General features: G+C 31.9%; 5 protein-coding genes across 5 annotated transcripts in view; 3 read left to right on the forward strand and 2 right to left on the reverse strand.

Annotated features, from left to right (window-relative positions):
* LOC125820269 (ubiquitin-like protein ATG12) overlaps positions 1-148 on the forward strand; it is a 7,803-nt gene extending 7,655 nt beyond the window's left edge. Inside the window, exon 5 of the mRNA XM_049499703.1 lies at positions 1-148. This exon is cut by the window's left edge and continues 180 nt beyond it. The gene's annotated coding sequence lies outside the window, so the exon portion shown is untranslated.
* Positions 149-2,326: 2,178 nt separating this feature from the next.
* LOC125820264 (auxin-binding protein ABP19a-like) lies at positions 2,327-3,169 on the forward strand. Its single transcript, XM_049499697.1, has one exon. It carries the CDS (start codon positions 2,330-2,332, stop codon positions 2,954-2,956), a length of 627 nt encoding a protein of 208 aa, XP_049355654.1. The 5' UTR covers positions 2,327-2,329; the 3' UTR covers positions 2,957-3,169.
* Positions 3,170-27,354: 24,185 nt separating this feature from the next.
* On the forward strand, positions 27,355-29,289 carry LOC125820238 (protein NODULATION SIGNALING PATHWAY 1-like). The gene is given in 2 exon segments (XM_049499676.1): positions 27,355-27,521; positions 27,523-29,289. Coding segments are annotated over 2 exon segments (1,827 nt in total). The 5' UTR covers positions 27,355-27,413; the 3' UTR covers positions 29,242-29,289.
* Positions 29,290-29,725: 436 nt separating this feature from the next.
* Positions 29,726-35,560, reverse strand: LOC125820247 (E3 ubiquitin-protein ligase SPL2). Its single transcript, XM_049499685.1, has 6 exons — positions 35,162-35,560; positions 34,027-34,128; positions 32,920-33,090; positions 32,679-32,800; positions 31,401-31,520; positions 29,726-30,047 (listed from the first exon to the last, which is right to left on the reverse strand). Exons 1-6 carry the CDS (start codon positions 35,537-35,539, stop codon positions 29,756-29,758), a joined length of 1,185 nt encoding a protein of 394 aa, XP_049355642.1. The 5' UTR covers positions 35,540-35,560; the 3' UTR covers positions 29,726-29,755.
* A 21,558-nt stretch (positions 35,561-57,118) lies between these two features.
* On the reverse strand, positions 57,119-60,453 carry LOC125820258 (transcription factor MYB111-like). Its single transcript, XM_049499692.1, has 3 exons — positions 60,305-60,453; positions 58,291-58,420; positions 57,119-57,680 (listed from the first exon to the last, which is right to left on the reverse strand). The coding sequence occupies exons 1-3, from the start codon at positions 60,435-60,437 to the stop codon at positions 57,134-57,136; spliced, it is 810 nt and encodes a 269-aa protein (XP_049355649.1). The 5' UTR covers positions 60,438-60,453; the 3' UTR covers positions 57,119-57,133.
* Between the last annotated feature and the right edge of the window lie 11,636 nt (positions 60,454-72,089).

Consider the following 72,089-nt stretch of genomic DNA (forward strand, 5'->3'; position numbering starts at 1 on the left):
CAGTATATAACTACTCGTATGATTTTAACATTGATGCTTATTGATTGTGCTTCAGTAGTTTCCTTATGGACTATTCACCAGCTCTTTAAAGTTTAGACTTGGATATCTGTCATATTCGTATAAAAAGTTGTGAGTCCCTTTCTACTCTCACCATTGTCACCCTTTAATTCTGTAAAGTTAACAATCCTCTTTCACTAGTGTGTAATTTCAAATTTGTTTGTGACTTTCATCTTTATTTTGGGGTTTGATTGTGCCCAGTTAAAAGAGTTCCAAAAGTTAGATATCGAGTATTACATTATGCTAACCCCATGGAAAGTCCTTGTGTTGCATTCTTGTTCAATATCCATCTGTCAAGGATTGTGGTATGATGGATCGAATCCCTTCACTTTTAATAAGAGGTTTCGAATTTCTAGGCTAGGGTGTCACTTCCTCTTATAATGGTCCTTATGTAACGTGAATCCAGCTAAATGGAGTCCCAAAGTAGATATCGAAAGCTACATTATGGGCCTATCCTAGTTCTTACATGGTAAGGACACACATTAGCTCTCTACCAATGCTAAATCCATTTTTGAATTCTTTTGCAGTATAAGTGACATTTGTGTCAATGATGAAGCACTAGTGACCATATTTTGCACTATTGAAAGCCTTTGAGGAAGGGCAATTACTCTAGTCCACTTATTCCTGTTTCAATAGCTTGCCAATTATCATGGATTTTAGCTATTTGAAGGACATATAAGAAGTTCTACTTCTTCTGTCCAAATTTATGTGACACATTTTTCTTTTAAGTCTGTTCCAAAAAGAATGTCACCTTTCCATAAATTGAAAATAATTTAATAACTTTAAAATTCTTATTTTACCTTAGTGAAATGAGACCACAAATTTCAAAAGTCTTTCTTTCATAAAATTTGTGTCAAGTCAAACGGTACCACGTAATTGGGGTGGAGGGTGTACTATTTTGGGGTTTTCTGGTTGTCATTCTGTCTTCTTTTAGACTAGTCACTTTCTCTAACCATGTGCCTTTAGGACCACTTGACTCAATGCACCCTTTGTCATATAAAACATCATGTTTATGCAATGGTTTATCCATTTATATATATTTTGGATAACCCTGAGGGGTAGCTCAGCTGGTAAAGGCCTGGGACAAAGTCCTTCAGGTCGCCGGTTCGAGCCCCAGCAGGGCCACTGGAGGCATTACAAACCGGCCGCGTCTCCAGGGCCCCGTGGAACTAACCGTGGTGGACCCGCCTTGAAACAGCGGGACCCGGTGGGTACAGCTAGTCGGGTTCGCAAAGCGACGCCCGGAAACCACGGTAAAAAAAAATATATATATATATTTTGGTAATCTAATACTAGTATTTACATGATTTGAGCTTAAATGGGACAATGAGGATCAATATAGCCACTCCGACTTGTTTGGGACAGAGGCGTAATTGTTGTTGATAATCTAACAGTAATAACAACATTTTATGACAATACCATTGGAGAAAGAAAAGATGATGATGGTATTTAGTTTACCAAGATATGAGAAAATCTTTTTCAAACCAAGAATAAATATGAAGAGAAAACTGAAAGTAGCACTATACCATAGGGATTGTAATTCACAAGCCAGATGCAAGCATTATATTGTTAGTTGTTTGCCCTGATTTTCTTAGACAAAAGTCTTAGCTATTTTTTGTGTGAACCTTCTCAAAGTGTATTTCATCATCTCAATGATTACTCATCTCTGCTCGTGGATGTTGATCAATTGACCTAACCACGTTAAAATTGTGTCTCCTCTAGTATATTTCTGTTTTATAGTCTGATTTTGTCATCATTCAGGATTTCCTTCGTAAGTTTCCCCATCACACTTGATTATTCGGTCCTAACATACATATTGCTCAAACTAAATAGTGTTATCAATCCGAGACATGATTTATATTTAGGATTCCACTCCTGTCAAAAATAGAAAACAAAATATCTCAAAGTACCTCTCTACAAATCAACAAACATATCCCGGTTTGTTAGAGCGGGTAAAAGTCCCACATTGGAATGGATTGATGGTCTGCTTATATGGACTTTTTCAATCCTCTCCTCGTGATCTAACTTTTGGGGCTGAGTTATTGTCCAGGTACCATATCTTTACGTGTTCTAGCTAGAAGGGAGTTTTTTTTTTTGTGGTGTATTCATTTCTTCAAATCATGATAGGCCATATCACACAACTTGTGGTTGTTATCATTTCCTATAGAAATTCAAGTGACATATTTTTCATCACTCACTTGACTCTATCTATATATATACACTAACTTTAGTATAACATATTTTCACATAAACATCATTCCTACAAGTGAAAATGTTCAAACTTCTATTTGTCTTTGCTGTCCTCATCTTGAGCAGCAATGCTTCTGTACAAGACTTTTGTGTAGCAGACTTGAAAGGACCAGAGTCCCCTGCAGGCTACTCTTGCAAGTCTGTTACCAAAGTCACGGTGAACGACCTTGTGTTCTCCGGTCTAAGTGCAGCAGGAAACACCTCAAACATCATCAAAGCATCAGTGTCACCAGCATTTGCAGCTCAATTCCCTGGCCTAAATGGTCTAGGTCTCTCTGCAGCACGTCTCGACTTAGCACCTGGTGGTGTGGTACCATTTCACACTCATCCTGGTGCTTCTGAAGTCCTGCTTGTTGTGCAAGGGTCGATCACAGCTGCTTTTGTTTCTTCAGCAAACACTGTTTACTTGAAGACAATCAAGAAAGGTGAACTAATGGTATTCCCACAAGGTTTGTTGCATTTTCAAGTGAATGCAGTTGGTTTCAACTCTGTAGCTTATGTCTTCTTTAGTAGCTCCAATCCTGGCCTTCAAATCACGGATTTCGCATTGTTTGCCAACGACTTGTCAACTAAGTTGGTTGAGGCTACAACATTCCTTGATGAAGCACAAATCAAGAAGCTCAAGGGTGTGCTTGGAGGCACTGGCTAGAACTTGTACTGTTTCTCTTTTTTCAGAGTTGTTATTTTTTTTGACAATTCTTGGTAGCTACTTGCAATTGTTTTACTTTTGATGATTCTTTCTAGCAATGCCATGTTATTTTGAGCTTAATTCTTACTAATAACTTGCATGCAACCTAAACTAAGTAGTGTCTAATTTTAATGTGTGGCAATGATACCTACTACACTACTCCTTTGGTTCTAATTTACGTGGAACTGTTTGACTTGACACAAAGTTCAAGAAAGAAAAGAAGATTTTGAAATTTATGGGTCCAAAATACTCCTTGATCATTTGTACCGCATAAATTGGGATAGAGAAAGTAACGAAAAAGCAGAAGGCTAATTCCTACCCCAAATGAGGAAAATGAAGTATTAATCGAATAATAGTAGGATAGTTAAACAAATAGTTTAACTTCTATGAACTTGCGGTATAACCTAAATAAACTAAACCGTGTTTGAATTAAAGAAATTTTGGGATCATAGACAACTATATTATGTAACGATGACTTCTTTTCGCAAAGAGTACGTACAAATATCTTTGATTGTCCTATAATTCTACATGAATAAATAAAAGTTAATAATTAAATGCCCTCTTAAATTTGACATATTTTATTAAATGTAGATCTAAAATATGAGAAGTCTTAATTACCTCCTCAAATATAGGTTTTTAAAACTATTTACCCCTAATATGACACGACATAAAAAAGTACTTTGTCCAATTTGTATGACTCATTTTCCTTTTTATTTAATTCCAAAAGGAATAACACATTTCTATATTTAGTAAAATATTAATATATGTTCCTATTTAGAGTTCGTTTGACCATGCGATATGAATTTTTGGAATGCTTCAAATTCGACTTGAGCATCTAAATCTGGGTCAATACCAGCAAAAACATCTCTCAACAAGGTTCTAGCACCATGCCAAATGTGTCCATAGAAGAAACGCAAAGCAAACGAAGCATGCCCAAAAGTAAACCAACCCCTTGTACTGCTACGAAAAACACCATCGAATTTCAAAGTAGCACGATCTAATTCAAAAATTTCACCCAATTGAGCATGTCTAGCATATTTTTTCACAGTAGCAGGATCGTTATAACTGATGACGCTGAGTTCACCGCCGTAGAACTCAATAGTTACACCTACTTGTTTAACACTACACTTCCTTCTAACAGGAACATGCCACGTCTGTGATCCCAAAAGGAAAAATAAAGGCTCGTCGAACGAGTAAGAAGGCTAGTAACTAGGAAGTGACCAATGGTGGTTTTCAAAGCCATTTGATTTACGTGAAGTCAAGGCTGTGATCCGAGGGCGTCAAACGAGAAGATCATAATATGAAATCATGAGATGAACCCATAAGTTGTAAAAATATTGAAATTGTCTCAATTCTTTATACAGTCTTACAAATAAACAAAAGTTTATAAAATCACACAATACACTATCACAAAATTGTTCTTAAAAAATACAACATTTATCGATCAAATCTTAATTCAATAAAAAAATTGAAAAATTATATTTTATAAATTCAATACAATCTTACCACAATAGTTCGTGTCCGTTTGGATTGGCTTAAAAGTTGGTCAAACCTACTTTTAAGTCAGTTTTTGACTTCTGAAGTGTTTGAAAAATATAAAAAATAACTTAAAATAAGTCAAAAATGACTTAAATTAAGTTACCAGGTGTTTGACAAGGTAAAAAATGACTTAAAATAAGTCAGAAACCAAAAGTAGGTCTCCCCCTACTTTTTATTTTTTGACTTAAAAGTTATTTCAGTTTGACTTTTTATTTTTGACTTAAAAACTACTCCCTCCGTCCCTATTTACTTGTCCATATTTCCTTTTTTAGTTGTCCCTATTTAGTTGTCCATTTTGACAAATCAAGAAAGGACAATAATTTTTTTCCTATTATACCCTTATTTACACTTCTTGAAAATTGTAAAAGTGTATGTTGTTTCCCTCCAATTTATTTCACTTTAATTCAAATAAGTGGTTGTAATTTTGAAGTGAAAAGTTGTCATAAGGGTAAAATTGTAACTTCACTGTGCTAATCATTGTTGCCTTAATCTGTGTGCCATTTCTAAAATGGACAACTAAAAAGGGACGGAGGGAGTACTTTTTTTTAAGCTAATCCAAACAGGCATAGTCTTGTCCACTCAATATAATGATGAAAAATTATTTTTTATAAAACGTTGATTTGAATGAAGTAGTAATAAATTTGATAAAAAATAATGAACTTGGTGAATATAAATGGTAAACAATAATTGATTAGAAGTAATACTAAATTTTATATTGGTGATAATAATCGTCGTTATATGAGATATAAATGGTTTAAAAAGTAATGATATGAATTATAAATTTTTATTTACATATGAACAAATGACTAGTAGATATAAATGTGTTTTATTTTTACAAAATATAAACTTGTGGGTCAATTTTTGTAATCCCAAATCTCATTATATGAAATTCTCAAATCATGATTTTTGGAGAATTTGAGATATCATATCTCATGATATGAAATCATGAAATGAAATAAGCGTGAAATCGCATGTCCAAACGTTGATTTTATATCATGATATGAAATCGCACGGTCAAACACCTACTTATATGATGTAGTTTGACTTGACATGAAATTTAAGAAAGATTTAGTCTAAAATAAGTCATAAATATTTGAGTGGCTATAAATCATTTCAGGGGTAAAATGAAAATTTTCAAGTTAATTTTTTACTAAATTAGAAACGTGTCATTCCTTTTGAGATTTAAAGGAAAATGAGTCATGTAAATCAGACGAAATAATATTTTTATGCCATGTAACATATTGGGGGTAAATAGTTTCAAATCCATGTTTTTTTTTTGGGGGGGGGGGGGGGGGGGGAGGGAATAAGACCTTTCATAGTTTAGGAGGGTAAATAGTTTTAAAAACAGCTTACAAAAATGACTATAGTTGTAGGCAGGGGCGGCTCAATGCAATCGGAGGCCTAAAGCAAAATTTCAACTAGAGGCCTAAAATCTAAATAAACTTCATATGCATTAATTTTTTTTTAAAAAAAAAACTTACATTTTTAAATGCAAAGTATACTTAATATTTTTTTATAAATGATTTATTCAATTTTTTTTACAATTATTAGTTTTAGATAAGATTTTATCAATTTAACGTTGAAAAAACATTTCTTACTTGGGCAATTATTATATGAATTGTTAACATAGAATTTGATTCAAGAAGTTGATAATTTTGTATACCCCACATTTTACTATGCTTGTTGTAATGCTTGAAAATCTATGAAGAAATAGAAAAAGAATTTACAATTCACTCAACACTTTTCGACTATTGATTCATATTTTTGATAGAATATTACTCTAACTTATCAAAAATTTAAAGAAGAGAGTGTAAAAGGAGTTAAAAGAATAAAATAATGTGAATATTAGTGTAGTGAGTATAAGAAAATAAAACATTTTTTCTTGATTTCTTCTATTTAAATGGGATTAAAGAGAATAAAATATATATATTTTTAAAAATATATATATTATCATAAATAATCAATTTTTTCTATAAAAATTTAACACAATTTATGATTGGTAAAAAATTGAGGCCCCCTAAAATTGGGGGCCTAAGTCCAATGCCTTGTTCAAATAAGCATAGAGCCAGCCCTGGTTGTAGGGTTATTGAAGTTCAATAGCTATAAGTATGCTATTTATAAAAAATGACTACATTTTATGTCTTAATCTTGCTGTATATTTGTATTTTTTATTTATTTTTTTATTTATACAATGATACAATTATAATTACAATGCACTAAATAAGGTAATCTCTTGTTATAGTGACTGAATCCCCCCTAATTACGTTTCTAAAACTCTCAACTTCCCATAATTTAATTAAAAACTAATGATTACGTCCCTATTTGCTTGGATTCCAACTAATAATTAATATCTAATATTAAATTAACCACTAATTTTACCTTATGAATACACCTATATCATATAGGAGTGCCCATGTTATTAAACAAAATTTAGATATAGTGGACAATCCAGAATTAAGAAAATGAAAAATAATACAATGCGAATATCCAAGTATATAAGTATTTGACTGTATAAAAAATTGAAATGCCAACAAAACTCAATCTTTTTTTCTCATGTTTACTATATATATATAAATATATATAGTTGATAACTCAAGTATTTGTTTATACAAAAATAATGTAATTATGTAAAAAAATATACTTGTATTACCTGGTCAACCTTTCAACTTGTGTTAATATTTCAATACATTGGGACAATCCAAAAAAAAAATGACAAGTGGGTATAATACAATACAAGTATCCAAATATATAAGTATTTCACTATATAAAAAAATGAAAATCAGACAATCCTCAAACTCTTTTTGCTCATGTTCTTCATGTAATACATATGAATACAACCAATGAACTCATCAACCTTTCAACAAGATGTATACAAATACAAATTTCATATAAACGAGAAAAAATGCAAACAGAAGATATTTGAGGAAGATATGTCACAAAAATTGCTCAGGAAAATCAAGTAAAGAATTGTGAATTGGAAGAAAATTAGAGAAAAAATTGGTGATTTGGTGATATTGAAAGAGAAAATAGCAAAGAGGGTAAACATGGGGAGTAAAGCACCGTAAAACATGTTTGACTGATATTAATTAGACATGTAAAATGATCTTTGCTATTTAATGAATATTTATATCCATATATAATTCTTTTTTTAAAAAAATAAATAGATTATGAGTGTAATATTAACTTTGCTATTTAACATTTAATTATATCCATAAAACATATAAAGAATGAACTATAGCCATTTACCTTAAATATATATTTGATGTTTGCTATATTCTGTAATTTTTCCTTAAAATCCATGGTAAATAGTTTTAAAAATCCATGTTTGAGGGGGTCATTAAGACTTTTCATGATTTAAGTGTGCACTAATTTAATAAAGTTTGTCAAGTTTAAAGAGTCTTTTAACCATAACCGTTTTAAATTCTGTCAACAAAAAACACAATAATCATTTTTGCTATTACTTACTTTCTCCGTTCTAGTTTATGTGATGGCATTTGATGAAATATAAAGTTAAAAAAAAGCTTTTGAATTGAACTTATGGTTTAAAATAGGCCGTAGATGTTTGTGTTAGTATAAATCATCTCATTAGATATAAAATAAGTACTTTAAAATTAAAAAAATTACTAAATAAATTATTATTATTTTCAGACCAACTAATTAAAAAAAAAAAAACCACATACTAGGATATGGGAGTACTTTGGATTTTTGAACTAAAGTTGTCTCTTAGGTCTTTTATTTAAGGCGAAATCATCTGATGGACCTTTGTAGTTGTATGCGTTTGTATTCTGAACCCTTCTACTTGACTCTTTGTCAATTGAATCCTTACACTCAATGAAACTCGATATTTTAAGGCCTTTTGATCATTGACCAAGCTTATGTGGTAGTTTAATTATTGAGTTGGCACCAACATGTGATTTCATGCGTAGAAGGAGCATGAATTCCAAATTTTGGATTAAAAATAATATTTTTTTTAAAAGACCAAAAATAAAAGAAAATTAAAAAAAAATCACTTCTTTCTTCTTTCCCTCCTATCCCACCCCATTTCTCTTTCTCTCTCTAATTACCATTACCTTCTTCCCCATCCAACCCCCATTTCTTCTTCTTTTTCTCCCCTTCCCAGTCATCTCCAATTTCTCTTTTCTTTCCTTTTTTCATATTTTATTTCTTCCTAGAGAAACAAAAATGTATTGTTATGGTAGATCTGTTTTTCCTTCCATTTTTTTAGGTTATTTACAATCCATAAGGTGACAAAGATTATATAATCTTGAAGGATGAAAAGTGATTGTTGAATGCCTTTGTGAAATTAGGTAACATGTGTTATGTAAAATTGTGTACAAATATTGTGATCTATCGTGATATTTTAATGGTGATTTATTGGTAGTAATGGAGAAAAGAAACTTATGTTGGTTCAAATGGATGATTTAAACGTTGGTAAAAAAATACGATTAAGAGTTATGAATGTTAGAAACTTCGAGAAAAAATTGAATTATGATTTTTAAGAACTTGAAGAGCTTGGTCATGACTATAGACAATAACGGTCCTGAAAAAGAAAAAAAAGGTAAATGGAGATGGTGTTAATGGTGGTTGTGGGTTGAGGGAGGTGGGGGGAAGGTGAGAGAAATAATTATTTTATTTTATTTTTGTAACTAGAAAATTTATTATTTTTGTCTTTTATGGAATAACATTTTTTGTTAATAATTTAAAAATATTTATGAAATAATTATGATGTGGATATGCCATGTCATTTATGTAAGAGAAAGTGACCTCCGCACATGGAGGGGTTTAAAAGTTTCATTTTAATTGAGTTTAAGAGTTCAGTTGACAAAAGGTCAAGTAGAAGAATTCAGAATACAAACGTATATAAGTACAAAAGTCCATCAAACCATTTTGTCTTTATTTAATAACGGGTAACTCGAGTGTTTTTAATTAGTAGGGGTGACTCTTGAAATTTGTGACAATAATATTGAAGTTGTTGCAACAATTCAAACAAATTTTAATTTTTACAAAAAACTTTTAAAATTTGCTGAATTTTCTATAGAATTTTATTTATGGCGTAATTTTTTTTAAAAAAATTCTTCACAGCCAAAATAAAAACAGTTAGTAGAATAAGAGAAAAAATAGTTTTTTAAAAAAAAAAAAGGGGAAGAAGAAGAAGATGAAGACGACGAAAATGAAAGAGGAGGAGGAAGTTGAACAAAAAAATAGCATAGAAAAGGAAAGAAGAAGATGAAAATGTGTCATCAAAGGATATAATGTAGTAGATAGATTGCCTCTTCGTTAAGAGGTTTTGAATTTCAATTCTAGATATAAAAAATTTTCGATAAAAAACACTTCCTTTCAAATGAAGCTCCATGTGACACAAATTTAAATTAATCAGACTCCATTATAAATGTCGAATACCGAATGAAAAACTGAAAAGAAAAAAAAAATACACACTTCACCTTCATCTCGAGTCCTATGGCCCCATTCTCACACCCTTATCTGATATCTCCCACCTACATTTCTCATGTGTTTCTCTATATTATTACCCTTATTAATAAGTGAACAATGAAAAGACGAACACAGCATCTCCTAATTGTACTAAAGGTAGTAGAAGTTGTACAGTAAATTTGACTTTCTTTTATTGGTGAATGGACAGGTGTCACACTTTGGCATCGGTTTGTGAACTATTTTTGCACTATCACTTATAAGTTTCATCTTCAAATATTTTTTTATGTTTCTGTTATTAGCATAAGCAATTGACAATTATTTTCCTTATCTTTGAGCCATTAAAAGTTGTACCCTTATTGAGGTGTTTGATCAAGCTTTAGGGAGAAAATAAGTGCTTCTAAAGAGCAACAAAAGTAGTTTTCTGGACGTTAAAAAAATTAGCAAGCTCAAAAGTGTTTATTTAAAAAACACTTTCCAGAATAGAAAATAAACTTTGAAGCCCTTTTTAAAAGCCTAGCCAAACACGCTTTATATATATATATATATATATATATATATATATATATATATATATATATAGATAGATGTGTGTGAAAATCTTAATATATGAATTTGTTTGTCAACATTGTAATCATGACATGCATGTTGAAAATTACTCCTATGTAAGTAGCACTTCATTAATTAGCAAATACTCCTAGCATAAGCAATTGACAATAATTTTCCCTTATTTTGAGCCATTAAAAGTTGTACTCATCACATATAAGATATGAGTTGTGACTGAATGCTGAATTTCACTTCAGTCATGATTTCTTGATTTTGTTTAGTTTCCTTCAGTACTTTTGGAGCGTGTTAACCATTTAACTTAAGTTATGAGTATATGTAAAATTCCATGAAAGATTCTAGAATAATGCCAGCTTTTTCTACAACAAAGGTTGAGAGAACAAGTCTTGAGCTTCAACAAGTCAGAGATCTTATATATATGTGCAGAATATGTATGTCTTGGTGTATCTTTAGCTAAGTTTGTGAGTTCTGAAGGTTCTTTACCATTGAGGGTTGAATTGTTGACAATTTAACTATGATTTTACATTATCAATCGAATACACCTTTGCAAGCAAGACACCAAATGCAATTTTTATTGACTCTTTAGTCTATACAGTACTCTACTATGGAATCTCTCGTTAGCCATTTTACATATATGAGCCTTTTATTTTTTCATGTGTTGTCTTCCGTTATTATTTTTGTTCTTTACTATACGATTATTGATGATCAAAAGGCTATGCACGCAAATTATCAAAAATTGACCATGGCTAAAAAAAATATTGGGACCGTGCCGAGCACGGGCCATGCCCATATAGAAATATTACTTGGAGAAGAATCTTGTGAATATAGACTATAGAGTTCTGTAGCAATAGGCTGGGCCAATTAGATTATAGACTTTTTTCAATTTTTTTTTTCTAGTTATACTTAAATATTTTATTGACATATCAATAAAAAATCACTTATTTTGAAAAGATATTCTTCTTTCGTGTCAAACACACTTTTTATTTTATATTATAATAATAAAGATGTTTCTACTAGCTTACACTTATCTTGATTGTTTTATCAACATATATTTTTCTTCATCGACATGGGTATCGAATAATATTACTTACTAAAATTTAAATAAATAAAAAGGAATTACTCAATATTTATTTCTTCTCTTCCTTTTTTCATCCTTTTATTTTCTTTTGAATAGCACTGGTATTTTCTTTCTCTATTCTAATATATATAAGTTTTATTTTAGTTTGTTTAAAAAAAAATTAAACTATTAAATTTTAGCAACTCTTTTTACCTTTAATTATGTAATTTGTTTGTACTATCATCAACACATAATTTAAAATATAAATATACATGGAACTTTCAAGACCATTTATTTAAAATATTTATTTTGATATTCTACATAAATTTTAGTTATCTATTTCACCTTTAATTATATAATACTATCGGTCTATCACCATCACATATTATACTAATTTTAATACACACTACAATATTGTAGAACAAGAGATTGGTGGATAATTAGCTATAGATCATGGTGATTATGTGAGCTACACCAAAAAATAACAAATCATTTTCTTATCAATTTATATCCACTAACATATACATTTGACATTTTAATTCAATATTAAAATACATAAATACCAATGTATCATCTTCGTTTGATGGTTCCTTGGAGAGTCCAAGGTGGTTAAATCGGACATCATTTATCAAAAAATTATATTATATATATATAGAAATTATATGAAATATATATGTTAAAAATTATTTTTCATATATATATATATATTAAATTTTGTATATTCTTAATGAAATTTCTGACTTCGTTATGGATAAAAAAAAACTAACCATAGTTATCAACTTTCCTGTGGTTGAAAGCTCCATGCTATAGTTTTATAATTTATAAACGCTTGGTGTGTTTTGTTTTTCTCTCCTTTCTTTTTCTTCATTAAATCTTTAGGTAAATTATTTGATGGTGATAACTAATAAAACTATAATCTTATGACATCGAAAGAGACGTGGCTAATTATAATATTTTCCTTTCAATTTGTTTGTTATAATTTTTTTTATCAATTCGCTTAAGAAATTATGTTTCTTCGCATTTTGGTAATTTTTCAATTTTAGCTTTCCATATGTTATAATATTTTCGTTTCAATTTGTTTGTTATAATCTTTTTATCAATTTGCTTAAGAAATGATGTTTCTTCGTATTTTGGTAATTTGTCAATTTTAACTTTCCATATGTTATAATATTTTCGTTTCTATTTGTTTGTTATAATCTTTTTATCAATTCGCTTAAGAAATGTTGTTTCTTCGCATTTTGGTAATTTGTGAATTTTAGCTTTCCATATGTTATATTTAAAATCACAAAATTAAAAGATGTTTTAGTACATTATAGTAAAATTTAAGATCACAAATTCTGCTATATTTTCTTAAATTAATTTGTCTAAAAACAACTTTAATTAATTTCTTATTATTGTGTAAAAGTTCAACCACTTCACTAACTATTAGAGTATCAACTATTCTCTATGTTGATAATGATAATGAATTATAGATTCATATATAATATATCGACTCATGTCAAATATTTAATAGATATATTTTCTACACAACTAACTAAATTATTTGTCAATAACCGGTCACTAATTGTAATTGGTATATATATATATATATGCTAGGTTATTATTTGGCTAAAAATAATTAATTAATTACAAGAAAAGACCTAACATTATTTAAATATGAAACTAATCATTAATTATATCATATGAGATCCCCATCAATTAGACACATGATCCAATGAAAGCAACAAAAAACAAGCATTATTATTTGGCTAAAAAATAAATAAAATCAATTTAAATTATAATAAGAGACTTGGCACTAATTAAACATGTTAATTCTTTATTATATCATATGAAATTCCTTATCAATTGGATATATGATTTAATGAGACAAAGAACATGTAATGATCCTCATAATACTATTATTATTTTCAAGAAAGTAATAAATTAATTAAATTATAATAAAAACATAGAATCATTAATTATGAAAATCATATAAAAGCATTCATCAACTTAAAGTTGATTTGTTCTCAAGTAATTAATGCTTTTGAGAAAAAATTAATATTATGATTGTGTCCAAAGTCAGTCTCCGTCATACGATCACTAAAGCAATCATATCGCTTGAGCCTCAAATTTTTTAAAAACCCTCAAATATATATTTTTTTGGGTAGAAAATATAACAATAATTGTTTGTTTTATTTAATATAGAGATCATTGAAATAATTGAGTTTTTTTTTTTTACCCTCCCTAGGAGCTTCCACTCCTCTTTGATCCATTGGTGATTCGAACTCGCAACCTTTGGGTTGGAAGTGAGGGGTGCTTACCATCCGAGCAACTCCCTCTCATTATAATTGAGTTATTCAGTTTACATATAACATATATAAAAAAAAAAAGACATCTCTTTAAAGTAAACTTTAAACCCTTTAACTTATTGAGACGACTCTGAAAATAATATATATAGTCACATCTCCTACAGTTTTTTGCAATCTAAGATATTTCAATTTAATAAATATTATGATTGATAAGAAGTAGTTGTCTTAATTAAATTGGAAAAAGACAAATATTATGCATGGTAGAGACAAATATTCTCTTATGTATTGTTTGTGCACAAAATAATTATCCTCTCATTATTTTATGGCTAATAAGCAATTTTGTTAGACACGCTGTAAAACAACTAGACTACGTGTCGATTATATATATATGCATAGAGAGTAGAAAAATTTATATGGGGTGTGTTAGGTATAAAGAAAAATGTTTTTCTAGAAAATGTTTTCTGAAAAATAAGTAGACTTTTGACTTATTTTCTCATGTTTGGTTGATGAGTAGAAAATATTTTTTAGTGTTTGATTTATTAATGAAACTTATTTTTGAGAAAATATCTCTTTTTTTTACTAGAGAGTAGAAAATATTTTTTGAATTGAAGTTGAAAATATTTTTTAAAAATAAACTTAAATTTTTTTGGGGGAAGGGGTGGGGCTGGCGCGCCGCGCGGAGGGGGGGGAATGGTAGCGGGGCTTTGTTGGGCTATTGCTCATGTTCCAGCCAAAGGCTCATGGCCTAATCCTACTTGAAAAAGGGTTGGAATTATTCTCTTTATTTGGTTTCCAATTTTATTAGGAAAAGAATTGGAATAGTAATCCTATTTGGAGTTGATTTTGGCTTTGTAAGGAAAAACACAACTCTATAAATAGAGGATGGTCTTGAGAGAATAATTTAGATTGCTCATTAGTATTGTCTTTGAAAGACATTAGGACATAAGGGAAGTTTTGAGAGAGCTTTCAACAAGAGATAAGAGAAGAAAAAAAAGGTTCTTTTGCAGCAGTCTTTTATTCCGATCAGCAACCTTCAGATCGTGTTTTCCGATTAACTAACCGTTGGATCGGACTGAAATTTGTACTGAGTGTTTCTGACATCTTGGTGGTTGATTTGAACGGTGGAGATCGTATTTGAAAGTCAGCAAGATCCTGTTTTAGGTCCCGAACAGCTGGGTTTGGGTGGTATTTCTTTCTATTTATCTTTTGTTGGTGTAGCTATTGTTTGTTCTCTTTTGGCACTACTTGTGTATCCATTAGAAGAATAATTGTAACTCTCTTATTGTTATAGTGAAGCAATTCGGATCTTGTTGATCCCGTGGTGGTTACTTTCGTTTTGAAGGATTTTTCCACGTTAAACTTGGTGTTCTTTATTTTAGATTTTCGTTTTCATCTTTTCGTCACAACAAGTGGTATCAGAGCGAGGTTCTCTATATGGAGGGGAATATGAGCAAGATGGTATGTCTAAACGGAAGAAACTACAACATATGGAAAAGCAAGATGAAAGATCTATTGTTCGTGAAGAAGATGCATCTTCCCATTTTTGTTGCTCATAAACCTGAGACTGTGACCGATGAAAATTGGGATTTCGAGCACCAATAAGTATGTGGATATATAAGACAATGGGTTGAAGATAATGTTCACAACCATATTGTGAATGAGACACATGCTAGAACATTGTGGGAAAAGTTGGAGACACTTTACGCTTCAAAAACTGGCAATAACAAGTTGTTCTTGCTAAGGCAATTGATGACCTTTAAATACAAGGAGGGCAGTCCTATTCTTGATCACATAAATGATTTTCAAGGTGTTCTTGATCAGCTATCAGGAATGGGTGTTAATTTTGATGATGAAATACAAAGACTTTGGCTTCTTAATACTCTATCGGATTCTTAGGAAACTCTTCGTGTCTCTTTAACAAATTCTGCTCCTGGTGGTAAGGTGACTATGGAATATGCAAAAAGTGGTGTGTTGAATGAAGAAGTTAGAAGAAAATCTCAAGGCACATCCTCTCATTCAGATGTTTTGTACACAGAAGATCGAAGGAGAGATAAGACAAGAGATCCGAAGAGTAGAGATAAAAGTAGAAGCAAGTCAAGATTCAGGAATCCAAATATTATATGCCATCATTGTGGAAAGAAAGGACATATTAGAAGATTTTGCAAACAATTGAAGCAAGATCTTAAAGAAGGGAAGAAGGAAGAAAATAATGGAAACAATGTTGTTGTTGTTGTTCGAGATGACCTTTTTTTTGCTTGTGATAAAGACATCATCAATTTTGTATCTCAAGATACAAGTTGGATAGTAAATTCTGGAGCTACATCACATGTCGCATCGAGAAAAGACTTATTTTCATCTTATATTTCTGTTAACTCTGAGGTGTTAAAAATGGGTAATGCTGGTGAGGTTAAGGTGTTTGGTGTTGGCACTGTTTGTTTGAAAACCAATATTGGTTCAACGTTAGTCCTTCAAAATGTCAAGCATGCTCCAGACATTCCCTTGAATTTGATCTCTGTAGGACAACTAGATGATGATGGCTATCATAATGACTTGTTCAATGGCCAATAGAAGCTCACCAAAGGCTCATTGATTGTAGCTCGAGGAAGAAAGCATTCAAATTTATACGTGACACAAGGATCGATTCTTAGAGATTCTATAAATTTGGTGGAAAGCGAGACTTTATCAGAATTGTGGCACAAGAGGCTTAGTCATATGAGCGAGAGAGGGATTACCTGTTTGGCTAAGAAGAATTTGCTTGCTGGTGTGAAAAAAGCAAAGGTAAAAAGATGTGTTCATTGCTTAGTTGGGAAACAGAAAAGAGTTTCTTTTCACAGTCATCCTCCTTCAAGAAAGTCTGAGCTACTGGAGCTAGTACACTCTGATTTGTGTGGTCCTTTTAAAGTGAAGTCAAAAAGTGGTGCGCTTTAATTTGCAACTTTCATTGATGATCATTCTCGCAAGATTTGGGTATATCTTTTAAAGTCCAAAGATCAAGTACTTGATGTGTTTAAGGAGTTTCAAGCCTTATCTAAGAGACAAATGGGAAAGAAATTAAAATGTATTCGCACTGATAATGGTGGTGAGTATATTGGTCCCTTTGATAACTACTGCAAATCGCAAGGAATTCGTCATCAAAAGACTCCTCCAAAGACTCCTCAATTAAATGGCCTGGCAGAAAGGATGAACAGAACTTTAGTTGAGAGAGTTAGATGCGTTCTTTCAGAGGCTAAACTTCCAAATTCATTTTGGGCTGAAGCACTTAACATTGTTGCTTATGTTATTAATTTGTCTCCTGTTGTTGCTTTGGATGGTGATGTTCCAAACAGAGTTTGGTTTGGTAAGGATGTTTCTTATGATCACTTGAAAGTGTTTGGTTGTAAAGCTTGTGTGCATGTTCCAAAAGATGAAAGGGCGAAATTGGATGTTAAAACTAAGCAGTGCATCTTCATTGGTTATGGTCAAGATGAGTTTGGATATCACTTTCATGATCCATTTGATAAGAATCTCATTAGAAGTCGTGATGCTGTGTTCTTTGAAGATCAAACTATTGAAGATATTGACAAGGTTGAGAAACCAGATTCTCAGATTGATGAGAGCTTAGTTGATGTTGATCCAGTTCCTATTAGTGATACATCTTTTGCACATGAAGGAACCCAAGATAATGAACAGGGTGTGAAACCTATAGATGTTCCTATTAGTGATGTTGTGGTTGATCATCAACCAACTAATGCTGAGATGCAAATTTGGATGCTCCAGAAACCTCTTGTAGAAGATCCACTAGAGAGAAGCGAAGCTTAACACGTTATTCTCCTAATGAGTATATCCTTTTGACTGACATGAGAGAACCTGAAGGTTATGATGAAGTCATGCTAGATACTCATAGAGATAGGTGGGTAGAAGTCATGGAAGACGAGATGAAGTCACTTCACGAGAATGACACATATGAGCTAGTGGAGTTACCGAAAGGTAAGAAAGCTTTAACAAATAAATGGATCTTCATATTAAAGCAAGAGCAACATACATCTGCACCTAGATACAAGGTTAGTTGTCAAAGGTTTTGGTCAAAGAGAGGGAATTGACTTTGATGAAATTTTCTCTCCTGTTGTGAAAATGTCCTCTATTCGTATGGTTTTAGCCTTAGCTGCAAGTCTAGATTTAGAGGTTGAGCAGATGGATGTTAAGACTGCCTTTCTTCATGGTGATTTAGAAGATGAGATCTATATGGAGCAACCCGAAGGCTTCATAGTTAAAGGAAAGGAAAACCATATTTCCAAATTGAGAAAGAGCTTGTATTGCTTGAAACAAGCTCCAAGGCAGTGGTACTTGAAGTTTGAATCTGTCATTGAAAATCAGGGATACAAGAAAACTTCTTCAGATCATTGTGTATTCTTTCAGAAGTTCTCTGATGATGATTTTATTATCTTACTACTTTATGTGGATGATATGCTGATTGTTGGCAAAAATAAATCTAGAATTGTAGTCCTTAAGAAAGAGTTAAGCAAATCGTTTGCGATGAAGGAATTGGGGCTAGCAAAGAAGATCTTAGGCATACAAATTCATCGAGATAGACACAAGAAAGAGTTATCACTATCCCAGAAGGAGTATATTGAGAAAGTACTCAAGAGGTTCAACATGACAGAGACAAAAATGGTTAGTACACCTCTTGCTAAACACTTTAAGTTGAGTACGACCCAAAGTCCATCTACTAATGAAGAGAAGAATGAGATGTCAAGTATTTCATACTTTTCCGCGGTTGGTAGTTTGATGTATGCTATGATTTGCACTAGATCAGATATTGCACATGTTGTTGGTACCGTTAGCAGATTTCTTTCCAATCCTTGAAAATAACATTGGGCTGCAGTGAAATGGATACTAAGATATTTGAAGGGTACTTCAGATATGGAGTTGTGCTTTGGTAGTGGCAAGTCTGAACTTGTATGCTACACAGACTCTGATTTGGGAGGAAATCTTGATAACTCAAAATCCACTTCTGGTTATTTGATCACTTTTGGAGGGGGAGCTATTTCTTGGCAATCAAGACTTCAGAAGTGCATAGCTTTATCTACCACAGAAGCTGAATATATTGCCATCACTAAAGGTGTCAAAGAATTGCTTTGGATGAAGGAGTTTATCAAAGATCTTGATTTTGAACAATCAAGGTTTGTCTTATTTTGTGATAATCAAAGTGCTATTTATCTCACCAAGCACTCTACCTTTCATTCTAAGTCCAAGCATATTAGTAGAAAATATCATTGGATTAGAATGGCCTTGGAGGAAAAATTATTTGAGGTTGAGAAGATACACACTGATGACAATCCTTCAGATATGCTTACAAAAGTGGTGATCGTAGACAAGCATGAGTTTTGTAGAAGTGTGGCAGGCATGAAGCTTGTCAAGAGTTCCTCCACTTGAAGTCCATTTGGCCCCTTGGCTGGAGGGGGAGTTTGTTGGGCTATTGCTCATGTTCCAGCCAAAGGCTCATGGCCTAATCCTACTTGAAAAATGATTGGAATTATTCTCTTTATTTGGTTTTCAATTCTATTAGGAAAATGATTGGAATAGTAATTCTATTTGGAGTTGGTTTTGGCTTTGTAAGGAAAAACACAACTCTATAAATAGAGGATGGTCTTGAGAAAATAATTCAGATTGCTCATTAGTTGTCTTTGAAAGACATTAGGACATAAGAGAAGTTTTGAGAGAGCTTTCAATAAGAGATAAGAGAGAAGAAAAAAAGGGTTCTTTTGTTGTAGTCTTTTATTCCGACCAGCAACCTTCAGATCGTGTTTCCGATTAACTAACCGTTGGATCGGACTGAAATTTGTACTGAGTGTTCCTGACATCTTGGTGGTTGATTTGAACGGTGGAGATTGAATTCGGAATTCAGCAAGATCCTGTTTTAGGTCCCTAACAGCAGCTGGGGTTGGGTGGTGTTTCTTTCTATTTATCTTTTGTTGGTGTAGCTATTGTCTGTTCTCTTTTGGAACTTGTTGTGTAGCCATTAGAAGAATAATTGTAATTCTCTTATTGTTATAGTGAAACAATTCGGATCTTGTCGATCCCGTGGTGGTTACCTTCGTTTTGAAGGATTTTTCCACATTAAACTTGGTGTTCTTTATTTTAGATTTTCGTTTTCATCTTTTCGTCACAACACTTACCATCCGAGCAACTCCCTCTCATCATAATTGAGTTATTCAGTTTACATATAACATATAAAAAAAAAGACATCTCTTTAAAGTAAACTTTAAACCCTTTAACTTATTGAGACGACTCTGAAAATAATATATATAGTCACATCTCCTACAGTTTTTTGCAATCTAAGATATTTCAATTTAATAAATATTATGATTGATAAGAAGTAGTTGTCTTAATTAAATTGGAAAAAGACAAATATTATGCATGGTAGAGACAAATATTCTCTTATGTATTGTTTGTGCACAAAATAATTATCCTCTCATTATTTTATGGCTAATAAGCAATTTTGTTAGACACGCTGTAAAACAACTAGACTACGTGTCGATTATATATATATGCATAGAGAGTAGAAAAATTTATATGGGGTGTGTTTGGTAGGAAGGAAAATGCTTTCCATGGAAAATGTTGTTTTAGAAAATGTTTTCCTGGAAAATAAGTAGACTTTTGACTTATTTTCTCATGTTTGGTTGATGAGTAGAAAATATTTTTTAGTGTTTGATTTATTAATGAAAATTATTTTTGAGAAAATATCTCTTTTTTTTTACTAGAGAGTAGAAAATAATTTTTGAATTGAAATTGAAAATATTTTTTAAAAATAAACTTAATTTTTTTGGGGGGAAGGGGTGGTGCTGGCGCGCCGCGCGGAGGGGGGAATGGTAGCGGGGCGGCCGGGGGGGGGGGGTCTGGGTAGGGAGTGAAAATAAAAAAATTGAAATTGAAAATATTTTTTTTAAAACAAACTTTAATTTTTTTTTATTTTTTTGGGAGGGTGGGGGCTGGTAGTGGGGTTGACCCGGGGGGGGGGGGGTGGCGTGGGGTGAAAAAATAAAAATTGAAATTGGAAATATTTTTAAAAACAAACTTTAATTTTTTATTTTTTTTTGGTGGGAGGGTGGGTGGTAGCGGGGCTGGCCGGGGAGGGGGGGTTGGGGTAGGGGTGGAGGTGAAAAAATAAAAAAAATTGAAATTGAAAATATTTTTTAAAAAAAAACTTTAATTTTTTTTTTGGAGGGGAGGGGCAGGGATGGCAGTGGGGTTGGCTTGGGGGGGGGGGGGCGGGAGAGGTGGGGTGGGGGGGGTGAAAAATAAAATTTTGAATTTGAAAGTAAATTTTTATAAAACAAACTTTAATTTTATTTTTTTTGGGGGTGGGGGGTGGGGGGTGGGGGGTGGGGGCGGAGGGTCGAGGGTAGGGATGGGGTGAAAATAAAATTGTGAAATTGACAATATTTTTCAAAAACAAACATTAAATTATTATTTTTTGCGGGGTGGGGGGTTGTCGGGGTGAGGGTGGGTAAAAAAATAAAAAAATTGAAATTGAAAAATGTTTTTTAAAAATAAGCTTTAGATTTATTTGTTCAACAAAAAAATTTGATTTTTTCAACAAAAAAATTGTAATATGAAGTTGGAAGAAAGTTTTGGAAAATGTTTTCCTTAAGTTTTGAAGGGAAGTCATTTTCCTTTAATTTGAGGAAAATGAGTTGATTTGGAAAACATTTTATCCAACCAAACATGAGAAAATTGAAAAACATTTTTCGGAAAATGTTTTCCTTCATACCAAACACACCCTGAGGGATTATTAATCAGTCTTGTATTAGTTATTCCACATTTTGTTTCTGGAAAAAATAATATATAATTTTTTTCATAATTTATACGTGTATTGATTATGTTGGTTTTAAAAATGCAAATCATAATATCATATTAATTTTATTTATGAATAACTTACCTTCTAAGTCCTAACAGTTATCAAATCCAAATAAACGAAAAATAAAACAATAAAAAAAACATAGCAGTTAACAAAAAAATAATATAAAGTATAAAAAATATAATTATAACAACAACAACAAATAATATGATAATCAAAATATAATAAACAACATACGAAAAAAAACAACATATATACCATTTCTTTCTTATTGATATTTTTTTCATGAACTTTAATTTATATTGAATTATTATAATGAAACTCAGCATTATCAGATGAGGTGGAATTTGTAATTATTCCATTCTTAGCAAACTCTTTTTCAGCCCTGACACCTTCATGAATCACGATTCGCAAGTGTAGTATCAAAATATTATGTGAATATGTATTAAAGAAATTGATGGATTTAATTTTTACATTAAATAATAATATATAATCAATCATAATACACTATATAATAATTTTTTTAAAAAGAGAAAAAATCATCAAATTTAGGATGTTAATTTTTAGAGTATTCTTGAATAAAAAAATGGATGAAAAAAATTCTTTTCGTTCACCTTTACTTATTCATTAGATTAAAAAAATACATTCATTTTTCTTTCTCCAATTTAGAAAACTAAAAGATAATTTACTTGTTTTTATTAAATAACTATAGTTACTTTTCAATACACTAAACTAATTATATTCAAAAAGTGATAAGATAAAATTACTTATTACTCCTTATAGTCACATATATCAAATTTAATTATATTGAATAAGTAAAAATAAATCGAAACAATTTTGTGAGTCATTTTTCATACGATAGGAATATGCTTAACCTTATCCTAAAATATGTCCAATCATGAATTGACATAGATTGCATCTGTCGGTCACTTTTTAAAGAAGTTTTTTTTTACCTTTGAATAGAACAACGTGCAATTAAAAAAATAAAATCAGGCATATAATTGGACATGTAATGCACAGTATTGTTTTTGGATCCTACATGCAATGATTGGTGTCCAAGTTGCAGAATCAAGGAGAGAAGCAAGTGAGATTGAAAAGAGAGGAGAGAAATGAAAGAGATTTGAATAGAGAGACGAGATAAAAAATTGTATCAGGTAATATCACGAATATACTTAATACAATTGATTTGTATTACTCCCTCTGGCTCAATTTATATGACTTACTTTTCTTTTTAGTCAGTCCCAAAAAGAATGACACATTTCTATTTTAAGTAACAATTTAGCTATAAAATGTCTATTTTACCCTTAATGAAATGATTTACAGCCACACAAATTTCTATCATTCATTTTGGACCACAAGTTTTAAAAGTCTTCCTTTCTTTCTTAAACTTCGTGCCGAGTCAAAGTACCTCATATAAAATGGGACAGAGGGAAAAATATAATTATATCAAGTATATTAACAAATACGAGGTTTATCAATGAATAAGATTATATCATTGAATACAATTATATTAAATTGTATCAGATTGTATCAATGAATATAATTTATATTAATGAATACAATTTTGTCAAGTGTATTTGTTCTTTGTGTACTATTGGCTCTGTATCATGTGTTGTATACTCTTTTAGAGTACGATTGATTAGTGACGGAGCTAAAAATTTCGTCAAGGGTGTTTAAACTTTAAAAGAGTGAATAATTATTTTTTAGCGGAGTGGGTGCACAATTTTTTTACTGATGAGTGAGTGCATCATCCAAATTTAAAAATTAAATTACATATTATTTAATAACTAAATCATATGAAAATTTAAAATTATAAAATTATCAATGGTATAAATCAAACTAACGGAGAAAAGTCAACAAAAACAATGTTAGCAACTAGTTGAATAGACTTCCTCTAGTTCATGTTAAATGAATTGTTGAATTTTTTTTCAAAGTAATTGAATTTTTCAAAGTCCAAGAGAATTGTTAGAACTATTTTTTTTCATACTTACCCTTTTCTTTTAATAAGATTCTTTACTATTTTATATTTTCTAAAAGATGGTTTAGAAATAATCAAAAGAATAATAAAGAAAACTAATCTTTAATTTTAATAATTATCTTTAAAAATAATTTCTTGAGAATGTGTTATACCTAATGATTCATTTAATATTGATTGAAAATATATATAAAAAAAAATCTTAATTATTAGGTTAATCAATTCATTGAATTAAGTGTAGTAGAAGTTTAAGGCAAGAGCCTAGAAACATAGAGATACATGGGTGGGTATTTTTTTTTTTTTAAAAAAATTGTGTTAAAACATAACAAGCAAGGATCGAATCCAAGACCTCAATGATTTAAATGATTATGCTTACCGTCTGAAAAACAACTTCTGTTGTATATAAGAGTGTTCATTTTTTAATATATTCGGATATTAAAGAAAATTTTATACAGTTTAATTTTTCTGTGAAAGGTGTTTGACTAACCACCCTTACTTAGTTGTAGATCCACCCCTGTGATTGATACATATTATATGAATATTGCATCCCTTTCTGCATAGTGAGAGTCTAAGTATGAAATCAAAGAGGAGAAGAGGAATAAGAAAGGTTTCAACCATGTCTCACCTATTTTTGACAGAATACAATTGATAAACACACACAAAGCAAAATACACCTTCTATTGCAATCTACAACGTCGCATTAGGCTGAAAATACAGAGAGATGAAGATAGAGGCGAGCGAGAAAGGGTAGAAAGAGAGAAAAGAGGAAGAGATAAATTTGCTATATAATTATAACTATAACTATGAACTGTAATTTTTTTAAACTATAGTTATATTTAATAAATACATATCACAGATTTGCATACTATGTACTTTTTCCTATTTATTACTGTCTAAATTAATTTAATTTTAAAAAATTAGTCTAAATAAAATGACACATTTTTTATTTAGTTCTAATATTTTGACCTTAAACTTCCTATGTTACTTAAATGAGATGATTTAGTCACAAATATTTATGCTTTATTTTGGACCAAAATTTTAAAAGTCTTCATTTTGTTCTTAATCTATTTTATACCCAATCAAATACCTTCACATAAATTGATGGGAGGGAGCAAGTCAAGTTGGCATTGATCCAACAAACAAAAAACATAAATTAGTCAAGCATCTATAAAAAAAAATAGATTCTCTACCTATAAAGTAAGAGTAACATATATGTATACAGTATTATTTTCAGATAACATTTTATGAAATGACACCAGGTATGTCTTTATAAAGCAAGCATAGACCGATTGAGAGTATCAAAAATAGATTTTCTATCTCTAAGATAAGAGTAAGATCTGTATACACTCTATCATCCTCAGATTTCACTTTGTTAAATTACATCGAGTATATTTTTATTACCGATTGAAGATCTATAAGTAATAGACTTTCTACCTCTAAGATAAAATTAAGGTATGAAATTGTATCGAGTTTATTTTTATAGGATAAAAAATATAAATTCATCGAGGATTTATCAAAAATAAGACTCTCTACCTCTCATATAAGAATAAAATATATATACACTCTATTTTTTCCATACTCTATTTTTGTGAAATTTGATCTTTTTTTTTTTTCAACATAGACCAAATCGGAATTGACAACTACTAGTTCGTTTGTTTGTCAATTGGGTTCTTCGAAAGTGCCCAAATGCATCATGTAATTACCTATAAGATGAAGACACTCATCAGACAAAAACTCAAAATTATTTTAATCACAATGAAGAGATTGCCGTCTTCTACAATCAAATAATATGGTGCAGTGGATGAGGTTATTCGTTTCTTAACTAAAGGTTTCAAATTCAAATTTTGAATATAATTTTATTTTTTTTGATAAAGAATACTTCACCCCAAATAAAGTCCTACTCGATATAAATTTAAAATAGTCAAATTTTAATTTAAATATCCAACACTGAGTGAAAAATAATTTTTTATAGAAAAAGAGATTGACATCATCTTATTGAAATTTGAACCTCAAAACCTTTCACAATCCCAAGTTCTTGAAAGAAAAAAGTGTTGTAAAACTCCAACATCTGTGACACCTCCACAGAATAAGTCAATCAGAGAAGCAAATCACAAAAGATTTAGGGTCTTTTGGTAGTGTAGATGTTGGTAACGTAAGAATTAATTATGAGTGAATTTATATATTATTTATGTAAAAATTAATTATATAAGGATCAATTATTTATATATTAGTCATTTTATAGTATTATATTATGTATAAAATAATATATAAATTCTTCATAACTTATGTATGTATTAGTTATGCGAATTTCTAAATTGCAAATCAAATAACGTATATATCTTATACATGAATAATTTACCTCCTAATCAGCTACCAAACATAGTAATTTTACGTATGCAAAATATAATACCTACATAACTTATATCTAAACTAGCTATCGAATGACCCTAAGGATGTGTGTGGTATTAATTTTTCAAAATATTTTCTCAAAAAAAAAAAAGTTCATTAAAAGTCGAAAAAGTTGAATTCCTTTATAAAAATAGAAAAAAAATCAGTTCAATAAGTGTCATTCTACGTTAATGGTCTCTCTACACCCGAACACTCCACATCTCCACTGACCCTTCACCCCGCACCCCCAACTATCCTACATTCACTTCGTTTTTATAGCGTTTATCTAAATATACTAAACAAATGTTCTTGAAATAATAACCCTTTGTTTACTTACTGTTTACAAGAAAATAAATAAGAGGTGTGTTTGGTATGAAGAAAAATATTTTCAGGTAAAATAACTTTTTGAAAATTTTTTACTTATTTTTTAGTGTTTGGTAAATTAGCAGGAAAATATTATTCCAAGTGCATTTATATTTTATGTAGCAAAATATTATGGAACCGAAATGGAATGAAAAGTGAAGGTTCAAGGGGGTGGGGTGGGGATGGGATGATCAAGGAGTGGGGGTTCGGGAAATAGATGGGTGATAAGGAGACAATAAACTTGAAATTCTACTTATGCAACTTGTTTTCCTTGGTTCCATTAGGAAAGTCATTTTCTTTTATTTTTAAAGAACTTATTTTTCTAAAGTAAATGATGAAATTTGAATTTTTAAGTTGTATTTTTTGCTCATAAACATAAAACCCCATAAGTTGAGAAAACTATGTCAATTGTCTCAATCCTTTATACAATCTTATCAAATAAGCAAAAGTTCATAACAAAAATATGATACATTATCACAAAGTTATTCTAAAAAGACAACATTTATTAGTTGAAATTTTGTTCAATAAAAAAGTAAAATTGAACATGTCCTTCCACATAGTACAAACAATCTTGTCACATTGAGCATGCATTTCTCAATATAAATGCTTTAAAGGTTGATAAGAGTAAAATTGTCGAGAGTAATGGTTATAACTGATATAAATTGTTTAAACTTTAAAGGTTGGTAAGAGTAATAATATCAACTATAAATTTTGTTTACATATGAAATAAATGATTGGTAAACATAAATTGATATTTGAAAAATGTGAAATCGTGATATAAAATTCTCAAATCAAGCTTTCTGAAAATTTTGAGATTTCATCTGTCCAAACATTGATTTCATCTCATAATTTCAAATTGCGAAATTAAATGGCATGTCCAAACGTTCACTTAGTGTCAATGATTAGGCTATCATACTCTAAAGGAATCCCAATGAAACACCATAACTTCCAAAACAACAGTACACTTTTGCCCTTTAAATATGCCATGCTGTGTCTCTTCCCAAAGCAAAATCCCTTTTGATTCCATTTTGAACTATTATAGCTTTAGCACTTTGAAACTTGAGCCACTATAACAATTAAGAAAAATATCATATCCCATCTTTGCATATAGTTTCTATTAAGTCAATGATCAAACACCAACATCAAGCCATCCTTCCCCACCACCCTTCTTCCTCAATCTGTGATACAATGAACATTGATGAACCTACTTCTGATCCCATCTCAGAGTGGCTGGATAGTCCCTTATCATATTTTCCGTCGTTACTCGATGAGTCATATAGCATCGATGATTTACTCGATGAGTCATATAGCCTCGATGATATTTACGAGGACTCGTGGTGGGCTCCTAGTGAGAGTATAAACCAAGAAATACATATCAATAACAGTTTAACGTTCTTCGACACTAGCTTCCCTGTCACAGCCGCGAGCACTGTCTCTTTGGAGCCGGTCATTTCAAGTCACCCTTCGCCATTGGATTCATCCAAGAAAAGGAAAGGGAATGATTCTGGTTACAATCCCAAGGCGTCCCGGAAGAATCAGAACCGTCGGATCAATGATGCAGATAAAAGAAGATCAACAGGACACAAGAAAGCAACACACAAGTCCACAGGAAATAATGGTAACAACAGAGAAGGAAGATGGGCAGAGCAGTTACTTAACCCTTGTGCTGCTGCAATTACTGCAGGAAATCTGAACCGTGTGCAGCACTTGTTGTACGTTCTGCACGAGCTCTCCTCACTAAACGGAGATGCCAACCATCGGTTGGCTGCTCGTGGACTCCAGGCGCTAATGTATTATCTTTCTACTCCATGCCCAACTTCACTATCTTCTGCTTCTGCTGGTGTTGTTGCTACTTTTGCTTCAACAAATCCAAAGTTCTTCAAGAACTCACTGATCAACTTCAATGAGATCAGTCCCTGTTTCCGCATACCCAATAGCATTGCAAACTCCTCAATACTCCAAATTCTTGGGAAACATGATTCATCCCAGAACCTACACATTCTTGATATTGGAGTCTCTCATGGTGTCCAATGGCCAACATTGCTTGAGGAGTTGACCCATCGAGAAGGAGGTCCGCCACCATTGGTTCGTCTAACAGTAATAACACCTACCATAGAAGGTGATCAACAAAGAAATAGTCCATTTGTAGTTGGTCCAGGTGTTTACAACTTTTCAGTGCAGCTCCTTGCCTTTGCCAAGGCTATTAACATCAATCTACAAATCAACAGACTGGAGAATTACCCACTTCAGAATCTTGATTCCCAAGTGATAAATTCATCCCCAGATGAAATCTTGGTTATTTGTGCACAGTTCAGACTCCATAACTTGAAACACAACAATCCAGACGAGAGGACAGAGTTGTTGAAAAGACTAAAGAGTTTGGAGCCAAAAGGACTGGTTTTGAGTGAAAACAACATGGATTGCAGCTGCAACAGTTGCGGGGACTTCACAACAAGATTCTCAAGGCGAGTGGAGTACTTGTGGAAGTTCTTGGACTCCACCAGTGTAGCATACAAAGGACGTGAGAACGATGGAAGGAGGATGATGGAAGGAGAAGCAGCAAAGGCTTTGACAAACATGGGAGAGATGAATGAGACAAAGGAGAAATGGTGTGAAAGAATGAGGACTGTTGGTTTCGTATGTAAGATGTTTGGAGACGATGCCATTGATAGAGCTCGTGCATTGTTGAAGAAGTATGACAACAACTGGGAGATGAGAGTTGATGAGAAGGATGGCTGTGTTGGACTGTGGTGGAAAGGAGATCCTGTTTCATTTTGTTCATTATGGAAGATAGATCCCAACACATGAGATGCACAAGGCTTTTAAGCATGAACCGAGTCAAAAGTCTAGTGGTAAATCTAGTGTCTGGAAGTATCTTCATTAGCTGTGCTTTGACACAGGTTCAGATAGTGCATTTGCAGAGGCAACAAGTCAAAAAATTGTCAAATTCCTTGAGAATTTGATTCTAGGCAAGGTGGTCATGTACCTATAAGAATATAGATGTGTAATAATTTTGTGTTTTGATGAAATAACTGAGTGTTTAGAACTCAAGCTTTTTTAGCAAAATGACTCCCTAGCATTGTAATGAATATTGTGTTTAAGGGTACAACAATTAATCAGCAAAAAATGTATGTACAGACGCAAACAACATGCATGTTAGATTCTAGAATCTAATCCCCTCGGCACATCCACCACCATCACTCCATTAACCACCATCCTCACATGAGACGGTCCAATGTAGTTTTCATCGCATGCTTTACAAATGCACAACCACCTTCCCAGCATGAGCTAGTACTCAAAATAACTCATAACTATTTGCTCCTCAAGAATCATATATCCTTACAGAACTATGAATTGTCTGCCTACATAAAGGACACTTGGGTGCTAAATCACGTTCAACTGACAAGGCACAGCGCTGGCAACATACCAGGTGTCCACACGGAACAAATGCTGAGCGCTTCCTCCTCATAAGGCATATCACACACAACTGACCATCAGGAACGTCTCCAGTTTCGTCATCAGGACTAACCTGCAAATCATCGTCATTGCTTGCAGAATCCCTTTGTTGCTGGGCCTGCCTCTGGTGTCTCCACTGCTTCCATCGATTCCAGTTCCTAAAACAAATAAATACCAATGAGAAAATGCGACCACTAGAGTAAATACTGATAACAATGCTGCTGATAAACAAGTTTCATTTAGCTTTTTTATTCATGCCATGTAGGAGGTTAAGGAATTTTTAGGCAGCACAACTAGAGTTACAAGTTTATGCTCATCCTGAGCAAAGTCTATGCTTTTTCCAGCCCGTAGTGGATTGTTCGAGCTGGTATAAGCAACGGAAGTTAAAGCTTTAAACACCATAAGGAACCATAACTACTGCCATGTTGTATGATTAAGAGAGAGTTTGGACCAGCAAAAGAAGGTGCTTGCTGTATAATTTCGGAGATTAGCCCCATAAAAATAACTAAACAGGCAGAAGAACTATTCACACGAGGATTTGGACAAACCTTCAACCCAACCTTTTTCATCAGGATGAGACGTGCAACATAAACACAAGAGAGGCACCGTGTAAATCAATAGCCATTGACAAATTTCCAAAGAGAGCAATCAACATATTTTTGGCCAAAAAACTTGAAAAACAAATTCAAAGATTTGAAAGAAGAGAAAGAAGAGAAAAGAGTAAAACATGTTTTTGCAAATATATGAAACAAAGAGAACTTTAAAACTTGACAAAGAAGATTTGGCCATAAACTTTTTCACCCTGTTTTCCTTTCAAACTGGCATATCTTCCTTTTTTTTCTGTTTTCAGTCTTGTGGTCTAGAATATGTAAGCCAATTTCAAGGTTCTGCTCATCTGAAATACGCACCAATCATGATTCTTTCATGCTTAAGGTAGCTAGATGCATTATTCTTTTTGGCACGTGATGATGGTCCTACTCAAACCTCAATTGCATCAAAGATAAAACTATACTCCCTTAATTTAATAGAATGCAAGTACACTTGTCTACATCACACAAGTTCCATAAAGTAATATCTATCAAATAATTGCATACACACTATGGCAACAACTGTAATCCAAATCAATCAACCAGCCCTCTACCCCAGTAGGATTTGAAGTTCACGTCATAGTTATTATAAGTTGACTCATTTGATGTAGCCACGAAATAAATTGCAGATGAAGTAGGGAAAGGAATCCACCAATTCTGGGACAGATGTGGATGACGTGATTATTTAACTAGTAACCACTCAATAGCAGGTTCCAACAACCCTAACTTATGCTCGATAAACAGAATCGTAAAATACGATATGAAATAATTAAGGATTTTGTCCCTGCCTAGACCTCCCCACAGCTCCAGTCCATGACAGGGGAAAAGGACAAAGAAGAAAAAAGAGCATAACAATGAGATCTTGAAGGCATGATATCCACAAAGGCTAAAAGTTCAAGTGTGTGAGAGACACAACCAGTTTACCTCACAACAGCATAGCCAAGAACACCAACTGCAACTGAACCAAACACAACTCCACTCCACATCAGAACTTTTGTTTTGAAGGCAAGGTCTACCAGCATTTGATCCTTCGTCATGTCAGACCTACCAAAGTAAAAAATTAACACTCACAATTTCAACAAAAGAAACTAATCAGGAAAACAAAAGAACACCAAGATTTTAAAACAAGGGAATCATCTTATATAAAGTACCAGATATGTGACATATGTTTGAAGATATAAAGCATCAAAAATGCAGAAAACACATGATTAGAAGTTAGATATTAAAAGAACCACATGCTCCAGGCAGAAAATATATATACATGTGCAATTTGTAGATAGACAAATACTTTACTGTGTATATCAACATGTGTATCAGTTGAATCAAGATGATCACCATGACAGGACTTGCACTCTATTATTCAAACCTACCAATGAGTGTGTCACCCAAAAATGTTTCAAAAACTCACGGTAATTCTTCCATAATGAAACTGACAAAAAATCTTATCATGTTTGAGCGCAAATGTCAAAATCTCAGGAAACTTCATTTAAAATTTTAAAACCATCTCATAAGAACCAACTCATGTTAGTTTTGTCATATAGTCTACCAATGACTATGACCTAGTAACACCGCAAAGCCTGTGATAATTATAACCAGAAGTGAAGAGAAGAAGAGATTGTTATGTTTCTGTTAAATAGAAGTTGTGGCTCAAATAATAATGCTCATAAGAAATGTAGATGTGGTATTTAAGAAAACATTTAATATATTCTTTAACGCGGGGTCAGATTCAAGAATTTTCATTGCTTCTCAATTAAACCATTTTTTTGGAGTAAGGTAAACTTGTATTCTTCGCAATAATGGTGTAATGCTCATTTAAACCATTATTTATAATTCTAAAAAACATTTTTCTTCATAGGATCTCTCTTAACCTTCCTTCCTAACCCAGCTCATATATCTTTTATACATGATTAGATTCATACTTTAAGAGGACCTGTTGAATATCAAGTAATCAATTTCACCAATAAGATAAGGAGACTTACTTCACATTTAGAGTCAACAAAAAGACAATTTATCTCAGAGAGGTTTGAGGGAATTTCGGGGGAAAAATTAATGAATATGAGGATGGCAATAGTCAACCTCATTTGGCAGAACAACTTGTTTAGCTAGTGACAGATGAAAATGAAGTATCATAAAGTCTCGTGGAAAGAAGAGTGTCATGCTTTATCAATTTATTAAGAGAACTACTTTGTAAACCTTCCTTACAAGAAATAGGGTAGGTCCTCGCATGATTTGATCTCCAAAATCCCATCTTTTGAACTGCAAACACCAACAGCGGTTATATCTTTTCCAAGTGGTAGAATTTTTTCTTCATCCAATACTCCAACCTTTGTGACAGAAAACAGTATGTTACATGAGTTGCAGGAAGAAAGACAAACTTTAAAAGTTGTATAAGCAATCACAAATGGTCAAGAAGCCCATATACACAACATATTTTTCAACTCACAGGATAGTAATGACCAAAGAGTGCCTGGAGGAAAGTGAGAGGCGTAGCATGTAAAGGCCGCAAGTGATGATAAACTGTCACAAGAGGTAGGGGATGCCTTGAGCCATCCATATTTACATTAACATACTCTGGTTGTGGCCACTTCCCAGTTTCAACAAGAACAAAAGGAACCTGAGTCGAAGATAGAGAAGCACAAGAGCCTATATTATGAAAACAAAGAGAGCCAGTTTCAAGAACAAAAGGAACCTGAGTCGAAGATAGAGAAGCACAAAAGCTTATATTATGAAAACAAAGAGAGCTATACAACATGTATTAGCAGGCAAAAGAGCAGCAGCTACAAATATGGAGCGTATTAACTAGATGTAAAGATAACAAGTAGGAAAAACTTTTATGCAGAGAAATTTGCAACAGAAACACAAGCCAGATAAGAGAAGAAGATATCATTTATGCAGAGACAAAGTAAGAGAAGAAGATATCGTTTAAACCATTTTCTTCCCCAACTAAAACTGTATAGCAACTGAGCACTTACCCCATTATAATTTTTAAACTATGAATTTGAATTAATATTTATTTTTATATATATGGTTTTGGTTGAACCCGTAGCGTCAAGGTTGTATCCATCACTGTGTCTAGCACCCACAACCTTAAAATCCTAGATCCACCACTGACTACGAGTCATTTATTAAAGAAACACCCACTCAAGCCTTGCTTCTTAAATTTGAGATGGTTTGTGCTAAAAGTGTGATCATTTGAGGAACATCCAGTCTGGACATCTCAGCATGTTATTCTTCCTATTCAGAACCTTACCTTGTACACGAGTACGATATACCTCCAAAGATGCCAAATAGAGAGCATAAAAATCTTAGATGAGAACGTTAAAATAGAGTGGAAGGAAATGATCAAAGCAGATAAATAAAGCATTAAAAATTCTAGAATTATAGCTTCCTACAAAATGTTTTCACATAACCTAGCAGAATTTATGGCAAAAAAAGAAAATTGACAAATATTAGCAATACTGACTCAATATCTCTTTTGTGCTTCACTGGTGAAATTAAAGGTACTAGCAAAATTCAAGAGACCTGTGTTGCTGGAAAATTTTCACATTACCGTTCTCAAAGAGGATGACTGTTGGTCCTTCCGGACTCTTGGAAATATTGAATACAGATCACCAGCCCATGAAAAGAAACCTCTCCACTCATTATAGATACACTAAAATAAGACGGCAAACGAACATCAGTATCCTGCCAAAATTCACTAGAAAAAAAATACACAAAAACTGACAAAACAATACCAGGCAAACATAGGTTGCAAATGAATTGGTTGTGGATCATATTTCCAGGTTAGCAAGTAGCAAGTGGTTTCTGTTTAAAGTACACCGTTCAAAGAGTTTTTTGAAAACTGAAGGATGTCTAGCACCAGTAGATAATAGCTGTTGATTTTCTTTCGGTAACAGTTAATCTATATATTCACACGTATAAAACATCCAAAACATGTAGTTCCCCTTCAAAACTGTTAATAGTTGTTGATTTTTACAATGTAACAACTGCAACTTCTGCACATCAATCCCAAACAACTTTGGATAAGCTATATGAATCCTCACAATCCATTTAGCTCTAATTTAACACATTTCATTACAAAAATAATTTGTATTTAAAGACATACTCCCTGCCTGTGACCAAGGGGTCATGAGACGAAGCAGGAATTCATCCCTAGACATCCCTCCGTGTGCTATTCACCAGCTTATCCTATAGTCAAGATTAGCTCATGTCCTCACTATGTCTAGGGATTCCTTCGACACGGACTAAGCAAAACATGATTGTTCTTTCTTTCGATTGACATCAACAGCTAACTGAATGTAGGATAAATTATTACAAATACAAGAGCAAACCCTGCAGTTTAACCAAAGTGTGCGATCCTAGTAAATCAAGCATTGTAATTCAAAACCATCACCGCATTGTATAACATGCCTAGAAAAGCCCTAATGCTTTTTGTCTCAAAAAAAAGCCCTAATGCATCAAATATAGTGAGTATTCACAAATTTTAGATTGACCATCAACTAACTCTAACCGTAACACTAATCCTAAATGTGCACAAACAAGTTGAATACGAAATTTCCAGCTCGAATAAGGATATTAAGTGCCTAAAAAGCATGATAAATTGAGTAATTTAGCACTGATGTTCATGTTCCTTTTGAAGGTTTGAACATAAATTAAAATAAAACGAAAAAGTGTAGAAGAATTACTGTTTGGGTGTGTTGCAATATAACGCCTTTTTCAGCAGAATTATGGGCTGAGAGAATATTAGCTCTCAAGCTCTTCCAGTTACCCTCAACGGCTGATTTCGCCTCCACAGTACCGCGAATGATCACAAGCTTAACGTCGTCGGATTGATTTGAACTTTCAGAGTTGTCATTACTGTCGGAAGAGGAGAGTAATGAACGGAGATCGGAGACTCCAAGCGACGGCGCGTCGTTGATTTTGTGAAGGGCCGAAGAGTTGGCTTTGAACTTGAGAATACTCCGTACGGCAACGTAAGCTAGGGCTAAGCCAATAAATGCGCCATCCGCCGCCATAGCTATTTGTGATAGCACGGCGGCCGCCGCTTGATCGTGTATTGACATGGCTACTTTCGAATTCTCGGTCGCCGGAAAAGTGAAATTAGAGTCCTATTTGTATGGCTTGTTTATTGGCTATGAATACCTCCTTTTATTTTATTTTTTTTATTTCTAACACTAATAATATGATTAATTTTTTTTTGGGTTTTCTATCCCGTGTCAAAGCTCATACTAGAGTTTCGATTGATTCTTTTTGTTTCTTGTTCGGTGTTTGAAATCTACATTGGAGTCCGGTGAAATTCGGATCGTACATTGCTAGGCCCATTCGATGATGATGTTCCTAGCAGGATTTTCTCCATATTTAGGACTTAAACCCGAAACATTTGGTTAAGGATTAAGCAATCTCGCCAGTCACCACTACTCTACAACCCATATTGGTATACTATTAATATGTGATGTGCTCGCATGATGCACATTCATTATTTTAAAATTGAATTACTATTTTAAAATTGAATTATTAAACAATTTTTATGCATGACATAATATATAAACGTGCATTTTAGTTATTACTTATTACTTGGTAAAATTTATTACTTGTTCATTTTTCAAAATAAACATAGCACAAAAGGCATGTTTTTTACTTAATTTTAAATTTTTTGGGTATGAACATGTAATTATTTAGGGATCGTTTGGTCGAGTGTATAAGAATAATGCAAAGTATAGTGTATTAGTAATGATTGCATCAGTATTGTTTGTATTAGTTATGTTTGCATTAGTTATGATGAGATTTTTTTATGCAATGTTTGGTTTGGTGTACTAAAAATATTATGCATTACATAATTTTTTTAGAAAAACTATCACAAATATAGTGGAAAGGATGTAAAAAAAAGTTTTTGAGGGCAATTGTGTCTTTAATAATGTTAATGCATGCATTATAACCCATTGCATTACTATTGCATAGAAATAGATGGCATTAGCAATACACTTTTCAATACACAATAAAGTGTATTACTAATACAAGCTTTAGTTATGTATAGGTTAGAAAAGTGTACCAAACAAGGTACTAATAATACAACAAGCTAATGGAAACATTATTTTCTCCAATACACTCTACCAAACGACCCCTTAGAGTTTTATTGCTCATTTATGTAGTTTTTCCTATATATTTTGCACAAGTATTCAACGTAAGTTGAATGGACTAGGCTAAGTTGGCCCAGCCCAATTTTATGTGGGTCCCATTGGCCCATAAAATATTCATAAGTTTTTAAAAACTTCTAAATTCTAATATAATAATATAAAAAATTACAAAATAATACTTATACAGTGTTGTTAACCTAATCATCTAAAGTTCACAATTAAATTACGTAATTAAAAAAAAGAATAAGAACACTGTCACGCCCCAAACTCAAGGGGCGCAACTGACTCCTAAAGCCAAAACTCAGTCCCGAGCCGACCCTACTGAACCATTTGCTACTAGCGCATGGCAGTCGCATGCAATTAAGAAAACAAACAAGTATATCTCGGCTTAAAACTAAGCCCTCGGCCGGCAAAGCCCCTGTCAACAGATCTACAAAAGAACCAGCTACTCCCAAGAGTTCATATAAAGAAATATCCAACTAGCACAGAAGTCCTGATTGGGCCGTCGAGGCCACCATGATATCTATACCAAAACTAAAAACAGGTAAATATCAGTACAATAAATCAAACAGTTCACAAGCTTCAGCAAACCAACAACATAGGCCAGCATGGCCATAACGTAGCTATAAACCCCACACACTAGTCTGCAAGCCTCTAAGAGTAGTAAAGATTGGTGGGATAGGGCCCCAGCCTACCCATGAGAATATATACAACAAAAGGTAACAAACCTCCCAACTCTGGCAGCTCCGGAGGAAAGGGGCTGACCAATCGGATAAAAGTCAATCCTGCTGATATGGAGGTCTACTCGGTCATCTGTCAGGACCTGCATGCATGAATGCAGCGCCCCCAAGGCAATGGGGCGTCAGTACAAAATAATGTACAGAGTATGAAAGGCAATAGACTATGATGAGGTATCTTGATATACTGGAATAATCTGATAAATAAATTAAGGATAAGATAATTGTACTGACCTGCTTCTAAATCTAAATTTATCAAAAATAATAAAACAACAACCTAACCAAGCCCCCATAAGCTCAGTAGGTACAAACAGCACACAAGACCACCTACTCAGGCCCCATAAACCCGGAAGGTGCCAATCAGCTTGTATACCCCTATCGGTAGTCCCCTAGCCCCGCAGGCAGTCACATAGCCCTCTTAGGCATCAACATATCTTATAGACAACTCATAGCCCTCTTAGGCAACAACATGGCCCTGTAGGAAGCACATAACCCTCTTAGGCGTCAATATATATCCCTGTAGGCAACTCATAGCCCTTCTAGGCATCAATATAGCCTCGTAGGCAACTCATAGCCCTTTTAGGCATCCATATAGCCCTGTAGGCAGAACATAACCCTGCTAGGCATATATCACATTCCTGCAGCTAACAACAATAGCCCAAAGGCAACAATAACAATCCAACAGCTAAAAGTGAGCAATTTAGTGATAAGTAACCTATACAAATAGCCTCTAAGTCGTGTCCAACATACGAATGTTACTACTGAATAAGAATCTGAATAAGAGAGGATTATACGCACTCGAGCAGCCAACAATCAACAATAATAGCTATAAGTATAACAACGATAACAACTCAATTACATTGCTCCTAAGCTTTAAGGAAACATGCCATAGGAAGAGAATAGCCTTAACATACCTTTTTCGCTAAATTCACGTGGCCTAAAGACTTTAACTCATAACTCCCTCGATACTACAAAAAGGTAGGACCATAATCAACACATAAAATAAAAGATACCATGACAATACAATAAAAGATATGTATTTTCGTCGCAAATTGCTATTTGCTGCTTATAAAAGCTAGAGTCGATGAAAGAAGGGTCTTACCTCGATCTTAGGTTCGTAATTCACCTCAAAACCTTCAAATATATTCAAACCCCTGCTGTCCCAACTCTAAAATGTGATATGCTACGCAATCGATAAAACAAATTATACCACGATGATGAGCCCAACGCGTAGAACAACTTTCGTCAAGGACTTACGTCGAGAAAATATATATTTCACTTGATCCTAAAAATGGGTTTCTATGTTTTCTCTGTATATTTAGCTTAAAATGAAGAAAAAACTCGAAGAAGAAGATATATACAACTTTCCACCGACCTAGGGCCCCACCTCACGTGCCTGCTTGCGCAGTCCCACGAAAATGCCAATATCTCTCTATTCTGAAGTCGTATGAATGAACGGTTTGATGCGTTGGAAACTAGACTCGTAGACCTTCGATTCGATAGCTTGTGGGCCCCCTAACTCTTTATAGATTGGGAGAAAACCTCCAAGACATTTGACCCAAATTTCAGAGAAATCTTTAAGAAGGAACTTACGATAACTTCCGCCAACTTTTATTTTGCCACTTACCTAACTTCAAAACTTGAGATGCAACACTTGAACACTTAAAATAGGACATATCACATCATTCTTAATTTATTACTCACCCTTCTTGTCTTTCCACAAAGATACGAGTTAATTTAGACGTTTTGAAAAGTCGGGGTGTTACAAACACCTTCCTTTTTTTTGGGTTAGGAAATTTATGATTTTGTTATTTACTTATTGTATATTTCATACGTCTTAAATTATATATATTAGTTTGACTTGACATGGAATTTTATAAAGAGAATTTTGAAATTTGTGGTCTAAAATAAGTCATAAATATTTGTGTGGTTAGAAATCATTTCATTAAAATAAAATATGAATTTTGTAATTAAACTATTACTAAATATAGAAATGTCTCTTTCTTTTTGAAATTGCATAAAAACAAAAGTAAGTCATATAAAATCAGACACATGGAGTAATGATGACACATTAGACGGAGATGACAAACTTGATAAATTATTGTTGGAAGAGGAGAGTAATGAACGGAGATCGGAGACACCGAGCGATGGTGCGTCATTGATTTTGTGAAGGGGGAAGAGTTGGCTTTGAACTTGAGAATACTAGCTAGGGCTATGCCGATATGTGTGACATCCGCCGCCATAACTATTTGCGATAGCACGGCGGCCTTCGCTTGATCGTGTATTGACATGGCTAGTGATAGTCGGCTTTTGAATTCTCCGTCGTCGGAAGTGAAATTAGAGTCGTTATTTGTATTGTTTGTTTATTGGCTATGAAATTTAGTTATGTATAGCGCAAAATGAAAAATACCTCCTTTTTTTCCTAACACTAATATGAATTTTTTTTTCAGGGTTGTCTATTCGGTGTCCGAAGCTCGTATTAAAGTTTCGTTTAATTTTTTTTGTTTCTTGTTCGATGTTTGAAGTCTACATTGGAGTCCCAGCGAAATTCGGATCATACATTGCTAGGCCTATTCGGGATGGTGTTCCTAACATAATTTTCTCCATATCTAGGACTCAAACCCGAAACCTTTGGTCAAGGATGAAGCATTCTCACCACTACTCCACAACCTATATTAGTATACTAATAATATGTGATGTGCTCACATGATGCACAGCCATTATTTTAAGGCTTAAGTCATTGACGAACACTTAAAGTTATCCGCATATTTCACTTAACCACATCTACTCGAGTCTGTACCTATTGAACACTTATACTATTCAAAATTAGTACATATTAAACACTTTTTGCTAACGTGGCATGGAAAGTACATTACACTAACACTCGGCGCGCGTGAGACCATTTTCTGCTATTTTTTAAAAATCTCCTTCTTCTTTCTTCCTTTATTAGACATAATTACTTCTAACACCATTTCTACTACTGCCGCCACCATCCGCCCTTCTCTTTTCTCTCTTATCGTCAGCCATCTCGCTCTCTCCCTCACCACTATCATATTCATCTAGAAAGCATCACTACCATTTTCACGAATAAAAATTTCAACCTAAAATTGAGTTCCCTTCAGCTTCAAGCACACAAACGAGATAAAAAGAAGTAAAATGAGATGGGTTCAACTACAAACAACATAATTTCGAAATCCTTTTTTCAGAAATAAGTATTTTTTTTTAAACGGCTTAATTCCGTCATTAATGGTTTAATTTCTTTCAGCAACAAAGACAAGAAAATGAATGAAAATGAAGAAATTGAAGAAGTTGATTTCAAACAAACAATTTCAGAAGTCCTTTTCTATAGCTGTTTTTCTTCACTGAAACAACTTAATTTCACCATTAATGGTTGAGTTGCTTTCAACTTTCTTTAGAAACTAAGAAGATTAGAAAAAGGATAAAAATGAAGAAATCGAAGAAGGATATGTAGTTTGCTATTTCAATTTTATTTTATTTTATTTTAAAAAAAATATCAATTCTAGAAAAGAAAAAGTTGAACGAAGAGACATGACGGTGGATCAAAGGAGGCTGAAGGACCAGGTAGCGGACAAAGGCCTTTTTCCCCTTTCTTTCTTTTCTTTATAATTTTTTATGAATATTTTGGCTCAAAATGCCATATGTACGTTAGTCATTCGTCAAATTGCCACATCAGTGCAAGTGAATTACACGCTTCTTATACTTTTAGTTAATTGTCAAAAAAATGTTTAAATGGTTCAAATTCGAGTTGGTGTAGATATTTAATAGGTATACGTTTAAATTGAGGTGTCTAAGTAAAATATACAGACAACTTTGAATGATTGTGAATGACTTAAACCTTATTTTAAAATTGAATTATTAAATAATTTTTATGCATGACATAATATATAAATGTGCGTCATAGTTATTACTTATTACTTGGTAAAATTTATTACTGGTTCATTTTTCAAATAAACATAACACAAAAGACATGTTTTACTTAATTTTAAAATATTTAAAAGTTTAAACGTGCATGAAATGGGGGAAAGTTTAAATGTTTTACTAATTCTGTTTTGTTTTGTTTTGTTTTGTTTTTTCGTCACTTTCTCTCATTTTCAAAAAAATAAATTCAGAAAAAATTACTAATAATTGAGGAGTCTCTTAATTTATATTCTGTTTGTTTAAAAGTTATTTAAAATTGTTTGAAAGCAAAAATAAATAAATTGACTGATGCTGCAACAATTTTGTTGTCGATAAAACAGTTATGCTGATATATCAATTCAATATTGTTAATTAGAGTAATTAATTCAAAATTTAAATTCAATTTTTTATTTCAATGGTATTTAACTTTGTCCTAAACAACTATGTGGCTCTTTGCTAAAATGTCACTTGGGTTAGAAAAACTACAAATATAAAATTACTAGCTTAAGTATTAGAGCTAGAAAAATTATATTGTTCGATGGAAGATCAATATATCGTGAGTAAAGGTGACTAAAAGGAGGAGTTAATATCTCAAAAGATCATTAACTATGAAAATTTAGCTAGTAAAATTATTGAATTTTATTTTATATCAATAAAATCATTCAACTTTAACTTTTGTATCAACAAAATCACTCAATTAAATTCATCATTAAAAAATCTTGACATGACGAAATAAATTGTTTTTTATGTTATATTCATAATTAAAATAATAAACAAATGCCACAAAATTACTACTTCATCATAGAATGATATAAAATTTAAGATAAACCTGAAAAGTTAATAATTGTTGTGCGATTCATGAGTTCAAGGAGAATAGTATTTATATATAATATATGTCTGGATGTTAATTTATGAATATGTAATTATTTTGAATTTTATGGCTCATCTATGTAGCTTTTTCTATTTATTTTGCACAAGTATTCAACGTAAGTTGAATGGACTTGGCTAGGTTAGCCCAGCCCAATTTTATGTGGGTCGCAGATTGGTCATCATTTTTTAAAATATTCATAATTTTAAAAAAAATTCTAAATTCTAATATAATAATATAAATAATTACAAAATAATACTTATACAGTGTTGTTAACCCAATCTAAAGTTTACAATTAAATTACGTAATTAAAAAAAAGAGAATAAGAGCACCTTCTTTTTTCCGGGTTAGGAAATTTATAATTTTGCTATTTACTTATTTTATATTTCATTCGTCTTAATTTATGTATATTTGGTTGACTTGACACGGAGTTTAATAAAGGAAAAAAAAACATTTTGAAACTTGTGGTCTAAATAAGTCATAAATATTTATGTGGTTAGAAATCATTTTAATTAAGAATAAAATATGCATTTTGTAATTAAATTATTATTAAATATAGAAATGTCTCATTATTTTTTAAATTGAATAAAAAGGAAAGTAAGTCATATAAAATCAGGCACATGGTCTAATGATGACACATTAGACGGAGATGACAAACTTGATAAATTTTTGAATGAAGAGAGTGACATATTTCATATGCATCATCTCCATCTCAATTGAGACGTTTGTAATCTTCAAAAACAATTACTAATATAAGTAAAATGGGAAAAAAAATCTTGTCTTGAACTTCTACAATAACAAGTACTCCCTCCTTTCACTTTTACTTATCCACTTTGAACTTTGAACGCAATAATTAATATAAGTATTTTACTACAATATTCATATTAATTAATACGTAGTCTTAGCTCGATCTTGGAATGATTTGGAGAATAAGTAAATAATGTTAGATACAACATAAATTTTTTAATATTTTCTGACAAATAAAAATGAATAAAAAAATAATAATATCAGGCAAATTTTTTTAGAAATCACGTAAGATCATTTAAAATGGAGGAAGTAATTATATTATTAGTTTTATATAGACTAGAGTAATGTAGATTTTAGCTTAGCAAGTTAACCTTACCTCTTGAAACAAAATTGGGCTACTTATGTCTTATGTCTTACTAACGTAAGCAGGACATTTACTTAATTTTAGATATGATAGTGTAATAAAAACAGAGCGTTTAATACTTTAATTAGTTGTGGAGGTACTATCTAAACCATGTAGTTAATTACTGCATATACATATTAATAACTTCTTTTTGTTTGAAAATTCTAAAATAATCCGTAGCTGCTATAATTTTGGCCACAATCTATATGTCCTTCAGATGAGCACTCTATGGTGAACACTTTGTGCGCACTGAATAAATTTTCTACTGAGTAAATCCCGTATAACAGACTCGATTCTAAAGACACTGAGGTAGGATATATCCCGAATTATCCCTGGCCCACCCTCCAAACCATCCATGTGATGAGCACCCTACATATTAATTAGGAGTAATTAATAATTTGCTAAGCTAAAATCTATGTATTGTGTCGTGTGTATCTGTTTTAGGAAGTTGAGTGCTCCATTTGGACTTAATCCAGTATAGAACCGACATAATTTAATTAGGGGCTACTTTTAATCATCATCGGATTTTAGTTGATATAATCAATTTTGTTTCAAATAATTTTGTGATCAATAGAAATTAATCAGGAAACAAAAGAACACCAGAATTTTAGAACAATAGAAGCAACTGATATAAAGCATCAGATATGTAGCATATGTTTGAAGATATAAAGTATCAAAAATGCATAAAACACATTACTAGAAGTTAGGTATTAAAAGAACCACATGCTCTAGGCAGAAAATTAAATGTATCCTCTGTGTGTATTAGATATATATATATATACACGTACATGTGTAATTTTTAGACAGACAAATACTTTATTGTACATATTAACATGTGTATCAACAAAATCAAGATCATCACCAGGACATGGCTTGCACTCTATTATTCAGACCTACAAATGAGTGTGTCACCAAAAAAATGTTTCAAAACTCATGGTAATTCTACCACAATGGAACTGACAAAAAAACTATAATCATTGTTACCATGATTGAGTGCAAATGTCAAAATCTCGGGAAACTTCATTTTAAATTTTAAAACCATCTCATAAGAACCAACTCATGTTAGTTTTGTCATATAGTCTACCAATGATATGACCCAATAACATTGCAAAGCCTGTGATAATTATAACCAAAAGTGAAGAGAAGAAAAGACTGTTATGTTTCTGTTAAATAGAACTTGTGGCTCAAATAATAATGCTCATAAGAAATGTAGATGTGGTATTTAAGAAAATATTTACTATATTCTTTAACGCGGGGTCAGATTCGGAAATTTTCATTTCTTTTTTTCATTTAACCATTTTTTTGGAGTAAGGTCAAGTTGTATTCTTCAACAATAAGGGCGTGCAACTCATTTGAACTATTAATTATAATTTAGAAGAACATTTTTCTTCATAGGTCACTAAGAAATCTCTCTCTTAACATTACTTCCAGAACCCAGCTCATATATATTTTATACATGATTAGATTCATACTTTAAGAGGACATGTTGAATATCAAGTAATCAATTTCACCAATAAGATAAGGAGACGTACTTCATATTTAGAGTCAACAAAAAGACAATTTATCTCAGAGAGGTTTGACGAAATTTCGGTGGAAAAATTAATGAATATGAGAACGGCAATAGTCAACCTCATTTGGCAGAACAACTTGTTTAGCTAGTGACAGATGAAAATGAAGTATCATAAAGTCTCGTGGAAAGAAGAGTGTCATGCTTTATCAATTCATTAAGAGAACTACTATATAAACCTTCCTTACAAGTGATAGGGTAAGTCCTCGCATGATTTGATCTCCAAAATCCCATCTTTTGAGCTGTAAATTCCAATAGCGGTTATATCTTTTCCAAGTGGCAGAATTTTTTCTTCATCCAATACTCCAACCTTTGTGACATGAAGAAAGACAAACTTTAAAAGTTGTATAAACAATCACAAATGGTCAAGAAGCCCATATACACAACATATTTTCCAACTCATAGGATAGTGATGACCAAAGAGTTCCTGGAGGAAAATGAAAGGCGTAGCATGTAAAGGCCGCAAGTGATGATAAACTGTCACAAGAGGTAGGGGATGCCTTGAACCATCCATATTTACATTAATATATTTCGGTTGCGGCCACTTCCCAGTTTCAACAAGAATAAAAGGAACCTGAGTCGAAGAAAGAGAAGCACAAGAGCTTATATTATGAAAACAAAGAGAGCCGGTTTCAAGAACAAAAGGAACCTGAGTCGAAGATAGAGAAGCACAAAAGCTTATATTATGAAAACAAAGAGAGCTATACAACACATATTAGCAGGCAAAAGAGCAACAACTACAAATATGGAACGTATTAACTAGATGTAAAGATAACAAGTAGGAAAAACTTTTATGCAGAGAAATTTGCAACCGAAACACAAACCAGACAAGAGTGCAATGCTTTAATAGGAGAGAAGAAAAGGATAAGAGCAAGGAAAAGTTGTCACATTCACTACGGGGCAGGGGCATATCAATGTAAAACGTGTTGGGTGCTCGACCACCCATTAACCCCGACGTGAACTATATATAATATCATAGAAATTTATAAACGAATGAAAAAACTGGTTGCACCCATTCAACCAAATGTCAAATGGGTGTTGTGGTTGGAATTTGAAGGGTAAGGTTTTTGATAAGTGTGGTTGTGGTTTGATTCCCTGTTATAACATGTTTTAAAACTTGAGGTTCTTCTTTGTTTATTCATTCTTGTTTACTTTCTCTTCTTTTCTACTGTATAGACTCTTTCTTCTTTTTTTCTTGTACTTCATTTGTTGATTTTCTGCTTATTTTGTTGACTTATCCGTTTAGTTCTTCACTTTTGCTTTTTTATTTATCTATCTAATTTGTTGAGACAAAGTAAGAGACTTTTTTATTTATCTATCTAATTTGTTGAGACAAAGTAAGAGACTTTTTTATTTATCTATCTAATTTGTTGAGACAAAGTAAGAGACTTTTTTATTTATCTATCTAATTTGTTGAGACAAAGTAAGAGAAGAAGATATCGTTTAAACCATTTTCTTCCCCAACTAAAACTGTATAGCAACTGAGCACTCACCCTTGTAACTTTTAGGTTATGAATTTGAATTAATATTTATTTTTATATATATGGTTTTGGTTGAACCCATAGCGTCAAGGTTGTATCCATCACTGTGTCTAGCACCCACAACCTTAAAATTCTTGATCCACCGCCGACTAGGAATCAATCGATTCTAGGTTAATTAGGCCCCAAAACTCTAGAAAAAAATTCATCGAATTGTTTTGGAAAAAGGCTTGGGTGACGCACCACAGATTCGCCAAAAGGGCTGGTGTGGGGCGCCAGTAGTGCACCTAATCAGACCCCAGTAAATGGGGTCCTGGCGCGATGCGCCAACAGTGCGCCCAATCAGATCCCCAATAAATAGAGGCCTGGCATGACACGCCAGTATTGTACCCAATTAAACCCCAATAAATGGGGTTATGACACGATGCACCAGCAGTGCGCCCAATCAGACCCCAATAAATATAGGCCTGGAACGACGCACCAACAGTGCGCCCAATCAGACCCCAAGTAAATGAAGTCCTGGTGCGGTGCAGCCAGAGCGTCAGGCCACCTTCTTTTCCGTTCTTCGATCCGTACTTGTTCCTTTGAATCGAGCTTTCATTTCCTTATTAATCCTAACTATATAAACCTTCATAAATCATTGAGAGATCCTTCATATATTCTAAACGTGTCTCTTAATTTCACTTTTCAAATTAGAGTAAAGATTAAGAGTAAAGTTTGAGAAAACCATTGAGCCCCCTTTTGAGAAAGTCTTTGAGTCAAGGTGAGAATTCCTTTAAAATTAACTATAGCTTTGAGCTATGTTTTGAGGAAGTAACCATGAGAGTGAGAAGAGTTGTACCTATGAGTTCTATATTGTCATTTAGACCCTTGCGTCGAGTCATTCATGTCCATAATTCCGCATGAACTCTATGAATTGAATGTTCTTGAGATGAATAGTATCTTCGAGTTCCAATTCTTGAGTATTGAGTATCTAATCCTTTTTAAAACTATATTCTTAATTATGGGAAGTCTATATGTTATTCATGGAGGTCCTAGAGTTGAGTCGTTCATGCCCATAATTCTACATGAACCCTATGAGTCGAGCATTTTTTAGATGAGTAGTATCATCGAGTCCTTGAGTTCTGGAGTTATTGAGTTTCGAGTATTGAGTTCTATGTATGGTTATTGAAACCCTTGAATTGAGTTGTTCATGTCTATAATTCAACATGAATCCTATTTTGAGAAGTTTTTTTCAATTATTTATAATTTGTTTAAACACTTGAGTAAATGAGTATGAGGATGAGAGTCGAGTCTCATTTTTCAAAATGATTATAAGGGAACTAAGTATTTCCAAGAGTATATACTTTTACATTTAACACGGGAGAAACCTTGATTTCCAAATGAGTTCATAAGGAGTTTTGAGCATAGTCTCTTTTAAGATAATCTTTTGAGTACTCAAAGTATGAGGATGAGGAAATGTTTTTAAACATATGATCATGAGTTATATTATTGGGAGTAGTATTGAGCACCGATATGGGGACGAGTTCAGACAACTCAAAGTCCTCATAAATCATGTATGCCAACATAGGTAAAGTGTCACACTTTTTAGATGATTTCTTAGTGCTTTTTAAGCATAACTTAGTGGATCCACTCAGTTGAGAATGTCTTATACTCCGGCAAGGTATAGGACAGTTCTGGCAGCGTGGGTCAGACGTTGTATCATCACGTAGCTCATAGTGATGGTTGTTGGTTAGAGAATCTCCCAAATAAGAGTTATTGTTGTATTCTTACGTACAATTGAGTTATTATTGTATTTTTACATACAATTGAGTTATTATCTCCTGTTTTAAAGGTTTTCCATATATTGCATTTTTTATTATTGCTTTATCCTTGAGTTGAGTTGGGTATCTTTGAGTTGAGTATCTTTAAATTGAGTATCTTTGATTTGAGTATCCTTGAGTTGAGTCAAGTATCTTTTAGTTGAGTATCTTTAAGTTGAGTATCTTTGAGTTGAGTATTCTTGAGTAATTAATTTTGTCTTGAACTTATTCAATAACAAGTACTCTCTCCTTCCACTTTTACATATACACTTTGAACTTTGAAAGCCTCTTATATAAGAACAATAATTAATATAAGTATTTTACTACAATAGTCATATTAATTAATACGTAATCTTAGCCAGGTCTCAGAATGATCATTTGGAGAATAAATAAGTAATGTTAGGTACAACATAATTTTTTTTTATATTTTTCTGACAAGTAATAAAAAAATAATATGAGGCAAATATTTTTTAAAATCACGTTAAATAATTTAAAATGGAGTAAGTAATTATATTATTAGTTTTATATAGACTAGAGTTATGTAGATTTTAGCTTAGCAAGTTAACCTTACCTCTTGAAACAAAATTGAGCTACTTGTGTCTGAACTCTTATGTCTTACAAACGTAAGCATGGCATTTACTTAATTTTAGATATGATATTGTAATTAAAACAGTGTTTAATACTTTAATTAGTTGTGGAGGTACTTGTAGACATTAAAATTTTGTGGGACTCTACAAGACGTGTTCAATTCGAATTGAGACTTTAGAAAGTGTGTTCAATTTCAATTAGAATTCTTGGAGGCTACTCAACCCTAAACCCTAGTTCATGCCTATATAAAGGGTACTAAATTTCCTTAAAAGTCATCTCGAATATTTCGCAAATTGATGGAATATTCATATAGAGGTCAAATCTAAAGCATCCTAGTTCGAGAAATACGCCACTAACGACCCTCGAATCATGGACAAATCTTAGGAGAGTAGAATCAAGGGAGGAACATAATTGTATCAGCAATATTTATCAATAAAGTTATGTTTCTTCTTATTTTATTGTGATTGTAATTTATTTTCTGTCACTTTAAAATTTGTTGCAAGTAGTTAATTACTGCATATAAACATTAATAACTTTTTTTAAAAAAAAAATCCAAAATAATCTGTAGCCGTTATAATTTTTTATCACAACTTATGTCCTTCAGATGAACACTCTATGGTGAGCACTTTGTGTGCATTGGATAAATTTCTCACAGTGTAAATCTCGTGTGACAGACTGGATTCTGAAGACTTTGAGGGAGGATATATCTCGAATTATCCGTGGCCCACCCTCCAAACCATCCATGTGTTGAGCACCCTACATATTAATTAATAAATAATTTGCTAAGCTAAAATCTACATATTCTGTCGTGTGTATATGTCTTAGGAAGTTGAGTGCTCCATTTGGACTTAATCCAGTATAGAACCGACATAATTTAATTAGGGGCTACTTTTAATCATCATCGGATTTTAGTTGATATAATCAATTTTGTTTCAAATAATTTTGTGATCAACTTGTGATATATAGCTCGTGATCAAAGAAAAAGGATATTTATTTCATTATTAATAATGATGATAAGTTCATGAATGAACTATTTATGACGTTTAAGTGACCTTTTGTGAACTTGACTGCTCTACTTCCCTCACCAAATAGATATAATAATTCATTTGGTTCAATTGTTTGGCTTATTTTTATTTAAATATGAAATTAAATAAATAAATAAACAATGTAAATCATATGGTCTTTGTCAGAGTGTGTAAAAAGTCTCACGTTATTGATTGGGGATGGACCGACGGACGTCATTCTGCTTATATGGACTTGAGTGATCCTTTCAATATGAGTTAACTTTTGGGATTGAGTTAAGCTTAGGTATCATATTTTTACAGTCATAGATTAAAGATATGTCAAATATATTAAAATATCTTATACTTTTAAACATGTAATACGAAAAATAGAAACATAAGAGATACTTTCTCTGTCCAACTATAGTTGTCCAGTATTGTCTTGGACATAATACAAATATGTCTTTTAACTTGGCTTTAGTTGACATCTATGCCTTCTAAATTTGGTTGTGCACAAATAAATACTTAAACTTGCATATAATTGAACAAGTAGACACATGCGTCCTACGTGACATAATGCATGCAAGACTTCACATAGGACACAATCGTCATGTGTGATGCTACATAGGATACATGTGTCTATTAATTCCATTAATATTTTATACAAGTTAAAGTGTCTACTTGTGCACACCCAAAGTTGGAGGACATCATGTCAGTTGAAGTCAAGTTAAATGACACGTTTATGTATTATGATATTGACTTGACACACACCTTAAGAAACAATAAATAATAGAGATGGTATTACTATATTATCCTTTAAATATATTAAATTTAATACTTTGAAAAATGTATTAGATATTGAATAGTACTTGATACCAAGGAAAAACTAGACAAAGTGATAAATTATCTCTTGGTTTTCAAACTGGACAACTATTGTCGGACAATTATTTTAAATAGAATGGACAATTAAAGATGGCCAAACACATATATAGCCCCTCAAACTTGCCCTCATTTTTCATTTTGGCACTCCAACTTAGCCTTGTTCCATTTTAACCCTTAAACTCTATTTTTTATGTACCATTTAAACACTTATACTAATTTTTATGATTTCTTTTTATTTATGTTCTTCAATTGCAATTTCTTGTTTTAAAAAAATAGACGTGTGCCTGTTAATTTTCGTAAAAAAAATAAACATTCGCAAACAAACATAAAGATATTTCTCTGTATTTTCGCATGAAAATAAATTGACGAAAGTTCTTTGATTTTCTTTCTTAAACATTCAATTAAATTAAATAATACTATTTATTTATTTTTTCTTATAATCTAGGCTATCTAAATTTAACGCAAATACTCACTTTTAATTTTTAATATAAATCAATACGAATAAAAAAACCCATCTTCAAAAAAACTAGACTGACTTTGTTAATAATACTACTAAAAAATGATTCTTGTTCATTGCTAATAACACTACTAAACAATGTTAAAACTTGACTGACTTTGTTAGGTTGTCGGTGATTTTAAAGAAAGAAAACCAACACAATTTCGTCGGTTATTTTTCACACAAAAATACATAACACCCTTAAAAAGAAATTATTATTTTTTAAAAAGAATTATTTTTTGTTAATTTTTAATTTTTTAACTAAAATTAACTGACGCATGTCGATTTAAAATAAGAAGTTGCAATTGAAGAATATATATAAAAATAAAGAAATCATAAAAATTAGTATAAGTGTTTAAATGGTACAGAAAAAATGGAGTTTAAGGGTTAAAATGGAACAAAGCTAAGTTGGAGTGCCAAAATGAAAAATGAGGGCAAATTTGAGGGGCTGTGTATGTGTTTGGCCATTAAAGATTGACGGATAGAGTATTAAAAAAGCAAAAAAAAATAAAAAAATCATTGTGGAAAAAAATATATGTCAAACAAATCGAGGGAGTGTATGAAAAAGAGAATTTAATTGCGTGCAACACGGAGGTTCATACATGAAATATTTAACCAGGCCAAAACCAATAATTCAATGAGTAATTGCAGCCTAGGATTATTAAACTCATTTTTGAAACCTTAAACATTTGATTCCGTATTTTTCATGTGGATTGAAGTCGTTCTTTTCCTTCCTATTTGTGTTTTTTTCGCTTCAAATGTTAAGAAAATTGAAGTATTGACTTTATTATAATAGATACAAAATAAGTTTGAACATACCATCAAAGAATGTGGTGCAGTGGATGATGTTGCTCCTTTTTTAATTTGAGGTCTCGAGGTAGAGCAAATTAGTCAGACTTCAATGTGGATATCAAACATCATATGAAAAAATAAAAAAATTGAACACGTTATAAAATAGACCCCAAACAATGAAAAAGAAAGTGTAGGCTCAACTAGTTAGGTGAAGAGCAAAGATGAATTATAGAGAAAAGGTAAATTTAATTTACGTGTAAGGAGTGAGTCTGAAGTAAAATTGATGGATTAATGACATGAGTTTGGAGAGAAGACCTAGACCATAAAAGATAAATAGTTGTGAAAATAAGTTTCACAAAGTTTAGCTTTGATATCTTAGAAAAATAATGAGTAAAGTAGTTCAAGATAATTAACAATCTCTTTAGAGATCCTTAAAAAGCCAATGAAAGGTATGTGTATGATAAAAAAATTATTTGCGTCAAATATTTATATCAAATTAATAATTACATGATATATGTTTGTATATAAACTTCTATCATAAGTTAAATTAAATTGATTTGGTGTAAGCACTCGATGCAGATAAGTATTTAGGTAAGATTTATCTGCATCGAAAATTTATACTAAATCAATTAAATAAATGAGATATATTTGTATATAAACTGTTATCACTTAACCATATTAATTAATTTATATTTTTAACTTTATTAAATTACTTAATCACCTTAACCACGATAACATCAGTGCAGATAAATGTTTACCCACAAATAACATCTTTTTTTGTGTGTTAAATTAAAATGATATTATATAAAATGTAATGTGAAATATTTATTTTTAGTTGAGTGATTTAATTTCAGTATGAAATGTACATTTTTGACAACGACAATAACACGTTCCATGAAATTTTAGAAATGAAAGCAATAGATGGTTATTAATGAAAAAAAGGGGAAGAAGTGAGTAGGAAAAAAAGGTTTTTCAAAAGTAAACACGACAAAAATTTAACCACATCTTATGTTTCACACATTAAAAGGGAAATTCATATCATCTTTTTCTAAGTTCTTTTTCTATATATAGGTCTTCATAATACAGCTAGAAATAAAGGTTTTTCTTCATGAATCAGTAAAAAATTGTATTGTAGAATATAATTTTTCTATTCATTTCGCCATCAAATCAACTCTTTTTGAAAGAATGCATGGTAGAATATAGATTTTTATTGAAATAGTGACAAAAATTCTAAATTTTTTTATATGAAAATATTACTATTTTTTTCATGATTCGATAATATATATTTAAATAGTCACTAAACACTTTTCAATCGACATATAATAATATTTATTTTTATTAGTGTAGCTACAAATTCCTTGTTAGACTAGTAGTTGGAAAATTTGGGACATGTACTTATTTTCTCGATATACTTTGCAAGTCTTTCTTCAACTTGTATGACTATGTCTAGTGGACATATATTAATAACTTTTTTATCACTTCTTTTTTATTTCTAAAGTAAGGAAAAAGTAATTACACAAGTTGGGCCAAAAAAGGCTAAATCCTATTCTAGTCTATATTATAATTTTTTTTTCATTTTTTAAAATTAGTTGGTGGATAAAGTTATTTAGTACTCTCTTCTTCATATTTTATATGAGTTAGTCTGATTCAGTACGAAGTTTTGACAAAAAAAAACTTTTGAAACTTGTGATCTAAAATAGGTGATAGATTTTTGTGTGGCCGTAAATAATTTCATTAGGGGTAAATGAATATTTTAAAGTTAAATCGTTACTTAATATAGAAATATGTCTTTTTTTTTGTGAATCGATTAAAAAGGAAAGTAAGTCACATAAATTGAGACAGAGAAAATAGATATCTTGATGAAAGATATTAAAGACACTATAAAATTAATCGAAATGTCCTCAAATTGATCCAAACACTACTATTCTTAAAGAATGATAATAATGATGCTTATTGTAATATTTAATTATGCAGATCTCCCTTATTATTTTGTGTATCATCTCACTGATTGCCGATTAGACAACTTAATTATTACCCCTACCAGTTATATATTAGACTAGACATAAGTGCTCGTGCTAGCATGAATTCAATATTTATTATTTTTTTGTCTCACTTTATGTAATATAGATAAAATTTAGAGAGTCAATTAAATTTTAATATGATTTTAAAATGTTTTAAATTGTTAATTATTATAATTTATAGTACTTTTTATATAATTTTTAAATAATATATATGTTACTTAGCTTCTCTTGTTCCAATATATGTAGCACAAAAGAATTTCACGAGTCAATCAAATGTTTTTGTTATTGAGATTACAATACCTTTTAGGTAGTTTTCAAATTAAAAATACATGTTACTTCTTTTGTCCCATTTTATGTGACACAAATAGATTAATTTTATGAATCAATCATATTTTTTTATAAGAAATCAAATTTATTTTTAAAAAATTTAGTCAATTATCATGAAATATAGTATTTTTTAAAAGCAATTTTTAAATATATAAATAAAATTTAAAAATAAGATAAACAAATTAAAACAAAAGAATAACATATACTATCAAAAGGTATATACTGTCAATGAAATTTTTGGATCATCCCGCTTTACCTTAATTGTTATTTGAATAAATAAAATTCATATTTTGATCTGAGTGGGGCTTCATTTTTTCCTGCATGTATATAAAATTTTGAAATATACAATATCTAAGAAATAAATAGAGGCAAGAATTTTTAAAACAAATTGTACTCCTTCAATTTAATATATGCGTCCCATTAATAATAAATAAATGGTCCAGATCTCTTTTGTTATAACTAAATTTTACTATACATGAATATGTGTATTAATTAAATTGAAGATCCAACCAACATGGGTTGTGGTGCACTGGTGGGAGTTTTTCACCCTTAACCAGAGATCTCGGGTTTGAGCCCTGGGTATGGAGAAAATCTTGTTGGGAGCGCGTCACCCGCGAAAGGGCCCTGCAGAGCGTGATCCGAATTTAATCGGAGCTCCAATATGGGCTCTAAACACCGGGTGGGAATCAAAAAAAAAATTGAAGATCCAACCAGGAAAAACGGAGAAATTAAATCCTTTACGGGAGAGGAGCCCTATCCCAAAATTATTGGTTAGAGGTGCATGTGTGTTTACGTTATGGTGTACATCGGTTGGTTCAGTTTGATTTTATGTATTATCGATTTTATTTATTAGTTTCCGATTTTTAAATAAATTAAACTAATAACCAACACCAATTAGATATTTTTAATCAATTTTCGATTTATCGGTTTTGATCCTTAACAGTTCGATTTTTTGGTTTAACCAATAAGAAAAATACTTATAAAACAAATATATGACTTCTCTAATAAATTTGATGCGACAACACAACAATGCAACTTTACAAATGCTCATAAAATAGAAACAATAGTAACAAACAATATATGACTTCTCTAATAAATTTGACGCGACAATACAATAATTTAACTTTACAAATGCTCATAAAATAGAAACAATAATAGCAAACATGAAAAAGAACTATACAAGTGTAACACAAAGATAAATTAAGTTAAATATGATTTTTATCTTAGATTTTGACATTTTGTATAATGTGAAATTGTGAAGTGTGAATTGAAGCCTAGATAGACAATAATTAGTAAGATATTGGGATTACTATATAATATTTATGTACAAATAAAAGTAGTAAATTACTAGTCTTAATGGGTTATCGATTTATCCAATAGTCCAATATTAAAAATCAATACCGAACCGATAACATTAAAAATCCGTTAACCCAATAATCCAATAACATTAAACTACTAACATTTTTTTATTCGATTTATCGATTGGTTCACTTTTTACCCGCTCCTAATTTATGTAGAGTAGCTGACATTTTATTAAATAACATACACATTATTCGCACTATTCACTTAAAGGTGCAATTTAATGTTCATGAAGTAGCTAGGGAGATCGATCATTATAAGGTTTTAGGTTAACATTTAAATTAACGAAATCATACACTACATATCTGTAATTTATATACAGAAAATGATTTAATATTTTATTTAGAGAAATAATAAGTGACTCACAGGGGATGAAAAAAATAATAATATTATATTTATGCTTTATTTAAGTTTTAGTAGACAGAAATATATATTCTCTATATATAGCAAAAGGTAATAAACATCTCGTAAAATAATTAAAATGTGCGCAAACTTATTTAGATACAACTATTATTTTAAAAAAATGCAAACACATTATTTTTTTTACCCTTTTTAAAAATAAAAAGAAAACACGCCGGCACAACCTTTATTTTTTTTTAAAAATAGAGACAGTTTTTATTTTTCATCCATATATATACATAATTGGAGTGAAAATAATGACTAGATATTAAGACAAAAGCCAAGCTACCAAATCACTATGCATGGGATCAATATTTTCTACCGTTGCTTCTAGGGGTGTGCATTCGGTTTTTTGGTTTGGTTTTACACTATTCGGTTTGGATTTTCGGTTTTTGGTTTTGTAAAAGTGTAACTCAATCCGATCCAAAATAAATTTGGTTTGGTTTGGTTTTCCTCTATTCGGTTTGGCTTTCTTCGGTTTGGTTATTCGGTTATGTCAATAATTAATAACATATATAACCAAAGTAATAATATTTAATCCCTTAAATACACTTTCTAATATAAATCATAAGTAAAACTTAAAACACAGTACTTATAAGTATACCTATTATAGATGTAATTCAAACATAAAAGGGAGAAGACACAAGTACCCCCTAGACTATGACCGAAATCACAGAGACACACCTTATAGATGTAATTCAAACATAAAAGGGAGAAGACACAAGTACCCCCTAGACTATGACCGAAATCACAGAGACACACCTTAACTAAATTAAGGTCCTATTACCCCCCTTGAACTCATTTTTTTTGTAATTTTGTACACCTTTTGACTTATGTGGCACACCACACGACTCCACGCAGTATATATATATATATATATATATATATATATATATATATATATATATATATATATATATATATAATTCGGTTTTTTTTCGGTTTTTCGGTTTTTATCTTTTAAAATCCAAATCCAAACCAAAAAACCAAACAAAGTAATTTATTAATCCAAAACCAATCCGAAAAACCAAAAAACTAATCCAAATAAAAATTCGGTTTGATTTGGTTTGATTATTCGGTTTAATCCGAATAGTGCACACCCCTAGTTGCTTCTTCATTTAATATTGTTATTCTCTATTTAATTATTCAACATTTCACCTAAATATTCCCAATCCCAACCATCAAGGGTACCATGATTATCCACATTTAATGTTTCATTATTATAATTATTATTGTTATTTTCGATTATTTCAAGATTTTCTTCTTCGCCACTCCATAAACAATTGAAAATGAAATCTTGGTCCAACTCTGCATCTTTATTGTCCATTAGCATAATATCGTCATGCCACAACATTTGATCATCGTTATGATCGAACTCCATGGCATTATTATCGCCATTGGGAATGGTATTTATGGTTTCTTTCTCCATATTTGGCGTTGATGACGTAATGTGGACTGTAGTTTCACTTCTGAAATTTGAACCGCTAATTTTAGTTTTCCCTTTGCGTCTATGTTTGATAATTTGTTGTTGTGTTCCTTTTTTGGCTAATTCGACAACAGCTTGTGGCAACTTTTCGTCACTTGGAATCCTTAAGCTTTCTACTTTTCGGCTCAAACGAGAATTCCAATAATTTTTTATCTCATTATCTGTTCTATGTGGTAAATGTTCTGCTATTAGAGACCACCTGCAAATTAAACATTTCTTAATAATTTGTTACCACTACAATACAATAAAAAAATATAAGTTCCGTGCATGGACTGATAATGTAGAATAGTTCATAAGTCAATTATAGGTAATTACAGTTAAATAATTAAGATAACAATTAAGAGTAACAAGATTAACATGGTAACTATAGTCTATTTATATATATATAAAAGAGAATTACATTTTAATAGTGTAAAAAAATATTTATACTATCATGTATATAATCTAAACTCTTAAAAATATAAAATAGCGAATTTGACTTCGATATACTCACGGTATAAAACACTTTAATTCGCCGCTCTCAAATTAGTTAAACATAATTACTAAGAACCGTTCATAATAAATGAAGATATTTACTTTAAATTACAATAATAATTTAAAATGTATATACGCTTTTAGCGTTTGAAAAGGGTATGTATGGTAAAAAAAGAAAATAAATAAGTTTTTTTGAAATAAAATAAGTGATCTTATCCTACTTACTTTATGATATTTGACGGGTAAATAAAAACTATTATCTTAAAAATATTTATTTATAATATATATACTAATGATATAAAGATTTTATGATATTCATAGATAAATATATATACCTGTTACCCAAAGTTGCACGCAACTTAATGATTATAGCTTCTTCCTCGGAAGTTATGTTACCTCTCTTTAGATCACTTTTCAAATAATTAATCCATCTTAATCTGCAACTCTTTCCACATCTTAGTAACCCTATCAAACAATCAAGAAAAAAAATTAACTATTTATCTTCACTTTGTACCAAACGGATGAACATATAATTCATAATTCAGTAAATAAAAATGTATTTTTAATTTTATACAATTCTTTTTTGATGAAATAGTCATTCACTGTTGATATAATTCCACAACAAGCATGCAATGTGATAGAATTAACGAGAAATTAAAGAGAGAAAAAAATATGTGGATGGTTACTCCCAATTTTTCAATGGGAATCGTTTTTCGAGTGAATTGATTTAGTGGAAATACAATGAAAAAAATATGTTTTATACTATAAATTTCTCATTGACTTGCGGTGAAAAAATCTTTATTTCAATAGTGAGAATAATTTTTCTATACCTCATATGTGACTTTTTTTTATTTACATATCAATATGAACTTTGTTTGTACACCCAACAGATTAAAGGTGGGGCTAGAGCCTAGAAAGGACGTACGGCTTCAGCCGGACTAAAATTCAAACCTTATATCTATATTAAGAAATTTACTAAGAATATTTAAAAACTAAATACAAACTTTAACATATTGAAAATTCATGAGTATTCTAAAATTTAGAATCCACAAAGTTCAAATGTTAGTTCTACTTGTTGACAACCCAACAAAGGCATGTTTGGAAAGTCATTCTGACAATTGGATTTGGTGTAATTGTGTGTAATTGTACTATTTGTTTTGTTTGGTTGACCATGTAATTACTTGGTCAGCAGGTAATTGGGTGTAATTACACTCTCTAATTCATATGGGGAGGCTGTGAATTGCTGGTAATTACCTGATGTAATTACAAAATGATTACTTTAATTTTTAATTTCTTCCTTTTATTTTTAGTTTTATTTTTGTCGTTTTAATGTATTTTTTTATTTTTGTTAATTGCAATTCTGTTTTATTTTTATTTATTCTAATATTTTCTAAATATATATATATTTATATTTTTTATATTTCATTTCCTTATTCCCAACCTTTACTTCATGTGATTCCATATATTTTTTTGTATTATCTAAAAGAAAAATCATTAGTATAATTTTGTCAGTATTCTAATTTTTAAATTAAAGTAGAATTCATTGTTGAATAAAGTTATGGACTTACACTTTCCTTTTCTTTTTCATATTTATGTATGTTATGTTAAAATTTTTGTTTTGAATTTAGAACTTTTGTTATATTTTCGATTTCATTTGTTTTATGAGTATTGATTCAATATTTTACATTGCAAGTTTTTTTTTTTTTTTTTTAAAGTTATACTTGATAGATTATCTTTTTGTCAAATGTTTTATAATTTTATGATAGCATATTTATAATATTATTTTTTTGGTGCATTTCATGATGTTCATAGAAATTCTATACTTTTAGTATTTATGATTAATTTAATTAAAATATACTAAAATTGAAATATATAAGTCAATTATTTTTCATAATATTAGCTAATAACATATGTTTATTAATTAATATATTTTCAAAAGACTATATATAACTTAAATATTCAATTTAATATCATTTATAAAGGCCCTGATTTGTCTAATATAAACTTTTAATTTTAAATAATTAATTTTTATTTTTAAAATTCAATATAACCTTATGTTTACACTTGTTCAACCAAATAGTACATGTGTAATTACAGTGTAATTAATTCCACTGTGGCAAACAATCAGATCAGTGTAATACTAGGTTTTGTAATTACATGGCTGATAATTACTTACCCAAAAATTACACCAATTTCAATTACCAGGTGGCTTTCCAAACAGGCCCTAAAGATAAAATAAAGTACTAGCTAGTAAATACAAACGTACTCTCTTATTCGTTAATAGTTTTTTAAACTTTCAAATGAGATGATTATGCGTTAAATATGTATATAATAATAATATATTGTTACCAGCATTTTTAGGTAGTGTCCTCCAAGATCCTTCACCATTAGCTTGAATATATTTGGTGAGTCTTTCATCTTCTTCTACTGTCCATCTCCCTCTCTTGAGACCTACTTTCTCACAACAAGGTGTTCTTACCATTTCTATTTTCTAGTATGAAATATGCACTACACTTTTGGGATATTTCCAAATGAAAAATGGAGAAATTAAAGTGCAAATGAACCTTAAACATGAACGTCAATAAATAGATAGACCACACAAGTACTAGTATTCACCGCCACCACCTACCTCATCAATCTCTTGTTTAATGTTATGGTGTTGCTAATTTGGACGTATACTTCCTTTTTGAGTCGAGAGTCTGAAAAGATATTTTTTATCTTACAAAAATAAAAATATATTGTATACTCATTTGTGAGATTATAGTAATGAATTGTTTTTGTTGCTAATTTGGACATATGTATATTTTATTTAACAATAATAATAAATATGAATATTTATAACCAATTACATTCTCTCTCTCTCTATATATAGGGGTGACAAATTGTTGGATTGGATCGGATTTGGATGTATTGAATATGGATTGATTTGAATTACTGCTCAACCAAATAGAATATGGGTAAATATGGATTTAGTCAAATATGGTTTGGGTAAAATAGTTCTAACCCATTTAAAAAAATATGTTTTTTTTAAAAAATAAATTACCCCATCCCCCGAGCACCCCCACCCCCACCTTCCACCAACCTACCCCTATTTTTTTTTTTGTTTTCCAAAATAAAATAAAAAATCTGTTTTTTCAAAAAAAGAAAAATTTACCCTTTCCCACGGGCAACCCCCCCCCCCCCCCTCTCCCCACCTTCCACCAACCGACCCCTAATTTTTTTTCATTTTCCAAAAACAAAAAAAGAATTCCCCTCACCGGGCACCCTCCCCCCCCCCTCCCCCACACACACACCTTCCACCAAGCTACCCCTAAATTTTTTTGTTTTCCAAAAAAATAAAAAAAATTGTCTTTTAAAAAAAAAAATCCCTCCCCTGGCACCCCCAACCTCCCCCCACCTTCCACCAATAGAGCCCTAAATTTTTTTGTTTTCTAAAAATAAACAAAAAAAATTTACCCCCACCTTCCACCAACCGACCCCTAATTTTTTTTTGTTTTCCAAAAGCAAAAAAAAATCTATTTTTTCAAAAAATAATAATAATTTACTCCCTCCCCCGGGCACCCCCCACCCCCAAGGGTGCCCCTCCCTTTCCACCAACCTACCCTAATTTTTTTTTGTTTTCCAAAAACATAAAAAAATATGTTTTTTCAATTAAGTTTGAAAATTAATTGAATTTTTGAAAATTAATATTAACTTTTTTTGTTTTTTAGCACAATTAAGAATTTTGAGTGGAAGTGAAAACTAAATGATCTATTATGGGTCAATATGGAGACCCATATTTAACCCATTTTGACCATATTTGTAGAGACTCTTAAAATAGCTTGAATCCCATATTTAACCAATTAAAATATGAATGATCCAACTCATTAATTATGGGCAAAATGGATTCATTTCATTAATATGAGCTGAAATTGCCACCCGCTAAATTTTTTATAAAAATCCTAAACGAAAAAGACCTAAAATTGAAATTGAAAAACTAATCTTCACGACACTAATGTTGAACTAAGAAACTAAATTTGGAGACACATTGGCCTGACTTTCAAGAAAATGAAGAAGAATTAAACAACATCACTTAGTTTTTTAAAGTTGTGGCTTAACACTTAATAATATGCAAGCAACATTGAATAGAACGTACATAATAATATGGAAGCTACATTGAATAGAACGTACATAACCGTTTTAATTAAAAGAGAGTGACATTTCCACTTTTAATTAAATGATCGAACACACTGTTGAATGTTGACAATATATACTAGTTTGATAAAATCTAGTAATTTTATTTTATTTTAATGTATCTTGAAAGATTTATACATATATTTGATAGGAATTTGAGCCTATATATAACTAATTCACATATTTTGTTTATTTTCTTGGTTTTATGTTTTATATTCATACTAGTAAATTTATTTAAATAAATTAGCTTACAAATTAAGTAGATGGTTTATCTTTTTTAAAATGAGAATTGACATTTTGTGAGTGATCAATTTATTAATATGACAATTATTTATCTTCATATAATTCAAATGGAAAAATAGCAAATCTGACAACAAAATTGTTTTTCTCCTAACTAGTTAAAAGACCATAAAAAATAATATTGTCCGACGATTATCTAGACTCAATTACATAATAATTCAAGGGTATCATTAGAAAGAAATTTCTTTATAGAGTTTTACTCCAAACACAAGATGTGATGAGAAATATGAATCAAACACTTAATAAAAATAAATCCTATATTACTAGCTCATGCATTATTAATTCATATATTACCAATCCTGCATTATTTAATTTTTGTACCAACTGACAGAAACCAAATGTGGCCAATGTTGAGTCACTCGTTGAGTCAACTAGTCATAATTCCTTTTGTCTTGAAGTGAAACAGGTAAACTTCCTACTTTAACAATTCCTCTGTCCTATCTATTTTAATTCACGTGATATTTTTTAAATTTTGAAATTTAAATAAATTTATTTTTTATTATAAATTTTTTAAATATTTCAATTGTCAATTATTATAATTTTAAATTAGAAATTTTAATTTTTTTTATGTCAGATCAAACGATGCCACGAAAGCGCGAAAGTAGGTAGCATTTTGTATGTATGGTGATGGATGAGAGCACGTAGTAAAGTTAATCGTGGGTTGATCACCTTCGAGTGTTGAGTTTAAGGGGCTCCATCTCCCACGTTGTTTGTTCCTAGTACAACCATTCCTAGTTAATGTTTATTTATGTCATTCAAAAACTATAACTCATTAGTTGCATCACCATTTCTTATTGATCCTAGTACAACCATTCCTAATTAATTATTCACCTCGTGTTTATATTTGGGTGGTGTAGAATATGTGGACATGCGTATTATTTGAAAAAGAGTTAGTTTTATTTTGATGTGTTAGTTTTTGATACGTGAATATATTTAAAGATCATATTTTCAAGATTTAATCAAATTTTATGATCAACAGATATTGAAAGTAAATTTTTTAAATTAATAATCAAACGCTAGTTTATCCATAACGTTTTATATCCCTAAATGAAGAAACTGCAATTATGTAGGATTCATTAAAGGAAAAACATTTTTTTTCTACCTGTAAATACGAGATCAAATAAAAAACAAAACTTAGATTTGATTAAAAATGAAAGGATTCCATCCATTACACGGCTGGTGAAGAAGCTAAAGGGAGTTAAAAGGGTTCAATTGTATCCCTGGCCTTCATAAAAAAATATAGTGCACAAATAAAAAATAAATTAATAATTTGTATTATATATAAGTTGTTGATTCATCTTGAAATAAGTGAATATTCTCTAGTATAATATTGTGTAAACATTGTCTTACAAAATTATCTTTATCGAAAAATTGTACAATATAAATAAGATAAAACTATGTTTTTGCTTATACACAGATTGTTGATTCACCTTGAAATAAGAAAGTACTCTATTATAGTGATAAGTTGTAACGACCTATTCTGTCATTATTAAAAATATTTGTCGTAAATGTATTGTCACAATCCAATCCTCCGAATCATGTGGACACCTATGCTAACACCTAGATAAGAGAATGTTTACCACTCAAACAGAATTAAAACATGCGGAAAATAATGATTTACTACAACTCTTCAACCTTAAGAAGAATAAAACTTTAGTAAAACCGTTTTACAAGACTAAAAAACAACCACCAAGGAACTAGTCTAAACAGGTACAAGAGCTGCTAAGAGAATATGATTTTATACATAAAAATAAGACGGAATCCCACCATAAGGACAGAGGAGTAGAAGCTGTCGGAGATCATCATCGTCTCCACCTAGAAAACATCACTGAATTCATGTAACCAGACGACTATGTCAAGTGACATAGCAATAGGAGTATCAGTACAAACAACACGTAATGGTAGGCATCATCAATCGCCTCAAACCTACCACATAATATAAAATAGACATTCAAAAGGAACATGCAATATGAAGTTATACTACCCCATTTCTCTATTCACATACACTCACCCTGTCCAGGTAATTACCATAACTATGTACCTTAATTTTCGTCCCCCCCCCCCCCCCCCAATCACGTCACTTTAAGCTTCCCCAAGCCTACATGTCGTACCACCCCAAGGCTTCTTGAGCCTACCTACCTTGGAGGTTTTAAAGCCATTAAAGGTGTTTTCATTTTAATTAGGGTGTTAATTATCTTATGATTAATTTACCATTCGCATGTTATAACCGATTTGATGGTTGAGGGTTCTTCTATTTAGGGGTTAGAGCAAGTGTTCCTATTACCTTATGGATTAGATGGTGACATAATTGGGTTCAAATTTTAATAGTTTACTCAATCACTTTATATGAAGTTTTGAATTGATGTAACGAAGAATTAATAGGAATATTTCATATTTTCTAAGAAGTGGTCAAAATATTACTACTATCTCCGACTCATATTAGATGGACGTCGCGCCCATTTTTCTCAAAATAGGTTTCGACCTAACAACTCTTTTGGGCTTTGGGTTGGATTGAAGAGTCGCCACCTAACGAATTAAGGCGCATTAGGGCACCTATCTAACCTAACTAATTCTAACTAAGGTCAACGAACTAGAGATCGGGTAAGGGCTCAAATTACCTCGAGGGGAAGGTGTTAGACATCCTTCGAGGTCCACAAATGTGGGTCTCGGCCGTATCTCATGCAATATATGTGGGGGTTACAAGTAGCAATTAAGGTCACTTCATTATTTAGGTTAATTAAACATGCTTGCTAAGTGATTACTAACATTAAACAATCAAGATCACTTTATTTATTTATTTAATTAATTAAACATGCAAAACTATGTGATAACATAATATTAAACAATTAATAAAGAGAGGAGCGAGGAGACAGAAATGACACGATCGAATAGATAGGCGAAACAATTTATAATTTTATTTAAGCTACCCCAAACAATTATAATTATAAACAAATAAGGGGATAAAAGGGAAGGGAGACTTTGAAGGACTTTACGAATCAGCACTCGACTTTTCTTTATTTTTTGATAGGCTTCCGTGTAGGGATAGACTAAACTGATGTTTGTCGTTTATAGCTCGAGTCCATGTCATCATATCCGTAGGGCCTAAACTACCCCTACCCCACCTCCGCATGCATAACGTCCCTAAAAGATGCCTTGCGCCCCCGCTAAATGTTTAAGAGGCATTGGACTACTAATAAGGAGATTTTAGACTAAAATAAGAGATAGACTCCTAAAGGTCCTCCTAGACACCAAGTTAAACAAATTGAACGAGTACTTAGCACATAAAGCTCATATTGGCCTCTAAATTTTATTAAACATGCTTTCAATCACAAGTAATGTGAAAAGGTTGCATGCAAGTATGTGCGTACAAAATTATAACAATCAATACAACATCATGGTTACTTAATTAAGAGTGGCATAAAATTATTATAGAATGCTGATTTTTTAACTAATTATTAACTAGGTTAGTTAGGACAAATTAGTTGAATAGATTTTTGCGAATATGTTTCTGAGTGAGGGTTTTGACATTGTGAACAAGATAAGTAGGCTTTTGATATGAAGACATTTGATATGAAGTAATTTGATATGGTATGAGCGGCACACAATACCAAGGGACTTGGTGTAGAGGTGTTTGATATTGAGGAACTTGTAAGGTAGGATTCGGCAGATGCGGAGTAAGATATGAAGGTCTAGCAGCATAAACATGATATTGAGGAGGATATAGGTAATTATTGGAAAGTGAGTGTTCCTTGGAGGCATTTGAATAGAGCTTGGTTGATTTTGAGAAGTAGGGTAAATTGGGGTAGGGTGAGTGGGTGGAGGATTATCTTGGAGAGTGGCTTGACTTGTGTCAGGCGATTTATCTATGTTTGTCTCCATAGTGGGATCGAGAAAGAGTAACAACTTGGCCCAACCGCGCATATCAGACACTTCTTCTTCTTCTTCTAATTCCCTAATTATATTTTCCAAACATGAGATCAACTTGCTTGGAGGATACTCATTTTCAGTGGTTTTACCTGAAACCTTATCATTAGTCATCTTTCTCTTTCCCTTGCAATTCTCACTTGGAAGAGAAGGAAGAGCGCCCTTTGATCGTGTTTGGTGAGCCATGGTCTATAGATCAACCATTAGGGGAAAGGTAAAATAAAATTAAAAGTAAAAGAGAACCCAAGTTAGAACATTTCATAAATTGAGATCACAAACACATTATTGTAAGATAAACGCCCTAAATGCAAGGAGCCTCGTTGAGCCAGAGGTAGGCCTAAGACGACATATAAGTGATGCACAATAGTTAATTCAAGCTTTATTTGCCAATTTGGAGTTTAGATTAGAAGAAATAAACCTACTTTCATTTATAATAAAATTCCAACTTACATTATAATTGAAAACGAAAACTTGAAATAAACTAAGGGAAAGGGGTAACATGGGAAAAATCAATCTAAATTCTGAAATCTTGAAGATATCGGTTACAAGAGCTTGACACTAATTGACCTCTTGTATGGGGAGTGACTTCTTGCCTGATGTTCAACACGTTGTGTGCCCATGGTATCCTTCCCCACTCAATTCTCTATCTTTAACCTCGTTTAGGATCCATATATAATACTCACATGTGCATAAAGCCTGTCGTGCACCCATATGATTAGTTAATGCTCGCTCTTATCTTCGAGTAAGTTGTGGACTTGCGGATTGTCTAATCCAAAGTCATACTTAAATTGCTCCATGTCGGATCGGAGTGGTATTACTTGAGTTCACCCAAATTGGCGAAGTACTCAAAGAGGAGCGTATGGCTGGACGCCCTTTAAGCCAATAAACTCAATGAAGTATCGGTCATTGCCTCTTACTATTGCATGATGGGTGGACAACCAATGGAGCTTTCATTGAATGCGGCCGCTTTCGAGCTCTATAAAAAATATCTGTCAGTCCACGAATCTAACAGGGGCGGTGAAAACTGTCATTCTTCTTGGATGATTATCAATCTTGTTGCCATAACCAAGAAAGATGTCTACCGCGTCAGAGCGTATGTAGAAGTGTTCAATATCCCATAATTGCAGCAAAAGGTTGCATCCCTCGAAAAACATTATGCCGTTGACGCATGCCGACATACTTCTTATTATTTTCGCCAGGATCATGGGCACTATAGTTTTCCTAGGTTCGCCCTCTCTTTGAGCTAAATCTCGAAACACATAACCCAAGAGTGTGTCAAACATTCCCCTTATCTTAGGAAAAACCAAGGATCCTAATAGGGCAATGACAAAGGCATTTAGACTATATGTTTCCCATTTCTCGACGGAGCATTCAAACTCATCACTAAAAGAGTAATAACTATCCTCTCGACCAAAGTGTGAATATAAAAAATCAAAATGAATCCACCCAAGGTCTAAAGAAAGCAGGGTTGCATTTGACTTCATTCCCAGACTTTTTAGAAACTCCCTCGATGATGGCTTATAAGGTACCAACATTTCACACTTATGGTATGACAGGTCGAGGAAACCACTTATCTTTTAAATTGTTGGCGCCAAGTCAAAATCCCTAAATTTGAAAACCAGCCTCACAGGGTCCCAAAATTCCAGCAAGGCCCTAATCAAGTGAGGGTTTGGAATGACTAAGATGAGGTAGGTAAGCCTGCCTAACTAATGACGTATCTCTCTTTCGCAGTCCCTGTTAATATCAATCCATAGTTCCTTAGCTTGTAGTTTACATCTACGACCATTTGCGGGTTTGGGAAGTTGAGAGCATCCATGACTCTGCAAACAAAATAACAAATGACTTCTAAACTCCATTTTAGCAAAGTTTAGCTTAATTTAATTATTGTGATCACATTGACACATAAATATGTAATTTGTCTAAAGGGTGTCTGGGCTCTTTAGACGATGGGTGGCTACTAATCATGCGGATTGACACCAAGGGTCAAACCACCTAGGGCTTATACAACATGTATGACCTAAGTAAATTTTTTGAGAGTTGGTTTGACACGGACTTGAAAGGGATTCTATCCTAGAAGGCTCGTAGTTTTTCGGTAGTAAAACTATCCGTTCCGTCCACGCATATACCGATTCTCTATAATTGGGTGTTGAAGAGAATTGGAGTAGTTTTGAGAGGTGCAAAAGAACAACATCACGATAAAAAATAAAAAAAAAGGAAGAGGATCCCAATTGGAGAAAGTATGAGCGGAATGACAGTTTATCAAAGTAGTAACAATTAGCATGTAGATTGAAAATGGTAACACATAAACAGTTTTAAGGAAAACAGTAAATAAATAAATACATGCATAAATAAAAAGAAGTAAACATATAAATAAATTAGAGGATCAAGCAAATAAGGAAATGAGGTATGGGATTAAGCATGCAAGTAAACAAATAAGGGGAAAGGAAAATTGTGAAACATGGAAATAAACACATAAGGAAGAGGGAAAGGGGGTGGAACATGGAAAATACTGTAACACCCCAGTAAAAAAATTCAAACTAAGACTTGAACCATCCTTGGTTGTGAGTAGGATTTTATCAAGGAATTAAAATTTCTTAAGTGTTAATTTCACTAGATTTTGTACCTTGAGTTCGAAAAAGAATTAAATTGGAAATAGCAAAATCTGAAAGTTTGCAAGTTAAGCTAAATATGAGTTTTTGGTCGACTTCAAACGACCATAACTTCTGGTTCAGGATGAGTTAGGTGTGATACCAAATACCGTAGGGAAGATCTTTGACTTATCTTTCCAACGCCACCGAGTTTGCTAAATTTCGAGCTCGTATGAGGGAGATATGTCCATTCGAAGTTGGGCTGTCTAGATAAGGAAAATCAAAACCGGATTTTAGAGGGGTATTTTGGTCTTTTCCTTACCCAATCAGATTTAATTCGTTTTTAGTAATAATTTAGGGGTCTAATCTGATTAGATTCAGTTTTATAATCCTAAAATTAGCCTAGGGTTTTAGTTGAAAGTTCAAGAAGAGAAAAGAGGAGAAAAGAAGAGATGATCAAAGCGTTCGTCGAGAGTCTTGCGTTTTATTGCGGATTTTCTCCATGGGTTTAATCCCAAAGAGGTATGTAATCTTCCATAGTGTTAGGTTAGTTCACCCACACGCCAATCATGTTATTTTCAGCGAAATTTCATTCTTGAAGTTGAAAGATTAGAGTTCTTGATGAGTTCTTGATAGGTGTTCTTGAAGTTCATTCTAAATCTTGTTGTGTTGGGGTTTTGATGATTTCTTGAGATGAAATTTAGTAATTTGAGTGTTGTTTTGAGTATATTAGAGTGTACATATGTTAAGTAATTGAATCCAAGTGATTGGGGAAGAAACCATTCGATTCTAGGCGAGTTAGGGTGAGAAAACGAGCAAGGAAAATTCGTTGGATTTTCTGGGTTGGGTCCTGGCACGATGCGCCAGCCAAAGAACCCCAAATCCTCCTCTGAAGTTCAGGGGCTGGTGCCCCGCGCCACCCATAGTGCCAGGGTTGCCTACCCCATCCAGTTTGTCGTCGGTTACCCCGTTTGAGTTCGTTTAAAGTGCACCTTCACTCCTTTTCGATTCTAACTACTCTAAGCTACTTCCAAACACCTAAAATCATTCCTAACATGATCATAACCTTGAATTCATAATTCAAATTCAAGGTAGAGTTAAGAGTTAAGTTTTGAGAATTCTTTCGAACATTCTAAGAAAGTCCATTTGGTCCTTTTGTGGAGTCTTGCACAACTTCTAGTAACTTGTTTCAAGATTCGAGCAAGTGAGTATGAGAATGAGGAGAATGTATTCATGAGTCTACTTTTTCATCATGAGATCTTTCATATCACGAACCATAACTCTTGAATTCATAATTCATATTCAAGAGAGAGTTAAAAGTAGAGTTTAAGAAAGCCTTTGAATTCAATTGTGAAACCTTTGAGATCCATCTTCAATTTGAGTTAAGTTTTGAGTAAGTAAGTAAGAGAATGAGAAGATTCGTATACATGAGTTCCATATAGTTATGTAGACCATCGAGTCTAGTTGTTTCATGCCCATAATTTCGCATGAACTTCGTAAGTTGAGCATCTTTCAGAGAAGTGGTATCTTCAAGTTATAAGCTTTTAAGTGTTGAGTTCCTAATCCCTTTTGAGAAGTATCTTTGAGTACCTGAGTTGAATATTTCATGCCCATAACTTCGCATGAACACTATACGTCGAAAAATCTTGAGTTGAGTAGTATGATTGAAGTTCTTGAGTTCCAAGTATTTGAGTTCTATCTATGGTTATTGAAAATATTGCATTGAGTCATTCATGTCCATAATTTGGCATGAACCATATTTTAAGAGGTCTTTTACAAATGTTTTTTAACTTTGTTTTAAGACTTAAGTTTTGAGTTCAGTAAAGAATAAAATTGAATTTCTTTTCTTCAAAAAGTATATGGGGACTAAGTATTTCCAAAGAGATTTAAAATGTTTTCACATTTAAATAAGAACGGAAACTGAGATTTCCAAAGAGTCTTCGGGCTAGTTTTCAGAAAAGAGTAATCGCTTTCTAAATGAAGCAAGAGAGGAAACTGAGATTTCCAAGATAGCCTTTGAGCTAAGTTTTTGAGCACTAATCTCAAATCACAGAAGAAGTATATTTTTTTTAAACATAAGAGCTAGTATATTTTGAGAGTAATATTGAGCACCGAATTGGGGTGAGCATGAGTTCAGATAACTCACGTCTCCATAAAACCATATAGCCACCATGGGTAGAAAAGAGTCATACTTTTTAGATGAACTCTTTTTACAATAGACTAGTGGATCCACTTAGTAGTTCAGGTCCTATGCCGTTGGCAAGGTATATGATGGTCTTTGGTAGCGCGAGGTAAAGTGTTGTATCATCACTATAGCTCTTAAGTGATGGTTGTCGGTTAAAGAAACTCTCACATAAGTTATTGTATTCTTATATACACAGATATTTGTATTTTTACATACATTTCAGAGTTATGTTGTATCCTTGCATACACACAAAGTTGATAGCATGTTTTTAAACAGTTTGTTTCTTTATATTGCACTTGTTTTAAATTGGTTAATATTGAAATGAGTTCAGTCATATTGAGTTAAGTATCCAGAGTTGAGTACCTAGAGTCGAATATCATATCTTTGAGTTGAGTATCTTATCCTTGAGTACTTCTGATTTGAGTCAGTTTGGATAGTTTGAGTTTCCTTGAGTGTTCCTTGAATGGAAATTATTCGAGATATAAAGTGGCTTGATCCTTCCATCTGATTGGCACGTTGGGGTGCCATTTACCGGCGATTGTCGAACTCCGTATAAAATAGCTTGGTCCTTCATCCTATCGGGAGGACAGTATGCCATTTGACTGGTGATTTTAGAGCATAGAACTGGATCATTTTCATGTTGGAAGGATGGAATGCCATTTGTTGGCGATTCTTGAGTTCGGAGTATTGTAGCTTGACCTTCCGTCCTATAGTAAGAACATGAGGTCGTTGATTGGTGATTATTCTGGATCGACGTAAAATGGCTTACTCCTTCCGTTAGATTGGAAGGATGGGGTGTCATTTATCGGCGATTTACTTAAGCAATCAAGCGAAGTTGAAGTCGCCTTTCTGTATAGGTACCTGTCTTTTTTGCATTCAAACAAAATAGTTAGTTAAAGGGGAAGTTGATCTGTATCCCTGATTTGGCACAATATGCTCCTTTGATGTTTGCTCGAAATCTTTG

This window comes from Solanum verrucosum, unplaced genomic scaffold (genome assembly GCF_900185275.1).
Source record: "Solanum verrucosum unplaced genomic scaffold, falcon-dt-bn FXZP01000229.1, whole genome shotgun sequence".
NCBI classification, from domain to species: Eukaryota; Viridiplantae; Streptophyta; class Magnoliopsida; order Solanales; family Solanaceae; genus Solanum; species Solanum verrucosum.

Bases quoted from the DNA above. Each gene is read 5' to 3' on its own strand.
- LOC125820264 (XM_049499697.1), top strand. From the start codon at position 2,330: ATGTTCAAACTTCTATTTGTCTTTGCTGTCCTCATCTTGAGCAGCAAT.
- LOC125820247 (XM_049499685.1), bottom strand. From the start codon at position 35,539: ATGTCAATACACGATCAAGCGGCGGCCGCCGTGCTATCACAAATAGCT. The intron at 34,129-35,161 runs GTAATTCTTCTA...GTCTTATTTTAG, and splicing joins TATTGCAACACACCCAAACA to TGTATCTATAATGAGTGGAG. The intron at 32,801-32,919 runs GTGAGTTGAAAA...TCTGTCACAAAG, and splicing joins TCTTTGGTCATTACTATCCT to GTTGGAGTATTGGATGAAGA.
- LOC125820258 (XM_049499692.1), bottom strand. From the start codon at position 60,437: ATGGTAAGAACACCTTGTTGTGAGAAAGTAGGTCTCAAGAGAGGGAGA. The intron at 58,421-60,304 runs GTAACAATATAT...ATTGTTTGATAG, and splicing joins GACACTACCTAAAAATGCTG to GGTTACTAAGATGTGGAAAG. The intron at 57,681-58,290 runs GTATATATATTT...TTTAATTTGCAG, and splicing joins CGTGCAACTTTGGGTAACAG to GTGGTCTCTAATAGCAGAAC.